This window comes from Glycine soja, chromosome 1 (genome assembly GCF_004193775.1).
Source record: "Glycine soja cultivar W05 chromosome 1, ASM419377v2, whole genome shotgun sequence".
Classification (NCBI taxonomy): domain Eukaryota; kingdom Viridiplantae; phylum Streptophyta; class Magnoliopsida; order Fabales; family Fabaceae; genus Glycine; species Glycine soja.
The window spans coordinates 55,996,792-56,067,730 of record NC_041002.1 but is presented as its reverse complement, the minus strand read 5'-3'; the positions used below and the strand labels follow the sequence as shown (position 1 = coordinate 56,067,730).

At 32.7% G+C, this 70,939-nt stretch overlaps 6 protein-coding genes across 9 annotated transcripts; 4 read left to right on the top strand and 2 right to left on the bottom strand.

The window, feature by feature from the left end:
* The first annotated feature begins 1,147 nt into the window (after window positions 1-1,147).
* Window positions 1,148-6,583, top strand: LOC114425632 (zinc finger CCCH domain-containing protein 55-like). Its single transcript, XM_028392575.1, has 9 exons — window positions 1,148-2,299; window positions 2,409-2,588; window positions 3,744-3,923; window positions 4,005-4,105; window positions 4,912-5,166; window positions 5,249-5,405; window positions 5,564-5,759; window positions 5,868-5,924; window positions 6,053-6,583. The coding sequence occupies exons 1-7, from the start codon at window positions 1,410-1,412 to the stop codon at window positions 5,739-5,741; spliced, it is 1,941 nt and encodes a 646-aa protein (XP_028248376.1). The 5' UTR covers window positions 1,148-1,409; the 3' UTR covers window positions 5,742-5,759; window positions 5,868-5,924; window positions 6,053-6,583.
* Window positions 6,584-10,361: 3,778 nt separating this feature from the next.
* LOC114425621 (dnaJ homolog subfamily C member 7-like) lies at window positions 10,362-16,058 on the top strand. Of its 2 annotated transcripts, none has more exons than XR_003669256.1 (11): window positions 10,362-11,195; window positions 11,466-11,705; window positions 12,733-12,862; window positions 12,966-13,118; window positions 13,245-13,489; window positions 13,630-13,699; window positions 13,954-14,160; window positions 14,564-14,784; window positions 15,126-15,233; window positions 15,299-15,436; window positions 15,517-16,058. XR_003669256.1 is itself a non-coding variant. In XM_028392560.1 (11 exons), exons 1-11 carry the CDS (start codon window positions 10,483-10,485, stop codon window positions 15,637-15,639), a joined length of 2,319 nt encoding a protein of 772 aa, XP_028248361.1. In that variant the 5' UTR covers window positions 10,362-10,482; the 3' UTR covers window positions 15,640-16,058. The 2 variants fall into 2 exon arrangements, 1 of the variants encoding a protein (XP_028248361.1); XM_028392560.1 differs by having other exon boundaries at window positions 15,155-15,233.
* Window positions 16,059-21,692: 5,634 nt separating this feature from the next.
* Window positions 21,693-29,041, bottom strand: LOC114425610 (beta-adaptin-like protein C). Its single transcript, XM_028392552.1, has 15 exons — window positions 28,798-29,041; window positions 27,496-27,693; window positions 27,042-27,155; window positions 26,647-26,897; window positions 26,329-26,464; window positions 26,049-26,228; window positions 25,833-25,925; window positions 25,260-25,471; window positions 25,082-25,145; window positions 24,816-24,995; window positions 23,888-23,980; window positions 23,242-23,615; window positions 22,769-22,958; window positions 22,478-22,681; window positions 21,693-22,274 (listed from the first exon to the last, which is right to left on the bottom strand). Exons 1-15 carry the CDS (start codon window positions 28,882-28,884, stop codon window positions 21,975-21,977), a joined length of 2,676 nt encoding a protein of 891 aa, XP_028248353.1. The 5' UTR covers window positions 28,885-29,041; the 3' UTR covers window positions 21,693-21,974.
* A 16,601-nt stretch (window positions 29,042-45,642) lies between these two features.
* LOC114425599 (hexokinase-3-like) lies at window positions 45,643-50,584 on the top strand. Its single transcript, XM_028392541.1, has 9 exons — window positions 45,643-46,187; window positions 47,069-47,219; window positions 47,310-47,489; window positions 47,937-48,011; window positions 48,626-48,781; window positions 48,859-48,957; window positions 49,029-49,156; window positions 49,834-49,915; window positions 50,012-50,584. The coding sequence occupies exons 1-9, from the start codon at window positions 45,916-45,918 to the stop codon at window positions 50,363-50,365; spliced, it is 1,497 nt and encodes a 498-aa protein (XP_028248342.1). The 5' UTR covers window positions 45,643-45,915; the 3' UTR covers window positions 50,366-50,584.
* Window positions 50,585-53,380: 2,796 nt separating this feature from the next.
* On the top strand, window positions 53,381-58,457 carry LOC114425590 (uncharacterized protein C25H2.10c-like). Its single transcript, XM_028392533.1, has 7 exons — window positions 53,381-53,541; window positions 53,635-53,754; window positions 54,187-54,663; window positions 55,658-55,797; window positions 55,867-55,987; window positions 57,370-57,510; window positions 58,110-58,457. The coding sequence occupies exons 1-7, from the start codon at window positions 53,473-53,475 to the stop codon at window positions 58,191-58,193; spliced, it is 1,152 nt and encodes a 383-aa protein (XP_028248334.1). The 5' UTR covers window positions 53,381-53,472; the 3' UTR covers window positions 58,194-58,457.
* A 272-nt stretch (window positions 58,458-58,729) lies between these two features.
* LOC114425566 (magnesium-chelatase subunit ChlD, chloroplastic) lies at window positions 58,730-68,425 on the bottom strand. 3 transcript variants are annotated; one of them, XM_028392513.1, is made up of 15 exons: window positions 68,106-68,422; window positions 67,763-67,941; window positions 67,162-67,246; window positions 66,719-67,035; window positions 66,109-66,232; window positions 64,397-64,489; window positions 63,254-63,349; window positions 62,759-62,893; window positions 61,943-62,143; window positions 61,511-61,666; window positions 60,910-61,017; window positions 60,337-60,471; window positions 59,874-60,035; window positions 59,128-59,248; window positions 58,730-59,039 (listed from the first exon to the last, which is right to left on the bottom strand). In XM_028392513.1, the coding sequence occupies exons 1-15, from the start codon at window positions 68,358-68,360 to the stop codon at window positions 58,954-58,956; spliced, it is 2,253 nt and encodes a 750-aa protein (XP_028248314.1). In that variant the 5' UTR covers window positions 68,361-68,422; the 3' UTR covers window positions 58,730-58,953. The 3 variants fall into 3 exon arrangements, with proteins under 3 accessions (XP_028248314.1, XP_028248320.1, XP_028248326.1); XM_028392519.1 differs by lacking the exons at window positions 67,763-67,941; window positions 68,106-68,422 and adding an exon at window positions 67,658-67,752; XM_028392525.1 differs by lacking the exons at window positions 58,730-59,039; window positions 59,128-59,248; window positions 59,874-60,035; window positions 60,337-60,471 and adding an exon at window positions 60,496-60,796 and having other exon boundaries at window positions 68,106-68,425.
* Window positions 68,426-70,939: the final 2,514 nt, after the last annotated feature.

The following is a 70,939-nucleotide window of genomic DNA, read 5'->3' as shown; positions in this document are numbered from 1 at the left end:
GTTTTTATTAAAACATTATCCGAATCAAATATTTTACGGTTTGTTTTAGATCGATTTTTATGATGTTTATTATGTTATTTTATTAAAAATTTATATATATATTTTTTATTTTGTAAACCAAATTATATTAAAAAAATTACTAATAAAAATCTACAAAATTTATTAATTTGTTAAACCTTATACCATAAAATTTGCCAAAATTTCATTAATTTTAAATCAAATATATTATAAAAAAATTCATTTAAAAAAAGAAAAAAATCGACAGATTTGACAAAAAAATATCCAAAAAAATAAAAAAAATGGTTGCATTTTTATTTTATTTTTACTTTAGATAGGTAAACACCAAAAAAAAAATAAGAAAAAACAAAAGTATAATAACTTAAAAAATATTTGATGAGAAAAAAAAATTACAGTATAACTCTACTATTAATAAATCAACACCTATTTATTGGAAAAGGAAAATGGTTGCAAAGTTATTTGGGGACTAGTGACGCATAATCATAAGTTTTATATTTGAGAATTTTAATCTTCCCTATAAATATGACGTTATACAAGTTATAAATAATGAATCTGATAAAATTTAAATACTAATTTTTGTCAGGTTAAATTTAGAATCTTTATATTGCAGAGACTGTTAATTTATTTTATATATCAATTAGTTATGTTCTTAGATTAGATGATTGAGTGTTTTCAAAATAAGATTTAGTTATTATTTTAAAGTTCTAACTCCTGTCAAGTTTAAAAGAAATCATGAAATATCTTTTTTAGTTTGTGTTTGGTAATAATTTTTACGAAAATAATTATTTTAAAAAATATATTTTTCTTAAAAACGGCTAAAGTTATAATTTACTCTCTAAATTGAACTAAATCAAATCCACATTTAGGTTAACTAAATTACTGTTAAATGATAAATTTCTTTATTTTCTCGTTTTCTTTTTATTTACAAAAAGGTATACATATTTAAATTATTTATTTTGACAGAAATATTTAAATACTTGAAACAGTGTAAAGTTTTTATAGACATTTCCATATTTTGCAGAACATTCCATAAATACATTTATTAGAAGTAATTTTTTTAATAAATAAATGAAAAAGTTGTTTTGTTTTGTTTTTTGCTTTTTCTAGGAAAACCTGGAGGCACACTGTAACTTATGTTGTTGACGATTATCCATCCATTCTTGTTGTGGATCTGAGAAATCTACCGCTCTCACCCTCCCAAGATAGGAGAGAGAAAGAGACTGAGAGTGTGTGCGTGAGAGAGAGTGAGTCTGTTGTTTGTTCAACATAAGCTTAGACTCCAAAACCTAGTGCTACTGCCACTGCCACTGCTACAGACAAACATCTTCTTCACTGTCACTCACCACCAACCCTCTAACCATTTCTCTCTCTCTCTCTCTTCAAGTTTTCTGATGGGTTCATGCGAAGCCACAAATGTGGTTCTCTCCAAGATTAAAAACTTTGATCCTGAAAATGCTTCAAAAATCATGGGTTACCTTCTCATGAACCTGGAAGAATCTGAACTTATTCGTGTTGCTTGTAGTCCCGACACCGTGCTACAAACTCTCGTACTGAGGGTTAAGAGCCACTTGGGTCTCACTCTCTCGACCCCTTCGTCTCCTTCGCAATTTCCTCCTTCTCCACTTAACCCCATAGCAAGACTCACTGGTACTTCCTCGAACCCATTTTCAAGAGGAGGACCCACCAATGGTTTTGACTTCACTAGAAACCCGGCTTCACCTTCCTCTCACTCTCATGCCTGGAACTTCCCAAACAACAACCCCATTAGTCCAAAGTCCACTCCTTTACTCTCTTACGACAACATCCGAGCCCTCTCACCCCGTGTCAACGGTGATTGTGATTTTGTTGACGAGCAGCAAGTGAATGAGTACTTTCCCTTCCTCAATGACTCCTCTAAGAACGAAGATTTGGTCGATCCGCGACTCGAATTGGGCGTTGGGGCTCAAAATTGGCACTCTGGGGACTCACATTTGCACAGAAGGAGCTACTCCGCCAGTGACGTTGGTTTTGGGTGTGATGAAGCAGCCCCTGGACATGGATACAAGCCATGCCTTTACTTTGCCAGAGGGTTTTGTAAAAATGGCACCAATTGTAAGTTTCTTCATGGTGCTTTTACTGATTCACTGGATGCCATTGTTGGCTCTCCCAGTAAGCTTGAGGGGATGGAACAGCGTGAGGAGTTTGTTAGGTTCAAGGCCCCCCAGCTTCAAAGAATAGCCTCTGGACCTTCTGCGGCCGCCCGCGAGAAGTACTATGAGTTTTTGATGCAGGAGTCCCAAAGGTTTAGTACAGCATGGAAGGAAACCTCTCTCTGGTCTTGATTATTTTGTTTTACATTTCTAGCTGTAAGGTGATGTTTTACTGTTGTACATTCTTGTGTTGCTTTTCAGGGCTGCAGCAGCCTTCATGATGGGGGAAGAATTCTATAACTTTGGCTGGGATAGGCCAGAAAGGAATGACTTCCTAGCCGCAATTTCCGGCGAAAAACCCAACTCTGCTTCGCGACAGATTTATCTGACCTTTCCTGCCGAAAGTACATTCAAAGATGAAGATGTTTCCGAGTACTTCAGGTATAATACGCTATAAACAAATGTGTGAATTCGGTGTCAGGTCTCAATTGTTGCACATACTTTAAATATTTTTGCTTGTGCTCCTTTGTATGATTTTTGTTGGAATCCCCCAAAGGAGGTAAATTTGTATTACCGTTGATATTGTTTTTAACTCCTAACTCGGGTAAAATTTGTGATACTTGGTTGATTTGAGTGTGCTAGGGGATTAACAGTCTTTTGCTGGCCTGGCCCTTCAGCAATCTAGAGTGCCCAATTTAAACTCAGTAATCATTGGTCATGATGTTACTGAATTTAGAATTTCACTTCTAAGTCATGTTTTATGTGTAACATTTAGAGTTTGTCTTTTATAGGCGATAAACTTTGCAGAGCATGATGTATGTCTCCCATGAGGAGACTGGGTTAATCCCATATTTTCAGGTATCACTTCAATATGTGTTTTCCCTTAAAAATAAAACGACTTGGTTTCTCTAGTTAAGAAGCATGGCAAATAATTAAGTTCATAGCTTATAGTGATCACTTCTCATGAGTCATGATCAGTACCACTATGATGGTGTGCATGTCTCAATCAACATAGTTGTGCAGTTTTTCAGCTTACCAATGACTATTGGTTTGTCAAAGGAAAAATCTATATCAATGGTCAATCCCTAAATAATTTCAAACATGCTGATTATTAATTAGTATGTATTCTTGAAATTATAAATCTACATCTTTGGTTGGTGTACTCCATGTGTTACGATGCTATACATAAAGTAATTCCTGTTTTAATGATTAAATTAAAATTTTAGTTTCAATATGTGAGATATATCTCTCATAATTGGTAAGATTGTAATATATCATTCTGGGTTTGAAAGAAAGCTTGAGAAGTGCTTTTCATAAACATGACATTGATATAAATGTTTGTCGTCATGATCTACTGTTATGTAGTTGTTTTATATGATTTTGTGAATACTGAATAATATACACCTGATGGTGCACACCATCCCAAGGTCTAAACGAGTAAACGATGACTTTTTTTGAAGCAAACTTAAGATTTAGTCTAGATTCTATTTTGGGAATGATATAGTTGTTCTTATAGCGTGTTTACATATTGATGTACACATACATTGGAATTCAAATTAAGGGATTTTACTGAATAATACTTTTGTTCCTTTGAAGCAAATTTGGACCTGTACAAGATGTGAGAATTCCATATCAGCAAAAGCGAATGTTTGGGTTTGTTACCTTTGTCTACCCAGAGACAGTGAGACTCATATTATCCAAAGGGAATCCTCATTTTATCTGTGATTCACGTGTACTTGTCAAGCCCTACAAGGAGAAGGGAAAAGTCCCTGACAAGTAAGTATGCATCATGTTTTAATTGGTTTCTGTATCTTACTATTCCTAAACTAATACTATTGTGACTAATTTATTATGCAGGAGACAACAACAGCAACAACAGCAATTAGAGAGGGGAGATCTTTCACCATGTTTAAGCCCCTCTGGCTTTGGCTCTAAAGAACCTTATGATTTCCATCTTGGTAATCAAATTTCTCATATTGACATTGTTGAGATCCTACATCAACTCAGATAGGGGCCATATGGCCAGTGCAGTTCTTATAAGGCTTGGGCAATCTTCACCTTTTCAGTTGGTTTTGTGGGGTGGAGTTAGGCTCTATAGCCCAAATTCTAAGATGGTATTAGAGTCTATCATAAATCTATTATTGGGTCACTCTATTTGTCTATGCTCTAGATGTCTTGTCTTTAGATGTGAGGATGTGAGTTGAAATCCCACATTGACTAGAGATATGGCCAATTTAGTCTTTATAAGGCTTAGGTAGTCCTCACCTTACAAACTAATTTGTGGGGTTGAGTTGTTCCCCAAGCCAAAATTCTAAGGTTGTATTAGAGCTTCTTCTAGATCAGTTAATGGGGTTTCTTGTATTTGTGTATTCTCTAGATATCTATTCCTAGGAGTGAAAGGGGGGGGGGGGGGGGGGGGTTATTGGGCCACTCAAATTTGTCCACACTTCAGATGTTCAGTCCTAGGTGTGAGAGGGATTGTTGAAATCCTACATCAACTAGAGATATGACCAATGCAGTTCTTATAAGGCTTGGGCAACCCTCACCTTACAAGCTGATTCTGTAAGTTAGGTCCTTAGTCCAAATTCTAAGATTTTTATTTTACTTGGTTTCTAGAGAGGGATGTACTTAAAAAGAGTTGCTATGTATGTGCCCTTTCCTGAATCCACCAAACTTTCTAGAACAGTGTATGTATACGCTGATACTTGCAAAGGAGTCTCTTATGTTCATTTCATTTTATTCTCACCAACTTTATTTTATGCAGGGGCAAGGATGTTGTATAATCCACATGATATCTTATTGAGAAGAAAAATTGAGGAGCAGGCTGAATTGCAGCAAGTCCTTGAACTTCAAGAAAGAAGGCTGAAGAATCTACAGCTTCCAGACTTCAAGAATAATCCCATTCACCATCACCAACGCAGTCTTTCAGTGGGTACTCCTTTGGTTTTGCCCCATCAACTTCATAGTCATATTAACGATGCAGGTCTTTCTCCTGATAGCATTAAAGGAGATATTACAGGTTAGTGAATTGATGGTAGCCTATGATATAATTCTAATGAACAGGGTTAGACAGTTTACATTATTGTCGCTTTTCATGGCAGGCTACAGTGGCAGCTTCACTTCTACCAATTCTTTAGGTATTGCATCTGAGCAGCAGCAGCAGCTACAGAAAGAAGTTGATCCAGCTCACATTGATGATTCTGAGAGCAGGAATTTAATGGAGAGTGGAAATGCCAAAGGCGTAGATCTTAGTAATAGGTATGGGCATTGATTTTGTTTCAGATCTTATTTCTATTGTACTGCAGCATTTTGGGGGCGGTCCTCATGTTAATCTGCCCTCGTTGAGGATATGTGCAATTCATTTCAAATTTTCTGATATTGTGTTCTTTCATGATGCTTTCTTGGCCCTGGAGAAGTGTGGGGCAGGCCCTTCCTGATAGTCTCTTTGCTTCACCAACAAAAGCAGCTGGAGGTTATCATGCTGACTTCTCTACATTGGCAGAGGTCAATGAGAGTGCTGTATTTTCAGCTAGCTCATCTTCTCAGGACAAGCTAGAACCGACAACCTCTTCTAGTGATGTGGCCTCCCATTAGTTTTGTTTACAATTCAAGGTACTGCTAATTGCTCTCTGAATGTCACTCTTCCTTGCATAATAAATGTGGATAGACTTCTTCTAACAAGTTGATACACTTTTCTTTGGCTCTATTTTGTGCCTCAAGATTTGAATTGTAGGTAATAAGAATAGAAGTGGCCAGCTGGGGATAATTTTTATTAGGGTAAGTTTTTGTTTTCCCTCTCTAACTTGGAAAAATGGTTTGTTCTTTACTAGTAAAAATCTCCTCAGGATTTGCTTATGGTCTGGTAAATGATTTTTCTTTTGTTGCTCTGGTTTGTTTCTTTGCAGATTTATAGAAGCTTATAGAAGAATCTTCTAGATGTATAGCCAAATACACCTAGATCAGAAGATTAGATCCTCTAGAGAAGAATCAAACGAGATCATCACCATCATCAATACATACTACTAACAGCAGGCGATACATGTTGCATACTTGGACAGACATTAGTTTATAAGACTAGTTTTTCTTTTCTTCCTTTCCTTTTCTGTTGTACTCCCATTCCCCTCAACATAAATATCTATAGATATATATGTTTCACCAGACTGAGGCAGAACAAGTTACTGTTGTTTTACTCTAGCTTAATGTATAAAACTTGGTCTACCATTTAGTTGCTATTTTCTACTGCTGCTATGTTTTTTTTTTCCCCGGTTTGGGAGGAGTGATACCTGTGCCCCTGACCGCAATTTTCATTATTGGTTATTGCATACCAGTAATGGTAGCTAGCTAATCTGCCTAACTATGTACAAGATTTAACAACTGCTGTTAGTCGCTTTCATTTCTTTAAATCATATTGACCAGAAGGGGCCATTGTCTGGTTTGATTCAATTGTACTACTATGCAATATTTAAACCAAGTTTCTTTGTTGATAATATTACACATTTATACCATAGAAATTACAATTTATTTGAAGTCAATTCATTTCAAATTAGAACAATAACAGAAGACATATTCCACTAAAACCAACCATATTCAGCAATGAAGATAGTGTGAGTTAGTTAACCTTTTGATAGAGTTAGTAGAAAGTCCCGGTTCATTGTAGATGAGTTATGAAATTAAGTAAAGAAAGAGAGAAGTTGCAAATGGAAACAAAAATGAGGTTTGTCTGGTATTGTGGATTGGAAGGCCCACATGTGAGGTGGGGATGTGTTGTCACATGGTGATGACTGACATTGAACAAAAAATTGTGCATAGTGAGAGGGCATTACATTACGTTTACACTCCTTTCGCCATCAAACTCATTGAAACGTTTGCTTCTGTTTCTGAGTCATTCATTCAGTTTTATGGATGGCAGAGCCTGTTTGTCCTCTCCTCGCTCGCATACCCTTAAATTATGCTACTTTCTACGCACTGCTCATTTTGCATTGCAGCTTTTCTAAAAGCCTCTGCAACCCTTTTATTTTACTGCTTAGCTTATTGGGCTAATCATCATCATTTTGATTATTTTTTTTCTGGTGCAGTAGAGAAAATAAAAGGGAAATAACCCACATGAAAACTAACTGCTACAAAAGTGATGATTTTGTTCTTGATTCCTTTGGAAGTCACATCGTACAATTGATAAAATATTAATAGCTAGACCCAAATCACATTTGAAATGTATTGTTTTTTCCCCCTTAAATTTTCAGTTTTCAAAAGTTATATTAGACTTTGACTAATCCGAATCAAGTCAAATACCGAATAAAACTACATACAAATGCGAATGTTCTCACTCGTTTGAAATGTTGGGTTGCCATTTAAATTTTGTCATTTTCAACTATACCCTATCATGTCTCTTTTACTGTACCATTTTTTCTTTTGTCAAGATATATCGTCTTACCTATTCACAACTTAAAATTTTTAGGTCTTTCTTTTGTTAAGGAGTTGAAATCCTCTCCATACTTTTTTTTTTCTATTTACTCTACTTGAACTAAAAAATATTTGTTTGTGTACAGTGCTATTTAGGTATTTTCTAATAAAACGTTATAAACATATATGACCATTAAATTATTACTTATAACAAATAATACGTGTAATAAAGTTCAGCATTTAGCTTATCGAGAAATAAAAAGTTCATCATTTCACCAATAATGTTATTTTTTCACAATTATTTATGTAGTGCTTTGAAAAAAATCTTATGTTACTTTTTAAGATTTCAAATATTTTTGTTGTGGTTATGTATAATTATATAGTATTGAACTTTGAGCCTCTCTATGTTTGAGCGAGGCTTTTATCATACGTAGGGCCCAAATAAATGTGAAAGTGTTTGATATCATGGCCCAAAAATCTTTCCACCATTTGTGGACATGTATTACTTTTCTTATATGGTCGCATAAAATTTTCCAAATAAAATAACATGAAATTAATGAAATACACAACAAAATTTATTTGCAAGCATGATCAAATGACAAATTTTATTAAATTGGATTATTTGTAGTTCTTGCAAAATAAAAAAAAGTTATAAATCATTTTACGTAGAGATTCACATATAAATAAGAGAAAAATAATTATATACTAAAAATATAAAAAAATGTATACAATCATTTAATCACAATCAATTATATATAATAAGTTTATTTATTTTTAAAATAATTTAAACAATAATTTATAATTAAATAATAATATAAAATCACCTTAGTTCTATAAATAAATAGTTGGAGAAATTTCATAAGAGATATGCCTGGTTACCTAACTTAATTATTTTTAAATATTTTTTTGTCAAGCTTAAAAGTTAAAACAGTCATTTAAGGGGTCACATCATCAATGTTGAAGATAAAGCTGCAGAGCCTGCCGTGATTTATAAAGGCTATTAAAAGAATTCTAATTTAATATGTTTGTTTTAAAATATTTTAAGATAGGGTGAAACATCACAAAAAAAAAAAAAAAAACGATGAAACGTTGCTCTTCATCGATTGACCGCATCAAAATGGAAGCATGGGGAATTAATGAAATAATTGCAAAGGTAAGTATATAGTGCCATTTCACAATGAACATGTATCTAAATTAATCAAAATCTAAAGAAAAGTTATATCCAAATTAATGATGCTGATGCAAAATGTTTTGAAAAAAGTTTAGCAAAATTGAGGCTCTCCTAAAAACAATTTGTATGAAAAAAAAAAGGAATGCTAAATATGCAGCAAAGTAGGTTGTGAAACTGTCATGCCAAAATCCAAGTTTTAATGCAAATAATCATGCAAACGTAATATGTGAAAAATAGCTGAATTTTGTGTTTCAAATTCGAAGTTTAAACTTTCTTCTCTTACAAACATTTCAATTACTTATAAGATTTTTTTTACTGAAATTTCAGTTAGTATAAAAATATTGGATCAAGTTTATTTTAGTAATTATTTTGAGCCACATTTTGAGTTTATGTTTGATATTTTCCAATTCCAACTGGCATATCACCTAATTTGATCCGTTTTATTACTATATGATAATGGGTCCATATCAATGAATTTTCTAAGTCTGCTATTGGGCTTTATGTCTCGAGGTTTGAATATTTAATGTGTTCAGTAACCTGAAAAATTAAAACACATTTATTAGAAAAGCAAATAAAAAGCAAAAAAGAAAAAGTATATATAAACCTAAAAACTAAAAAGCAACCTAAAAAGGCGACAAACACGTGATAATATAATGAAAGTGGCAAAAAGAAGATAGAAGTACCCTTTTGTTCAGGAACCTTTATTTGCTTTGGGAGAGTTGTTTAAAGTGAATTATACATTATAAAAGGTATTGTTGATTTTTTTTTTTAATTCGAAATAATAATTTGTCTCAAATAACACAAATACATGAACAACAACACTTCTTTTAAGCAAAATTATTCTTTTATTATTATAAGTCTGCCATAAACTGTAAATATATTTTATGTTATGAAAAGCACGGATATATTTCGAAAGAGCCTTTAGTTTTACTTCCAAACTAGACGTTTATTTGACTTATTTATTCAATTATCATTAAAAAAAGTGTTAGTAATGTATCTTTAATATATTTTTTGTAATACATTTAATTATAATCTAAAATTTATTAAAATTTGCAAAGCTATGAGTGAAGTTGAAGAAATAAGAAATTAGACTTACAATTTTTTGTGATTTTTAATTAATTATAAAAATTTTAAAAGAGTGTATTAAAAAGTGTGACTAACATTTATCTTATCATTAAATTTTGTTTAAAATTTAGTGCATATTTTTTATTTTTATATTCTATTTTAAAAATAATTTCTTTGAAATTTTCATAGAATGTATGTAACTATTATTCAAAATTTTAAAATAATACGCTTATTGATATTTTTATAATTATAATTAATTATTAAAAATAATTTTTTTTATTATTCTTTTTACTGAATACATTCTTTTATTTTTAGATTTTTAAAAAAATATTAAAACATTTCTTATATTATCTTAACAATTATTAATAAATCAATCAATAAAAAAACTCATTAAAAATAACATTTATATTTTTTGATTTAATCCATTTACTATTCATATATTATAATTATTATCTAATTAGAAAATAATGTTAAGTTTTAAAGGTAATTAATAATTATCGTAATTGTGTTTATAATCGTAGTACAAGCATAGCATACAATATTTATTCAAACTTTTTGGTCGTTACGGTGGTTAGCAAAATCCTAATAAAATGTAAATGGATCACCTTTCCGATTGAGAATGAGATCAGTTTTCAATCGTTTCAAATTTGGAAATAAAACTGTATTATTTGTGATCCCCAAAGAAGACGGTTTTTTGAAATGGCATCAGAAGATATGGCCAACTTGAAAATTGAAGATAGCAAAGACCAAAGAGATGGTGGATTTGTGTTCACATCCAAACAAGACAATAATAATTCTTCAGGCTCATCATTCCTTCAGCTTGGTGATGCTCATGCTCATGCCATTGATAAATTCAAATTCGGTGCAAGGAAGGAACAAAGTGGCAACAATAAAAGTAGACCAAAACTCAAGTTATCTACCCCTCCCCAGGGATATCATGATTTTATTTGGAAGCCAAAGAATGAGTCATTTGGTTTTTTTAGTGTGGATGCCACATCAATTGATCAGTGTTCGAATAAGAATGAATGTGAAGTTGTAGGCATAGAGAATAAGGAGGAAGCTTCAGATTGTGGTGGAAGCTTCAAGTCTGCCAATGATGAAGTGGACATAACAAATGATGGTTCAAGACATATGAGTGGCTTTACATTTTCTGCTTCTCAAGTGCAATCATCTAGCTCTAGCCTCAAACGCCACCCCAATAAGATAAATTGGGTAAAAGTTGGTCATGCTCATCAAAATGATACTTACAACTCCACTCCTAATCCATTATCATTTTCTGGAACTTCCTCTCTTTTCACTTCAGGGCAAGCCAATACAAGGGGATCTGAGGTGCAAGGGATAAAGGATGAATTTGCTTCCATTTCTGCTACAACCCTTGCGGCTGAGGAAGCCTGTGAAAAGTGGAGACTCAAGTTAGTATATATTTATGTTCTAGTTTTCTTTGTTACATTTGCAATCACTTGGTTTTGATGTACTTAGTTTCGTACTACTTGTACAGTCTTTGAAGTCCTGGCTTATTGCAACGACTTGCAATCTTTTGCCAAATAGAAAGAAACTACATAATGCATTTATTGTGAACGTGAACACTCCCGAAAATGGGACTTTCATTATGCTAAATAAAGTTTACGTAGTTAGTTTTATTTTGGTGGAACACTCACGGGACTGAACATGCTTTATAACAGAGGAAACCAAGCCTACAAAAATGGAAATTTATCTGTGGCTGAGGATTGCTACACACAAGGAGTTAGTTGTGCTTCTAAAGTTGAAGCGTCTCAGAGATGCCGAAGGGCCTTGATGCTGTGTTATAGCAACCGTGCTGCCACACGCATGTCTCTTGGTAGGATGAGAGAAGCAGTAGAAGATTGTAGGCTGGCTGCTGAAATTGATCCAAATTTCCTCAGGGTGCGACTTAGAGCTGCAAAGTAAGGTCCTATTTTGCTTGTAATCTTCATGAATTGTGAATTTGTGATTCAAGTTATATGAATTTAATTTTGGTCGAATACTTAGGATAAGGAGATAGTAGCATATTAAAATCAGTGTTTTCTCGTGTGAATCTAGGGTCGAAAACAGGTAGATTGAATTTGAAGGTTTAATGGGAATAGTTGATGGTAAGGGTGATTTACCGGCAATATGTTATTGGTGGCTGTTTGCATGATGTGAAAATTGAAGAAAGTATCAATTTATGTTATATACATTATAGGGTAAATTGAAGAAAGTATCAATATTTAATGATGTCTGCCAAGAGAAATGAATTAGATTTGTGAAAGCATGGTGAAGATCAAGAAAACAGAAAAACAACCTGAGAAGAAGAGAACAAACCTAAGCTTTGAATGTAGGATTTTATTGCATCACGAATCTGTTTAAATAGGCCTCCTATCCTATGTCAAAGAGGGTTGGCTCTAATGGGTAAATTGAAAGGCATTAACAAGAAGATTATCAATTATATTCTTCCTACAGGTTGTCTTTCATTGGTAAGTTATCAGTAAGTTACCTATAAGCTGTAATCGAGGCTTGTGTAACGCCCTTACCTGGTAATAGGCAAATTACGTAGTTGATGATATATTCTTGGAAATAGAAAAACCAGAAACTTAAAACTGCTCATATTTCTCACCAAGTAACATGCATAATGCTGTTGATACTTAGTCCTTGCATCCCAACCATTTCATTGTACGTCATATATGCTTTAATTTTTATAGCCTTACGTTGGGGAGGATCTGGCTCTGGTGGAAAGTTTCACAAAATTTGGTGAAGACTTGGGTTAAATAAATGTTCTATTTAGTCTATAATGGATCGCTGATATTGTAAGTGTTCCGTCTTATGCTGATTTGTTCGAGGCTAAAGCATGTTGGTGTGTTTAAACACATTGTATTTGTCAACTAAAATGCTCAATATTTTAGTAATCAAAATAGTTAATGTATCCCTAAGTTATTTTCTTTTCATTATTTTAAGTTGTTTCCTTGCTATGGGGGAAGCTGAGGATGCGTCAAAGTATTCCAAGAGGTGCTTGCAATCAGGAACCGATTTTTGTGTAGATAAAAAAATTGTTGTGGAAGCCTCCGATCTCTTGCAAAAGACACAGGTTTGACTGTTTATAGTTATTTTAACTCAGGAAACTTTGATCATTGGCTTTTCTTTTTCATCTCTCTCTTCCTGAACTGATAAGTGTCTTTAATGGATGACAGAAAGTATCAGAATTAATCAATCATTCTGATGAACTTTTGCAAAGAAGAACGGCTGCTGATGCAGAGAGAGCATTGGAACTTATAAATGAGGCATTGGTGATAAGTTCATACTCTGAAAAATTGCTTGAAATGAAAGCGGAGGCTCTTTTTATGGTCTGCATTTCTGTCTTATAATATCTGGCACTTTACTAAAACTTTGTCAAAGTCAGCATTTGGCTGTTCGAGCAGTCTTTTATTCTAGTTGAGCTTGTGTTGGATAACTTTTTCTTTAAATATCAGCTATGTAGATATGAGGAAGTGATCCAGCTGTGTGATCAAACCGTTGGCTCTGCCGAGAAGAATTCCTATCCATTGGATGCTGATTGCGAAGTGAGAGATCTGGATAGTTCACAGCTTTCAAAAGGCTTATATTTCAGGCTTTGGCGGTGCTCAATGATGCTTAAATCCTACTTTCACCTAGGAAAGCTTGAAGAGGGTCTTTCTTTACTGGAGGAACAAGAGGAAAAGGTATCAGCCATAAACATGTAAGTATTATTAACATCTGATCCATTCACCCTCCTATGGCCTCTCCTTAAAAGAACATTGAAAAAGAATGAAAAGATGGACATGTTTGATGGTGATCCATTCTTTTAATATGGACATCAGCTTTGAAATGTCCCTGCAGGAGTGGAAGCAAGGTTTTGGAATCACTAATGCCACTAGCTGTCACTGTACGTGAGCTCTTGCATCATAAGGTTAGCTTATACTGTGTTTCACGGCATCTTTCTGATTATTTATGCATACCATTAATCTTGCTTGGTAAATATGAAACTGTCATAAGTGTCAGGGTAGTAACAAGAGAACTTTTTGCTTCTCTACTCTAGTACAAATTTTTCTTTTGAACTGTTATCTTTTAAGCACTTTTCCTCAGCAGTTGATCTGTTTTGTTCTTGTACTGTAACTTGAAAATTTCTTGTATTAGGACTAATGAAAATGTATTCAACTGTAGACAGCAGGGAATGAAGCGTTTCAGGCAGGAAAACATGAGGAAGCTGTTGAACATTATACAGCTGCTTTATCATGTAATGTGGAATCTCTCTTATTTGCATCTGTCTGTTTTGGTAATCGGGCAGCTGCATATAAAGCATTAGGTCAAATTACTGATGCCATAGCAGATTGCAATCTGGCTATAGCTCTTGATGGAAGATACTTAAAGGTTTCTTTCTTCAACTGGAAACTATTTTTTTTAGATCTTAGAATTGACAAGAGAATCTGACATAGGATAAAAATCCCTAGGGTTACCTACCTTGTATCACAAATGAAAAAGCTCTCACAAACTTGTCATTTTTTATGATATTGCTTTCTCATCAGTTATATAAGAGGCATTTTGATTTTTAAAAACTAAAATTTCCTCAACCTTACTCGTATGTTTGTACTATTTCATTTTTAGCATTTTTCAAATATATATATATATATATATATATATATATATATATATATATATATATATATATATATATATATATTTTACAGGATACTAAATGACTTGTTTGGCTTAGTACTTCGTCTTCACACTTGTTAAAGGATCTTATGAGGATAATGTATTTATACTCTTCCAGGCACTTTCTAGGCGTGCAACTTCATATGAGATGATCAGAGATTATGACCATGCAGCAAGCGATATAAGGAGAGTTGTCTCTCTTCTCATTAATAGAAATCAGCATGGCATATCTGATAGATCAATCAACTATGCCAATGATTTGAAACATAACCAAATTTGGCTTTCCGAAATAGAAGAGGAAGCCAAAAAGGGGATACCTCTTGATATGTACCTCATTTTGTAAGCTCTTTTACCAATAATTAGTGCTTCTTTACCATTACTTGACATATCAGCCAGCATAACCCCATTCTCTAAAGATTTAAAATCATCCGTTTGTGAGAATAGAAGTGCCAGAACTTTAGTACATGTAGGGAATATGTTGAAATCTTTCTTCATTATTTCTAGAACTTTGGAGTTTTATAAACTTAATGTCTAGGTTAATAGACTAAACAAGATTCAGGTTTAGGGTTTGTCATCACTCTTTGCGCAAGTTGTGTTTCATGTTTGACAGAAATAGCATGCTGTTACATTAGAGAACCCTGGCTGTGTCTAATTAATGCCAATATTATCAATCATTTAAGGCATCAGCTGATTCAGATTATGATGGCAGAGGAGTTGAACATTCTGTTTCGTCATCTGAAATCAAGAAGGCCTATCACAAAGCTGCACTTAGACATCATCCAGACAAGGTTGTTTGATTGGTCTCTTCTCTTTGTTAAATCCTCATACATTAACTTTTTTTTATATTATGTAGGCTGGCCAATCTTTGGCAAGAAGTGACAATGGAGATGATCAGATATGGAAGGATATTGTTGAAGAAATAAGCAAAGATGCCGATAGGCTTTTCAAAATAATTGGAGAGGCATATGCAGTCCTGTCGGACACTGCCAAGGTATTTTGTGTGTTTTCATCCTACTGTAACAAACTTCATGAGAGTATTTATTTCTTCATTTTTTTTCTTCTTTCTTGCAGCGTTCACAGTATGATTCTGAAGAAGAAATGAGAAATTCCCAAAAGAAACGCCATGGAAACAGCATCAATAGAAATAATGTCATTGATCAAACTGACAATAGGAGACACTGGAAAGAGGTTTGAAGATCAAGTGGTAACTCATCTTTTAAAGATTCTGAAGCTGGCAGGTCAAGTAGGCAATAAGAAAATCTGTGTTGAATTTTAGTTAGTGATGTGTTTTATCTTATGCATTTGAGACCAATGGCAATGCAGTTGAACAAGCTCGGTTGGGATATTGGAAGAATTTTTCTTTTGACATGCGAAAGAGATCATTGGTTGCATTCGATTGTTGTTTTGTTTTTTGTTTTTTTTTCTACTGACCATTAATCAGCTTGGATGACAGCAAGCAAGTGAAAAGGAAGTTTGAAATTTTGCATTCTGTCTGGTTTGTCAGGTGTGTAAAGATTTTTTTTTTCTTTCTTGAATGTGTGTATAGATCTATACTATCAGAAAGTTGATACCGCATTTGCATTTGTGTAATACCACATGAAAAATTTTGATGACCTGAACATGTGCTGCCAAAGATAGAGTACATTTACATTTTAGCAGGAACAACATAATTTATATCTATATAAAAATTATCTAGCCGTCACCATATATCTCAACGGCTGGACAGTTCTGCACTTCTTTTCAAACATTTTACTCTCTTTTCTCTCTCTCTTTCCCTTTTTTGTCACTTAAAAATCCGTTTCACTTGCAATTGAATTGATGTTTCGAATGTCTAGATTAGAGACCAATATATAAGGGACTTTTTTTCCTTTTAAATATATTTGAATATACTCTATTTATTATTTATTTGATATTAGTCTTGTTTTTATTATTGAGCTATCATATATTTAATATGTTGTTTATGTAAAGAAAACGATTTATTTTATAGTGTAAGCAAAACAAACAGAAGAAAAATGAAACCCTTAGAGGACAGGGACACTTAGAACATCAGCCACAAGCAACCCAAGCAAGTCCCACGGGGGACTATCAACCCCCGAAATACACGTGCCAGAATTCGGCCCAAGCTTGGCAGGGTAATTAGCACACCTATTACCTTCTCTCAACGAATGCACAAATTGGACACTCCAATCCTCCTTGACAAAGTCACGGATGTTTTTCACAATAGTAGCATAACGATGGTACTCTTGCGATGGATGCTTGATAAGATTAATATCATGTAAAGAATCTGAGACACATAAAATATCAGTATGCTCTAAACTCCTAAGCAATCTTCAAACCATGCAACACTGCCAAAAGTTCATTATCAACAAGATTCGCATTGCAAAGCAACCCCCAAAACCCGCATGCAATGCTATCGTATTACCAATAACTTTAATACATGTGAGTTTTTAATGAATAAATGCAATGTTAAGAAACAAAGAGAATAATATGTAAATATCTTGGAGAGAAACAAATTGTAAGAGATATTTTATTCAGTTACCAACCCAATACATTTATACATTTATAATGCTTGCAACAAAAATAGAAAAACTAATTAAGATAAAACAGAAATATTTTCTCTTAAAGTTTAAGAACTATTTTCCTGGAGTTTAGTAACCACTACTTTAACTAGAAAGTCTTATTCAACAACTTAAATAATGAAAGATAAGAATGTCACGTGTCATCCATAAAGCAGTTCTCCTAATACTACTTGTTTTGGGATTTGCAAAGTCCAAACTTCTTTCTTAGAAACACGAAGTTGTTAATTGATAGTGGCTTGGTGAATAAGTCTGCAACCTGGTTTTCTATTTTGCAATAAGCAAGAACAACAACTTCATCTCTTTGCACTTCCCTTACAAAGAACAACTTGATATTAAAATGCTTAGTTTTTCCATGAAAAACAGGATTATGGGAAATAGCTATGGCAGTTTCATTATCAACAAAATTCTTTGTACTCTCCTTCTACTCCATGTTAAGATAATCAAGATTTTTTTAAGCCACAAAACTTGGTTAACAGCAACAACCCAAATTTGATTTTTCTTGGCTTCTTCATAGTTTGCAGGTTCACATACAACAATATTGCACCTGTCATAAATATCAGAAAGAAGTCTAGTACCTCTTACTGGAACATCATCAACTAGCTCATTTTTCCAAATTTCTAAACTTGGTGTAGGAAAGTTTAAGTTTATCATCATTGGATTATCCCAATTCCATTCTTCATCTTCCACAAAGTGAACATCCCTTCTAACAACTACTTTTTCAATTTGCGGTTGGAAAGTTTTATAGGCTTTGCTAACTTTGTTGTAGCCTATAAAATTCTTGCTAATGCTCTTTTATCTAGCTTGTCTCACTTGCTCAGCAGAACATAAGTGAAGCACAAACAACCAAATATCTTAAGAAATATTAGAGATGGTTTGTAACCATACCAAACCTCAAATGGTGATCCTTCAATGTTTTGGTGGGAAGTCTTTTTTGAAGAAAAATAGCAGTACTTGCTGCCTCAACCAAAAATTTCTTTAGCAAATTCTTCTCATATAGCATGCATCTCGTCATCTCCAAGATATGTCTATTTCTCCTCTCACTAACCCTATTTTGTTGTGGGATATAAGGACTAGTAAGTTGATGTTGGATGTCGAAATCCTCACAAAATTGATTAAATTTTGCAGATGTGTACTCGGTGCCATTGTCTGAACTCAAAATTTGAATTTTGAGGCCACTTTCATTCTCTACCTTGACTTTGAACTTCCAAAAAATTTCAGCCACCTCTGATTTGAACTTGAAGAAAAAAATCCAACACATTCTGGTGAAGTTATCGATAAATATAGTGTAATACAGGTTGCCTTTGAATGAAGGTGTTCTTTGAGGCTCTGCAACATCTGTATGAATCAATTGCAACTTTCTTGATGCTCTCCATGCTGTCTTTTGAAAAGGTTTTCTATTTTGCTTGCCAAATTGACAAGCTTTACAATTTAAAATTTTATCCTCAAGCACAGGGACATCAAGTGCTAATCCTTTTTCACTCAACTGCAGCAATGCTTGATGATGATAATGCTTGAGCCTCTTGTGCCGAATTTCAGTGTGATTTTCTATGAGAGAAAACAACTTGCTCCTCCTCCAATGGATTTAGAGCAAAACTTTTTCCTTTCATTTTCACCTTGAAGATTTCTTGACCAGCTGCATCTTTAATTAAGCAATATTTGTCTTCAAATACAACTTTAAATCCTTGTTCAATTAGTTGGCCAACACTTAACAAATTTTGGTTAATTTCAGGATCAAATAGAACATCAACAATACATCTAGTGCCTGCAGAACTTGTGATTGACACTGTCCCCTTTCCTTTGATTAAGATATATCACCATTACCAATTCTGACTTTGGTGACATTTGTTGGCCTCAAATGTTTGAAGAATGCCTTGTCAAAGGTCATGTGATTGGTACAATCACTACCGATCAACCAACTTTCACTTGATTCACTACTCAAGAAGCATGTGGCTACAAACAGTTGGTCCTCCTCCTCTTGATTAGCAATATGAGCTCCCTCATCATGGTGATTTTTGTTGGGGCAGATCACAGCTTCATGCCCCATCTGGTTGCACTTGCTGCATTCTGCATCTGGTCTCCTCCAACATATGAAAGGTGGATGACTTTTTCTGTCACAATGTTGACAAGGTGGAAAGTTTTTCTCTCTTCCCTTCCTTTAATTTTTTTGTTTGTTGTGTTTCCATTGCTTGACACTTGATTCTGCTTGAAAAAAATCTTTTTTTTTATCAACTGCATGATGTTTGGCGGGCAAAACACCTTCGACAACACGATCTTTCCTCATCAACCTTCACTGCTCTTGAGCTTGCAGGGCATGTAACACTTCTGCCAAAGTAATTTTAGATGGATCCTTTGTGTTCTCCAACAAAGCTATAGATGTTTCATACCTCTCCAGCACTGTTACCAAAATTTTCTCTACAATTCTCGAATCAGCAAAATCACTGCCTAACAACTTTATCTTGTTGTCAATACCCAACAATTTGTTTGAGTATTCCTTGATTGTCTCTGACTCTTTCATCCTTTGGAGCTCAAATTCCCTCCTTAAATTAAGCACTTGCATGCTTTGTATTATGTAATCTCTTGCGTATTCTTCCTTTAGATAATCCTAAATTGTTTTGCGTGTTTTGAGAGTCATAATTCTGGTGAATATCATTTGTGAAACACCAGCAAACAAACATGACCTCGCCTTTGCCTTCTTCATCTTTCTTTCCTTGTGATTTTTAATTTGGACCATGGTAGGATTTTCAAGCAACAAATATACTTCATAATCCTCTTCCACAACATCCCACAAACCTAAAGACTCCATGTAGGATTGCATTTTCACTTCCTAAAGATCATAATTCTCTCCATCAAAGACTGGAAGAGTAATGTGAGAAAAACTTGTTTCACCTTTCATGTTATAAGTCTCGTAAGAATAAGACTCAGATGCCAATTGTGAGTTTTTAGTGAATCAAGGTAATGTTAAGAAACAGAGAGAACAATATGTAAATATTTTGGAGAAAAACAAATCGAAAGAGATATTTTATTAAGCTATCAACACAATACATTTACAATGATTGCAACAAAAACAGAAAAACTAATTAAGATAAAACATAAATATTTTCTCGTAAAGTTTATGAACTACTTTCCTAGAGTTTAATAACTACTACTTTGATTAGGAAGTCTCATTCAACGACTGAAATAATAAAAGATAAGAATATCACGTGAAATCCATAAAACAATTTTCTTAACAATATACGAGACTCATCTTGGAGGCGCATGGATCGTATTATCCATGTTCTTACTCCCCTCATTCGAACGATACTAGTATGAATGGAAAGGACCTTATGAACAATCTGATGGGGTTGCACCACCTTATTCTCGAAGACCTGAACATTCCTCGCTTCCCATATCTCCCAAAGAATAATGGGAAAAATTCCACTACCACGCTCCATGTGCTTATTATTACTCGAAACAGGCCCCGCAACATGTACTTTCAAAGAATCCCAAACATTACCACAATGCCAAAATATGTGACCAAGATCCTCATCATCAACCCCAAAACGAGTACACTTTGCATTTAAGATGTTCTTCCAAATATGTATAAAAATAATATTATAAATTGTGAGTGTGAAGAGAACACAAGAAATAGGTTCTTTGTGTTTGTGCTTGTATGTGAAGGGAACACAAGAAGTAGGTGTTGTCCTATAGAGGTTTGGGAAAAGCTTATTATCCCACTTAGAGATTTGGAAGGAGCGTGCACGTGTGTAGTAAAGCTTACGTGTATGTAAAGGGGTGGTTTATTTGTGTGTGTACATTTTGAAATCAATTTTAACCAACAAAAATAAATGCATCACTATTTTTCAATTACACGAATTGAATGTTTTGAAGACAAAAAAAGTTACGAGTCTTTTAAAATTTACGAATTTTAAAATTACCTACCCTAGAGTTTATCGTAATGCATTGATTTGTTTTTAGGCAATAATTCATAGTCATATGCCTTGTAAGAATGTAGATTTCGTAATTTATCATAATCAAATATTGGCTAGAAATTTATTAATCAACCTGTCCCGGTATCAAATTTAAACATCTCATGCTATAATTTTCATTTTCTCCCAGCATCAAACTAACTAACTCTTATATTATAATTTAGGATTCTTATTCTTTATTAAGTATTTTTTATTATATCTTTTTTTTATACATAGTTTCATTAGTGTTTAGCACTTAATTTAAGTATTTTTAAAATTTAAAATTTATTGTTCTTAAATTATTATTTTATACTAGGTTTTTTTATATTAAAAACTCCGCTGAGATTTCTAAATTTCAGTTTTAATTACTCTTTTAAATTTTTCTTTCCATATTATAATTTACATTCTAATTCCAACTCTTAACTACTTACTGTATTCTCTGTAATTATTACTAATCATTTTCTTGAAATCTACTCTTTTCTACTTAAATTTAAGATATATATATATATAATTTTTACTTAAAAAAATACTGTACATCGAATGCACGGAATACTAATAGAACTGTTATGTAAAACCATAATCAATCTCTAGAATAAATGGCTCAATTGCCACGAATCCACTTTTTAGCATTAGGGTGTGATGGCATAGGTTTGATTTTCCACCATCCACCACTACACCCGTTTTCACAACTCGTATCTCCAATGAAAAATCTAAAGCAGAAATCCATAGAAAAAACTAAAAGCATCACAATTTAATCACTTTACAAAGAACGTAATACTACAAGCAGTCGAACCTCAACAAAATCTGTCTACAAGAGCACAACTGCATCCATGGTGCCAATAACGGCAAAAATGGCAGTAGTGAAATACAGCCAGGGACAACAAAAGTCAATGGATTTTTTTTTTCCAAATAAGATATAACACACCTGTCCAGGATATTTATCAAATATTCTAACAAAAACAATATATAAACAAAAACTAAAAGAAAAAACAAAATTTAAAACACATTAACCCATGAGAAGAGTCTCAATGGCTTCGAAGAAAAGTGCAGACATTTCAGGGCTTGGAGTCTTGATTGCACATTTGACGCCAGGGTTTCCAGTCAACGTGGTAAGTTCAATTAAGAATGGTATCCCTCTAGGGAGTTTAGCTGAGAAGTAAAACACGTCCTGGTTTGCATTCTTGCGCTTTGCAATAAAGAACATGTTTGACGCAGCCAGTCGTTCCACTGTTGCATCCGCACTGCCAATCACAATGGCTGGGAAGTCCTTGGAAACCTCGTTTGAATCTGGAAGGGACCTCCATGTCTGCAGCACAGTTAATAATCAGATTTTCCATTTCTACGTTCAAGTATTATTAAGAGAACTGAGAAACTTATTTGTGTAGGGTTTCATAATATGCACGGCCTTCTTTGTAGCATAAATAACTAAACTGACCAAGCCAATGAAACTATAAAAGAAAACCTATTGCAGTTATGTCAAAAGACCAAACAAATGGGAGAAAGATATACCTCTAGAAAACTGGAACGTTCCATTCTACCATCCTCGGTGAAGAATACAAGTAACGAGATTTTATCACTGAAATACCACACAGGTTGTTGATTGTTTTTCACAGCAACCTGTAAAACTGAGCTAGGAGGACCTTGCAACATATTCTGGAACATAACCATAGGGAGGAGTGTCCTAGCTGACATTCCGGGTTGCAACTGTGGAACCTGAACAAAAGGAAAAACCTATTAGAACATAGATCGACAGAAATGTTGAAATAAAAGACACACACACACATATATGCAATAACAAACCTGAAGGGGTCCAGCAGCTGCAAGACCAAATGTGTTCTTGTTAAATTGAATCATGAAGCCATCAAGTGAAACCTGAGAGTTGTTCTCAAACAACAAACTATAAAATATTTGACCATCTTGTCTAGTCAGTTGTGCACTAATTTGTAAACCCTGACCAGTTGAAGCAGGTAGTAAAATGGGTAATGGAGGCCTGTAACCAAGGTATAAGATATGATTAGGTATGATTTATCAAGCAGAGTAATTTCTATACAACAGTAACATTATGCACTAATTTGTTGATGTCTTGTTGAACTTGTGTTACACTATTTTATTATTTAATATACCAGAAAAACACGGTTTATCACTAATCACAATTTCTATACAACAGTAACATTCTGTTAATCATACAAGAAACCATATGCAATGCTTGTAAAATACACAACAGATCCCACTAGATTGCACAGAAATATGCTAATGATCCCAGATGCACTCACCCAGTAGGAGTAACTGGCTGATCAACAGGAACAATAGAATTATCCATGCCCATCAAATCACCAAGTAAATCTGGCACAGGTGCAACAGATGGAGGTGTGGCTGGTGCACCTGTTGCAGATGTAGGCGGTGATGCAGGACCATTAGCAGGATTTGCAGGTGACTCAGAAAACCCTGTTTCGCTTCCCTCAGCATAGTCTTCGTCTTCTGTTCTCTGAGCTGAATGTACACGAGTTACAAAAGCATCTGGAGGCTTGTGATAAACAGAAGATAGTGTAGCAATGTTGGCAAGAAGCTCATCAAGTAGAGAAGGTTCAAGTTGGTTTGAATCATCAGTTATCACAGGCTTCTCAGCTAACACAACATCCTTAGCAGCCTTTGGAAAAAAGATTAGTTAGATACAGGGGAGGGTAAAAAACCTATTATTTCCATGTGATTAGATACAAACCACCAATTCATAGCCAAAGACACCTTAGCTGTATACTAGTATTTTGCACAGAATGATAGCACAAATTAAGCAGTCCTCTGTAAATAGTTAATAATTTTGGTCATTATCCAACCTTCAGTTGAACATGCAGCTAAACTATCGACCTTAATTATACATCTTTGCAAACAAAATAGATTGGATTCAAGTTCAAGAAATAAAACCTCTGGATCAGTTGAAAGGAGACGCCAATATATGTATGCACGGTCTCGCAAATCAGGATTATCTGTCTCCACCGTGGCATTGTTCAAAACAACCTGCAAACATGTGTAATTAAGTGAAACTTAGCATACAAGTCTGAATATCACACCTGACTAAAAACTGCATGCTGGAAAAAATGAAACAATACAAAAGGGAGACTTTTGAGTCTTAAACAAGACAACTAAAGATAGATTGATAGATTTGTCTTCTAAATTCAATAATTTTAGGAAATTTTCTAAACATAATCTCCAATTAACACAAGGATTTCTCTTTTCAGGGATATTCGAATTGAGAATAGATTAGGTCTAAACCCAAAAAGCTAGCTCAAGGGGAGGATTGCTCCAAGTTCATTATAAGGGATACTTTGCCTGTATACTCCGTCAATAGGATCTTAGCATACCCCTCATCCCTAAGCTCTAATAACATATTAGAATTAAGAATGAATTGGGCCTATCTCAAGCCCAAAAGCTAACTCAAGTAGGAAGACTAGCACAAGTCATTATAAAGGGGTTAATTTGCCAATTTACTAAGCTAATGTGGGATCTGAACAAGAGATTAAAAAGTAATGTAGAAATTGAAGACAAGTTATCCATCTCTAAACATTCACAAAATCAAACTACAACGCAAAGTCATACCACAGATATGTGTTGTGAACACTATAGTAGAAAAATAATAAAGTTGCCAAAGGCAAGGAATACACACAATTAATTATTATATCTGACAATTGATATAAAAATTATAAATTGCTTATATACGCCACTCAATATAAGAGGGAAGAAGAATATATTTGCATACTTAATGCAAAAATAGTCCAACTTGAAATATCAAAAATTTCACAAGTGGCATTTTAACCACATCTATATGAATAAAACAAGCATTTTAAGTAATGACCTGAATCATCTGTTGTGGGCCCTCAGTTGGCTTCTTAAGGAAAAGTTTGACTGTAGCAGTCAGCAACTGTAGTTGGACTTGTGCTGGTTCTTCTGGGAAACTTTCCAAGAAACTTTCAAGAAGTTCATCAGCATTGTCGATTCTTTCCGCATATTCACCAATTATCCAGATCATTGATGCCTATCCACACAGGAGAAGGGATAAATATATAAGCTTACATATTAGTGCGTAATGACAATTATAAAGGAACTCAGAGAAACATGTACCTTGGCTTCTGGCTCATCCAAGGTATCTAAGCTCTCGCAAAGTGTTGCAATTATGGACTCGTATCTGCAAAGTAGAACCAAGATTCAATCAAAGTTTTAAAGTGTGATATTAATCTCTAATTGTGTTATCTTCTCCCCAAAAAATAAATGCAGATAATAAAATATATCATAATATTACGTGTTGGGGTATCTTCTAAATATATCTTTGATAACAATGATTGCCTCTTGAACCACGTAATTAACTTTTATCTTGATCAACTCAAGCAAAACACTAATGCATCGTTCAGCTGCTCTCTCCAATTTGATGGCACAACGGCCAATTGCTCGAACAGCCTTTCTTACGAAATCCACATCAACTTCAGTAGCATACTCCTTAAATTCCAATAGAACCTGCAGATATTACAATAAAAAAAAAAACTGTTTTTTACAAGATATTTGGCTGAATTAGCTCAACTAAATGGTAATGCAGAAATGCACCAAATGCATGAAAGATATGTGAATCTCATGCATGACACAGTTCACAGGACAATTTGCTTTTCGATAAAAGATATTTTGTTGGTGAGAATAGAGAAACTGCAATGATAAGGTATCATCCCAAACATGAAGTATAAGATTGTTTGTTGGCTCATATTGTTTGGTAAGAAACATGTGATGTGCTCACCACAACAACAGAAATCAATTCTGACCATGTAAAAAAAATTGGGGACATGGAGGAAAATATGAACTGATTATAGTGTTATGCAAACAATACCTGGTCTATATTTCGGTCTGAAGCCAGTTTTATCATAATTTCTAACTTTTCCATTTTTACATAGATGGGATCATTGTACTTGCAGAAGAACACCTGCAGATAGAATATACACTCCATAAGCATCCCATCCTCCCAAATGTAATAGAAAAGTTCTTCACTAATGCCCAAGGGTGTTGTGACACTAACAAGTTCACAAAATAATAATCAAATCACTACCTTAATTTCATGAGCAAGTATTGTTGGTCTTCTTTGTACTATAAGATTGATATTCCGCAGTGCTACATATTGTATCTCAGGTTCTGCAGAGAGTAATGTCACAAGAGGAGGGGCCATCTTTTTGCAAAGATTCCGAACCACATCAGTACTGGTGATAAGCTCCATTTGCAGAAGGATCATCTAAAAGTCATAATAAATAGTAGTTAGTGAACCATGAAAATGTTATCACCAAAGTATCAACAGAGACATAAGGTAACACAGGATAAAAAGAAAAAATCACCTTAACAGCTGATAGAACAACTGCACAATTGGCATGCTGTAAGCGAGGAGTAACTCTTTCTACTATGTTTTCAGCCTCACGAGCATCAGCTGCCTTGTATCTAGAAAGAGCGTCCAATATAAAAACTTGACCCCATCTAACATGTGAAGGAAAAGTAAGCACTATTAGGTTAAAGAACCAATATGTGATAATAGATGAATGAAGGAAAGCCAAGATGTCAAATAAAATTATAACCAATAAGAGAGAGGAGCTGCGTTAAAACTGAATTCAAAATTGTTTCCAATTTTAATTATGTTAGCAAATATAAAACAAACTTACTCTGTACATTCATTTAAAGCAGTAAGGAGCTTCGACAGTGTGTGACTGGTGATCTCAAAGATGGGTCTACTACTGTTTTCCTGAACTTCCGCAAGTGCTGCCACAGCATTAGCGACAACCATTGGGTTATTATCAGATATCAAATCCTTCAGGGATTCCAAAAAGCCCCTGTCCTCAACTAATTCTGCATTTATGTCATAAAGTTTGGCAACACAAATAGCTGCTGTCTTACGAACATATGGGTCATCATCCTATCAAAATATACCATATACGAATAAGAGTTACAAACAGGGCAAGAAAAGAAGAACAAACTTTGGCATTGTTGTCAACCAGAGGAATTTCAAATTTAATTTAATAATAGATATATGTAAGTTGTAACAGTGCCATGTAAGTACCTTTAGGCATCTTTGAAGGGGATCACACAGATATTCAGTAATTTTATCTACACGAATGCAGCCCATTGTCCGTACAGCTAAGGCACGGATTAAAGGATTTGGATCTTGTGAGTCCTGTCAGCATTTTATAAATGAAAGAAGAAAATAATGCATCATTACAACTTCAGATTAACTTCCACCAGGGAAAGAAAAGGAAGAATATTCAATTCAAAAGAACAAATATAATAAGCTATATTTTCAGATAAACATCTCCCTTGGTAAATTGACACCCTCAACCAGTGTTTATGGATTTGGGATGAATTTCATAAGGTGAGATAATAATAAATTGGTATTACAAGATGACAAGGAGAGAAGGGACAAATAGTCAAGAAACCCAAAAATGATAGCAATGGATAAGAAAAGATTTAATGAACAACACTGCATCAGGAAAGAGCACAGTTATTCCAGTTGTTACCTTCACAAATGTATTCACTGCAAGTATTGCTAGGTCAGGTTGGCTCTTTGCATAATTTATCAGATACAAGTAAACTAGCTTTTTTAGCTCCAAATTTTCTGTTTGCATGCAATTCACCACGTCAGTGAACAGTGATGAGACATCCTTCCCAACAGTCATTGCAGCAATAACCTTTTTGACAGCATCTTTTCTTTTGTCCTGCAAGACATGAAAGAAAAAGACAAGGTTCACACTTCAGATACTTTGTTGCACAAAATTTTAAAGTACATCAACAGAAGAGGGGCTAGCGAAAAGGCAAGACAAAGAGGTCCATGAAAACATGCCTGCCAATTTAATATGGTGAAACGATGATCACCATATGGTCAGTGCTTAAATAGAAGAAAATAAAGGATTACAAATATACAGATGTAACATTATATCCAATTTGCCTCATGGCCAAAGGTGGTGATCGTTGGTAAAATGTTGAACTAGATAAACGTGAGGGAAAATAAAATATGAAAAGAGAATGCAGCAAATATAAGAACGTTGCATTAAACAAGTGGATATAATAAGTGTGTGCATGGTAACTCATTAGAGACGTGATTTTTTTAGTCAACGGTGAAGCTATTCTATCTATCTTCCACATCTTCTGATTTAATGCGAAAAACGTGCATATATGCACATTCCTAACACACACTAAACAAGATAGGATTAGGAATTAATGCTTTAGAGAAAAAGTTGGGGCAGCACCAATAGCAAACAATTGGCACAACTTCACCTTAGGTGGTTTGGGCATGTGCGGAGAAGACCTATAGAAGTCCTAGTAAGAAGAGTAGATCAAATGAAGACTAGTCCTATTGCTAGAGGTCAAATAAAAAGTTATAGGCAAAACCATGAAGAAGGATTAAAAGGTCAATAATTTTACTATAAACATGATTCATGATAGAACATTACGACATCCTTTAATCCATATAGCCAACCTCCTAATCCCACCTAGTAAAAATAAGGATTGGTTATTGTTGTCGTCATCACATATGCTAACCAGCAAATTCCAAAAAAGAAAAAAAAAAATACTCATCTTTTCTTTTTTCAGATTTCTCTATATTCAAAATCCCTATATTAGATATTCATCTGGCAACGGTAGATGCTTACTAGCCATAGATCAGCGAGTGAATATTCAAAACATAAATCAAGTGAGCGATTATTTGGGCCATACAAAATCAAGCAAAATTGCATCGCGAAGGATGGAATAATATGAATCAGATCCAGAAACGACAGAAATTAAGAATAAATTAGAAGTAATGGAAAAGGGAGGGAAGGAACCTTGTACTGAGAATTGAGCTCTTCTTTGAGCTCAGGGATTTCACCCTTCTTGGTGGTGGAAAAGTACTTGGAATCGTTCCTACTCATCGATTTTCCCTTCTCTTCTGCCTCTGAAGTGAAGACTATTCTTCCGATTTCCGATTTCAGATTCCGAACAAAACAACACCGCTGACCGGGGAAGGGGAGGGAAGGGAGGAAACACAGAACACCCTCTTTTCCTTTTAACTTTTAAGGGGGACGACGAGAATACTGCTTTTAATTTTCACTTAATTATTAATTTCTTCAAATTATTTTATAAGATTTAATTTATAAAAAAATTTAATTTAATCCTTAATTTTTTTTAAATGCATCTGCACGTCCACTCAAATTCACAACCTCTAGAGCACTATATTCATCATCAACAAACAAATAATTAAAATTTGTAACTTTTATCCACCAAACCACACCAACAATCATCCCTCTGATGAACACTTTGTTACCCAGTATCAACATAGTTATCCAGTATCAACATAGATAAATAAAATATTATGTCTCGGCACTCTGATGAAAAAATTTAGATCTAATATCATAATGATTTTGAATCTTGTTTCGATTTTTAGTTGTTATTATTTTAAATTAATTACTTTTAAGTTTAAAAATTAACATAATACTAATATTTATTAATTAATAAAAATGATTAAAGTATTTAAAAATATAAAGAATTAAAATAAAATGTTTAAAACTTAATACAACAAATAAAACTTTTAAAACATAAAAGATTAAAATTAAATTTTAAAAACATAAAATATTAAAATAAAAATTTTAAAATTTAATGTATTAAAATTAAATAACATTAAATCATAATGGATCAAAAGTAACATTTAATTTAATTTTAATAATAAGAAACTAACATAAATCTGTTTTTCATACATTATGACTATTTTTCACCAAAAACTTTAAGACAGAAAAATCATTTATTTTATTTTGTTTAGTCATTTTAATTAAAAAATTAAAAATTTAAAAATATTTATCTCTTCTTGCATGTACTTTGGTTTGGTATTGGGGAAGAGAATAAAAAAAATAAAAACATATTTAAATTAAATTAAAGAAGAAAAAATTTAAAATTCCCAAAAAAAAGTTTAAAAATTTTCTTTTTCATTTTCTTTCTTTTCTTCTCTAACCAAAGAAAAGATTAAGTTTTTTTATCTTTCTCCCACCCCACTAATCATGCCATTGACTATGAAAGCAACAACAATACCAATCCTTGAGAAAATGAGAGAAAATATTCTCTCAAAGTGTTTGGATGAGGTAATTTAAAATTCTAAAAAAATTTAAATTCTTAGAATTTAAAATGCTTCAATTTAAATTTCTTTATTTTTAAAATTCTGTGTTTAGATTCTTTTATTAAAAGTCGGAGCTATCCGTTTCCAACGCGTCGTTCGCATGTGAGAACAAAAACAGCATCGTACTCGATAAGTCGTAGCACGGAATCAGAACCAGTTTTAGAGTGTTCTTGAGTCAAACTCCCACCACCATTCTCCGCCGTGAACGCTTCATTCACCGCTTTCTCCAAACCTGCCATCGCCGACGACACCGAGCCAAAACCTCCACCGGAAAGTAACCTCTTCAGGAACTCGAGTTGCTTGCGCCGCCTCCCACGTGGTAGAATTTGTTTCCTTTCTCTGCTAGAAACTGTCACATGTTGTCGGCGGAGAAAATTGGGCGACGATGGTCTTTGGTGGAGAAGAGTATCGCTGTGAAGTCTAATTGAATTAAACGTAAAATATTATTATAAAGAATTTTAAATTGATAATATATTTTATCAATTTAGTTACGCTGTATTAATATAAATTTATAAAATGATATATTATTAGATAAAAGAGTAAATAATTAAATATATAAATACTATTTTAAAATATCATTTCATTTTTTATTATGTTAACTTTTCTGTATTTTTAAAATTAAAGTGAAGTAAAAAAAAAAGACTCCAACATCACACAGGATATTATCAGTTTCATGCAACGGAATTAAAATGTATATATTATATAGAAACTCATAAGCGTATGGCTTATTCTTATCAATTGATTATTGAATTGTGTGACATTAGGTGATAAAAAATGTTATATAATTTTAATAATTTTTTTCTACTATTTGGATCAATTGTCAAATTTATATTAAAAAATATTTATATATGTATCAAAATCCATATGGAATTGAAGGTTAATTGCAGAAACCTACCAAAGCACAAAAATAATGTCTAAAATCAATTCTTAAGCAAATCTCTATTCTTATATTTTTTTTATTATCTTCTCACTAATATAAACTATTAAAAAATTTCTTATATCTGAATATATTTAAATTTTCTATTATATGTTGATATTATGTATGCAAATTTATCAATTAATTTTATATATATATATATAAAATCAAACTCTTGAGTTGGTTTTACGCACAACTCTTATTAAATTTGGGAGACGTTAATTTTTTCATATTGTATTCTTCGCTATAACTATTTATACAATCCAAGATCAAATCAAATTTTAAAAATCTTATTATTTCTAGCTTTCCATATGATCCGTGGGGTAATACCAAACACCGCATGCCATCTTTTGTATCTATGGAAGCACACTTTCTGCGGCTTTGAAGTCAATCATGGAAATCAACTAATAAAAAGAGTATAAATCCTCTTCCAGGTCCAATGAAGTGAGACTTTTCCATACCTTTCAGGCAAAAGAACAATCCATATGATAATTTTTCTCAGATTATTATTTCCCCCCCCCCCCCCCCCCCCCCCGGATAAGTTTGAATTTAAATTAAAAAAGATAATTCCCTATGATAAATTTCAATTTGCTTTAGGATTAGACCAAAATTTAAAAGTAAAAGTAAAAGATATGTATATTTTTTTGGTACAAGGGAAAAAAAATAACAAAACTAAAGCATCTGACAGGAGGAGCAAAGAAATGGCAGGCATAAATTGTGTCCCAGGAAAGCCAATCCAAACTTTGTTCAGCCCCTAACTTGGCCAACAGATCAACACAAGAATTTCCTTCTTCTCTCAAGGTAAAGTAAAAGATAATTTGATTTGGTGGCAAATAAATATATATATATATATATATATATATATATATATATATATAAAAGATTTCTATTGTTTTGAATATGATTTGTCAAGATTAGATTATAAATAGGGATCAAATGGGCCTGTCTTGTGGAGTTGAAATTCGAGGGCTTACATGTCAAAACTGCGTTTGGAACGTGTTTATTTCTCTTTGCGGAGCTTCTTTCTGGCTGTCGAAATCTTGAAGATTTTACACTCATGTATGCAAGTTTATCTTAGCTATACAATTGAACCAGAGTTTAAACAATTGCCCAAGTTTGTCAGAGCTGTTGTAGATAAACAACAACTTCCATTGGAATGTTCAGTTCCTGCGCATAAATTGTGTACTGAATAATTCACTTCATTTGTTTCTTTCTTTTCATTTTTAAGAAAAATAGCTATTTAGTATGATACTTTGTTGTTGTTGCAGATGGTTCTTAGAGGAGATTACCTTCTTCAAGACACTGAACAATTCAATAAATACATTGAATACTGGTTTCCTGAATTTGACTGTGTGGAATTTACTGATAACGACAGGCTGGTGGTGCTGAAAGTGCTCGAGCATTGTCCCAAAATTCAAAATCTTGTCATCGATCAGGTTTGCTTACTTTAAAAAGCGTTCGAGGATGTTTCCTTTTTAATGTCCTTTTACGATGGAAGGACAAGAGAATGACAAAACCCACTATGTGTTCCTAAATGCATCTCATCGCACCTTCGAACATGTCGTATTAATAAGTATGGTGGCACTGAAAAAGAGTTGGAATTTTTACAAAATATATCATGCAAAACTGCAAGGCTGTTACACAAGATTTGGAAAAGCTTCATATGATAAAACAATTGTCATTGTGCACGAGGTCCTCTTCAACCTGTCAACTTTCCTCCAATTGGTATGTTGTCATGCTTCTTCTATCTGCTTGAAGCCTAGAAAAACATTCTCTTAAAACTATTTTGTTCACTGGCTAATCTATTTTTTTTCAGTGACTATCTATTCAGTTATTAAGATCCCCAATGTTTGTGAACGGATATTTTGGTTTTTTTCATGTAAACATTGGATAAGAGAACTAAACAAAAATAAATGCAACTTCTTTGTTCATAGTAACGAGTTTTTTAATTTTTATTATCAGAAGCTATGGGATTGTGGTGTGGCAATAGTTAGTATCAATTTTATTAGTATCAGTCTAATTCATTCTCAGCCGTATCAAATGTTGAAGTGATCCCAAGTTTTACTACGTATTCAAAGAATTTTTTTTATTTGTTATTTTTGGAGAAAAGGCATAATCATTCATGTTTTTGTCAAAACTTTTTTTTCTCTGGTGGGCAAAGTTTGGAAGGTGTTGTAAAAAGGAATATGTTTGTCCATAACGATGCACATGTACACGCACTTCAGTTTAAACTATAAATCAATATTGCTTTAAAAAAAGTGTACAAACGAGTAGGCTTTTATTTGGCCCATCTGAAAGGCCCAATCCTGCGTGGTTTAATTTAACTACAGGTAGTATTTTTTTTCACCAATATTGTTTTCTTTAGTTAAACTTCTGTTTAGTGTTCAAACTAGTATGGCACCCTTGCCACCGTACGGGTGATATCAATATTTATGCACATTCAAAAAGTAAGTAAACAGTAAAATGCATATTTAATTTAGATCATTGTTGTTGGAGATATTATTTATATTGTTACTATATTTTTTATAAAAGACTAAAATACGAAATAAAAAAATAAAACTGTCGACACATTAAAATGCATGCTCGATCGATTTATCAAATAGATATTATTTCAAAAATATTATCATTATAAATTTTAGTAAAGTAAATAATAATAATTAGACATTTCATATTTCTAAATGAATGTCTAATTCTACATTAAAAGAATGGATTTATATTAAAGAGCAATTGCATATCTGTGATTTGGAACATCAACAATAACATGTGATAAATTGATCTAAGTGGATGGATCGAAGTGATTTTTATAATTAGAAAATAAAATTAAAACCAAAAAATAAAACAAAACACTAAAAGCATATTTTAATCTTATAATATATATAATTATTTAAGACAAATAAAAAATATATAAATAATGGTTATGAATTGACATAACAAAGAAACAAGACGAAATAAATATGTCATTCCCCCTTCTTGTCTCTGACATTTTTCTATCTTTCTCTCATTTTCATTTCAAACCTACAACCTCAATAAACAAAGCATGATTTTAATAGATTTTATTTATTAAGACTTTGAAAGAAATAGATTTTTAATTAATTATTTAATTTATTAATTGTATGTTATATTAAAAAATTGTTGATATTTTCTATTGTTAAAAATTATTGAAATGTTTGTTTATAAATTATTTCATTTATTAATTGATATGCAAATATTACATGCTTCTAACAATCATCACATTTACAGACTACACGTATAGCTAAAGAATATACATAGACTAAAATGCATTGTCAAAACTCGAGAAATATAGGAACATATGAATGTTTGTGAATATAGGACTTTTAAAACCAACTCTTTTTTATACATGAGCTATCTCACACGATCATGGTAACTTTTCCGTTAAACGACATTTAGCAAGTCCTTCTTTCTTTCTTTTGTCATATGCTTTTTTAAATAGTATTAAAATTATGAAAATTGTCGAACATCGTAACTTTTCTTGGTTTTCCTTCACGGGAAATACATAATTTATTGATAAGTATTATAAATATTATATTAATATTATTAATTAATAATATAAGTTTGTTAACACGTGAACATTATAAGCATTGTATATATGTATTATATTTATATTTAATTTAATATATATATATATATATATATATATATATATATACACACACACATGCATGTATTTCTTTATACAAAGGAAGACAAAGGTGAAAAAAAATAAAAGGTAAAGAAATCACTTAAAAAGCTTAAAAACCCACCTCATACTAATGAGAGGACACAATTTAATTCTTATGTTGGATGTTTTATGCATAATTTTTATACTAATAAATTTGTATATAAACTTTAATGTGTAAAAATAAGATCTCGTGCAGTTTAAAAATAATTATACCATGTGTAGTTCTTAATCACACATTCACGCCCCTTTATGCAAACTTTTCTCTTTTATATATTAAAATTATAAAGTTTTCTCTCCTACAGAACATAAAATACAAATATGTTATCTAGATAATATAAAATGATTTGTATCATAACACAAGAAATATTCTTAAAACTTGCTAATGAAGAATCCAAACAAGAGCACTATTCTATTTGTTGGCTCCATCTGCAACTACCACCTTCCTTCCCTCCTATGCATAAAAACAAGTAATATTTACTATTTACTATTAACATCAAATAAAAAAGAAACCAAAACCAAAAATAGTAACAAGTGTATCAACTTGTACCACCATGATGCAACATGAATGAAATTAAAGAGACCAGTCTAAGGACATGATAATAGTACACTTCTCATCCCTCTATGTTTGGACCCAAGGTCCTGCAATTGGTCACTCCAATCATCAGGGTCTGCTGCCAAATCCTTTACTGACACATCAACTTGTGAACAATCACCAATTATAACTTCATCCTCTAGATTTCCAGTTACTATGTCATTGCTGAGCAAGTCCTCCAGTATTGAGAATAAACTGCATGTCCATCTTAGGCTCCATAGTTGCCAAATCATCATCATGATGATCTGGATAGTCCACCACTGCTAAATGCAGGCTCAAAGTCAAATAGGTCTTATCTTCAATTTAAACTGCAAACATTATTTCGAGCAACCTTACCTAACCAAACAACTACCAGAAAGTCATATCTCCTCAAATCTTGAGCTGAAGGTAGTTTAGAAACAGAGAAGAGTATATCTTTATTGCTCTTTATCTTTTCACTTTCAGTGCCTCTTGTGTCTCTTCTTGTCAATGATCATCAAATATCAAATAAAAGTATGAAGCTTTGAAGAAGACAACAACATAACGATGTATGCATTGCACCAAACACAATGCTAGTGGCAAAAAAACTTTCTAGTTTCCAGCAATCTAACTAATCACCAGTAATCATATTAACCGTCCACTCCCGGATTGAGAGCACGTCTTAATTAAGGTCTTGTATGCAAATTGCAAAAATACTTAAAATTACTTGAAAGCTTGCATACCCAAATAGTTCAAGTCTACATTTGATAATGTCTAAAACGATAGAGGCAAGTATTACAACTCTACTACTCTCTATAGGCACTTTGACATAATATGCTTGGTTGGGTCCATGTTCTTGCTGTAGTTTTATTGGGGTAATTACTTAACGGCTATTATTTAACACCTTTATGGCTTCCGGCATGATCAATTTGGAATCTAAAATTATATTACGAAATGCACCCCTTTTTTGGCTTATGAAATGATCAATCCATAAGGTAAAAAAAAATAATCCAAAAAAGGTGCAGGAAACAACTTAGAGGTGCAAAAAGTAACAATCTTATTTAACACACAAGAATTAATGCAAAAATTTACAAGTAAGAGATAAGAAATTTAAATTAAAAGATAATAAGAGGTAAAAGATAAGATAAAAATTTAAAGTAAAAGATGATAAAAACAAAGATGATGATAATAGTTAAAGTTAAATTTAGAATTTAAAATATGTTGGGTCTAGCATGACTAACTATCATTGATGCAATATTAATGTTTTTCCAATTTCCACTCACATCTACTAAGACACTCAATCCTTAGTCTAATTTATCTATTTTCTCTCCCAAATCTTTTTGTAAAGATAGAATAGTAAATTGTATGAAGTATGAATATGTATGCAGAGTCAAAACAAAGTCACTCTATCCCTAGTAATGAATTGTTTAGATGTCATTTTTCAGGTCTTTAGAAATTATCATCTCCCAATGTGTAATTCCTAAAACTAATGCATGGATCATCAGACCATACAATAAAAATGAAAAGTAGAAAAGAAATAATAGAAACATAAATTGCATTTAATAAATAGTAAGAAAAGATTACATTACAAGAGCATTGATTGTTAGACTCCCAACAAAAAGGTTTAGCCTCATGGCCATGAGAGGCTTTACACTTTAGGAGATGATGTGGAAAGAAGAAGAGGGATGGATAGAGGAAGAGAAGGGGATAATGGAAATAAAGGATTTTCCCTATTTGAGATATTTGGGCTTAAGATGCATTCATTAGAAAGCTTTGAGTCTCGGTGTCTCCGGTGTCTCAGTGTGTCTTTCTCCTTTGCATCCTACTCCGTCTAAGGTAGCTTAATTTTCACGCGATCTTGCGCTTAGCGTGGACTTTCGCGTTAAGCGCACCTTTGGGCTTCTTTGTGGGCCTTATTCGCGCTAAGTGTGAGCTGGCCGCTAAGCGAGGAGACATGCTGGGCCTGTCTTGTGTGCTAAGCGAGCTGTCTCAATCTTTAACTTTTCTTCAAGGTTTTTTCTTCCAATTTTTGCATCAATTTTCTTCTAAAATACTTGAAATCTTCTTCTTTTAACTTCTACTGATAAAAAATTGTAAATATATTAATTTTTCATTATTTCATAAAAAACAATAGCAAAATGAAGAAATTGCAATCATTTTTAACAAAAATTGACTATCAAATTAACTCAAATTTCGTAATTATCACGCACAAAGTCCGACAAAGAGTTGTTGTTCACACTTCTCAAAGCAATGTTCGCCAATAAACTCCCCTTGTCGGAATACTTCATCGTCGTTGGTGAGTCTCGACCATTTAGTCAAACAAACAAGAGTGTTACTTGCGAGAATGAATGACCCAAAAAGATAAGACTAACATTGAATGGTGTGTGATGAATGATGACTGTATTTGAATTTTAACTGAAGGACAATTTGAGAATTTCACTTTAATTGTGGGTCTTAGAAGAAATTGGACTTGTGCAATAAGAATAACTCCAATATTCAAACTTGTGGTTTTTGGACGAACAAACTAGTCCATTCATTCACTCTTTTTTCATCTTCGACCGAGCCACTCGTTTCTAGCCTACAAGCTTAAGAGAATTATTGATAATCAAAACTAAACACTAAAAACTTAAACAAATATAAAAATTCCCACACCCACTCGAGGGTGTAGATGTATCTTGTTAATGAAAAAATAAAAGTGGAAATTTTGAATGCTTATTATGTACTATTTGATTATTAGTATGAGTTAACCTTGTGGTTGTATTATGGGATATATAAATATATATATATATATATATATATATATATATGTTGTGAATGTGATGTGGAGGTGGTAGCATTATACTACTAGTAAGTGTGAAGTATGATTAGAAAACGAAAGGGTTGATGTTTGTTGTTGTCATAGTCACATGGGGCACAGGTTTTGAGCACGTGTTTTTATTTTTATTAAAAAGTTAGTATTAAGAAGGGAAAGGGATTCGTAGAGGAAGACGTGGGGAGGGAAGCCCTTCAATTGAATTAATTAAGGGGAGAGGGCACCACACACACAACACAAGTGAATCAAGTCAACTGGATTTCCCCAGTTCATAAATGTACGGTCACGATCATTCCTTTTACCTACCCTCCCTCTTCTATGGCTATACTATCTCATGACTCACACCACTAAATCAAAACCAACAGATATTCATTTCCCTACGCCATCAATTTTTGTTCCGCACACTCTCATGCTATTTTAAATAATTATTCAGTGAAAAATTAAAAATGATTTTTTTTGTGAAAATATTACTTGTGGTGGTGTTATAGGCAAATATAATCGAGTGTCTTTAGAACTTTAATTAAAAAATAAAATGAGAAAAAAATTATTAGAATCCGTAAAAATTGTGTTGTTCATGTTTTCTTTTTATGCTTTTATTCCGTTTGTTCTAAAATAATTACACACATTAAAAAACAATAAAAGAGAATAATAATTTTACAAAATTAATCATATATTATTATTAATTCATTTATAAATTTTGTTATTCACCATTAATATTATAAAAAATATAAGTGAAAAAAATAATTCATGTTACATTAAAAAATTAAAATAACAATTATTTTGAGATAAATTTTTTTTACACAATAATTATAATGAGATAAAGGGAATATATAATTTTCACATTAAATATTTTTTTCCTTTAAATTCATTAACTAATATCCTAAAAATATTAGTTAGCATGACGAATATTTTATCACCAATTAATAGTCCAATACTAATTCATTTCCAAGCATTGAAGTGAATTTTACATTTTTCGACAGAGCTTTCTTTTGAAATTCTCGTAATATCTTCAAGGAACTTAAATATAACCAGTGTTTTCCAACTATGTTGATTCTTGTTAGTTTTTTTCAAAAGTATTTTTCCCTTTTGTGAAAAAGAAAAGAAAGAAAACACGTGAAATGGTGAATTTCCTTAATTAATTATTTACCTACTTGTCATTGTGTTAAAAAGATATGAAAATTGTTTAATACTATAATGTTTTAACCAAATAAAAATAATAGATGTGGAGTATATTTATTTATTTATTTGATTTGATGAAAATAGTACAATTTGTGCGCCTGCGAGCACACACAGCTGGAGTTAGCGGATTCCAGCTGGTACTGTACGGATCGAATACGCAGCTACCGTCGCCGTTTCTGTCTCTTCTTTCTTCTTCTTTTTTTTTTCCCATAAAATTTCAAAAACAAAAAAAAGGACGCAGCAGCTGTATCTTTTTTAGACGAAGAGAACAAATAAATAATTTTAAGAAAATGTTAACTGGTCTCCTTAGAAAATAAATTAAAATAATTTTTTTTATTGAAATGTATAAAATTATATTATTTATAATTTTCTTATGTTTTCTTATAATTTTTACAATAAATATTTTTTATTTTAATTTTTTAAGAAATATCCTAAAAACACGGATCAGTAAGACTCTAATTTTATTACTCCATGTGTCCCAAAATAATAATTTATAAATAAAAATTAATAATAAATAGATAAAATAATAACAATTTTATAATATCATTAATTTATTTATAAATTTTATTATTCATTATTAATATTATAAAATATATAAATAAAAAACAATTAATTTTAGATTCTGAAAAAATAAAATAACAATTATTTTGATTTTTTTTTCTCACGACAATTATAATAATAAGAAGAAAGTGCTATTTTCTAAAATTAATAAATTGTGTTCGGTCGAGTGCTGAAACCGGAGAGAGGAGTAGAAGCGTGGAGCCAGCGTGCCAATGCAGCGAGCGAAGCCTACGCAGTTCACGGAAATTACAGTCTTACCCTTTCGAACGTTCAACGATGATCATTTTCTTGATATGCGTATTTGGATTTGCAACCAGTAACAATCTGCTCTACTCTGTCAGATTACCAACATACCCTTCCTCATTTTACAATGGTTGACAAGTGTATCTCTCACTCAGGATTTTAAATTAGATTTTAGATAACTTTATTTTCATAAACTAATTTTAGTTGCAGTTAAATTTACAGATAAAATAATTTATAACTGTATTTTTTTATCTTAAAAATGCTAATTATTATTATTAAATTTTTTAATTTACATAATAAGTCTAATACTAAAATCATCTAAGTTCAACTACTATATGAACAAATAAAAGTAACTGTTAAGATAATTTATTTTTATAATTAAATTCATTAAATTAGTCTATACTTATAAAAAATCATTTTGCTTTCGCTTAAAATTCAATCTGATACTATTTTTTTTTATCCACAACCTTGATAATAGTTTTTTTTCGATATAAATATTGTTCCATAACATTTATATCATTTGATATTAAAAAAAAATGAAGGTATCCATTTCGTTTTCAAAATCCACGACAATTACTTGCAAATATAACTATTAAATTGAAGATTCAGAGAGAGAGAAAAAAACTATTAAATTGAAGTCATTAATTTTTTTTTTCAGAACCACCGGTTTTCTGTACATAACATTTGATGGCACTTAATTCTACAACACACCCCTTTTTTCTTCTAACTTTAGTGTCTCTTTGAAACTGGTTAAATTAAAATTGTACAGAACATAAAATATTTATTAGACCAAATTGTACTGTCAATATATGTAAAGGTAAAATTTACAAGAATGAGGTTAAATTGTGATTCGAAAATTTAGCAAAATTTTTCACATAAAATACTAACATATTATGAGAATAGATTTAAAGAGAGTTTTAAAAAATGTGTATCAGACGAAAGGTTTGAATACAAAATATAATTTTTTGAAACAAAAATCACAACTCAAAGTGAATTAAACAAATATAAAAAAAGAGTAAAAACATAAAGACTCTAAAGTACGTTCAGTTTTTAATAATCCACCGATTTTTCATTATCTTTCAAAAAATACAAGTTTAGATTTACAATTTGTTTTTAGCTTCTCCTAAATTGGTTTGTACACTAATATCTTAAAGTTAAAATCTCAGTTTCCAAATATTGTTTCCAACCAAACAACTCATTTTTCCAATAAAAATCAACAAATTTGTTTAAAGTTGAGGATACACATACTTAAAGCTAACGTCTAATAGATGGAATACTAATCTAAAATACTATCTTTTTTTCTCATGATATGCCCAATGTATTTTGAAAGTTTTTTTACATCTTAAATAGAATATTTCAAAAAGTTTAAATGATTGTTCAAAATTCATAATTTGAGCACTTCAAATCTTTTGATATTAATAACCTTATTGATAAAATTATTGTTACCTCTAAATAGTCTGTCCTGAAATGTTTATTAAAATATTTAATATTTATCATCAACTAGTCACTTAAGACTAATGAAAGACTCTATTTAATTTTATTGACTAATGATATTCTAAATCTGTCATCAGAAATTATATAATCTTTTTGTTCATAAAAATACACTATTTTTTGCTTTTGGATGTATCTTTTTATATAATAGTTAGTTTTATTCTTTGATTTTTTTTTCTTTCTTTCAGGTTGGATCCACATTTGAATCTTTTAAAGATTGAGAAACCAAAACAAAATATTCGAGTTATATAATTATTAATATTTTCAAAATCAATCCAATCTCATTTGTAAATGTCCTTTTAAAAAAATAAGAAATAAAAATTATCGACAGTGTTAGTGATAGATTCGAAGATACACCTCTGTCTCCCTTCCTTCTCATTTGTTAATGTCCTAATGTGCAGTTTGTGCACTTTAACTTCCTCTGGCATTGTTAATTGTTTAATTCAATACCAAGCACAACCTTTTCCCAATTATACTTGAGCTACACCAATTACACACTACAGATTAACAAAACCCAGAGAAGCTCCATTTTATGTGTGATGCTGCTGTCAGTGCCATATATGCTAGCTGCAGTAACTACCCAAAAATGTAGTCTCATGGTTTAACTAGCACAAAATTAAGCCTGTATCGTCTTCACACAGTTTGAATTGATACTATATATTTTATTTATTAGTCCTTTAAATTCTAAAGTTGCGAAGATTATATTAACTAATTGCTTGTGTATGACGGAATTGAACGGACGCATACGTTAGCCAACCTTATTCTTCAAGCGCAAAGAGCACGAAGATCCTAAAAAAAAACTTGTTAATCAGGATTCTAAAAATATTAGCTGAGAGGAATTAGAAAGGTTACTGAAAACTGCACAATTCAACATGTTAGATAATTTTTATATCTTTATTTTTTTTCTCACTACTTTTATCACCTTATCTCTATTACTTTTCCAACTCTATCACCTCCAAGATTATAAATATATTATTCTAAAAAAAAGATTGTAAATATATACAGTTGGGGATGCAAAATGATCATTTCTCCCATCGGTAGTTTTCAAAAGAATTCTATTTTTTTGAAAAGTCACCAAGTACAACAATCTGTATAAAAAAATTATACAAGATTAATTTTTTTATTTATGTCTCTCCTCCACTCCATCATTTATTATATTTTAAATTTAAATTTATCTTCTTTTTCTTTTTTTCTTTCTCTCTTAATTGTATATTTTATTATACAATTTGTTCTAGGATAATTTCTCTATTATTTTTACTTAAAACTCTATAACATTTTTAAATATTTTTTCTATCTTTCACATTATCTATTTTTTTTATCTATAATTTATAAGAATGTATTGCTAACATAACATCATTCGTTTAAAAGCTATATTTTCTCCTTTCAAAGAAAAGAAGAAAAAAAACTATACTTTCTTAAAATTTTCTAATTTTGAACTCTTGAGAGCATTTGAACGTGGTACCAAAAATGGATGGATCTTGGGATTGCAGTAAAACCAATAGAAGGCGTACTAGTTCAGATGCCAACTACACCATGAATAGAAGCTGCCTTCGTACCCTACCCATTTATTCGACCTTCCTAATTTACAGTTTAATAATGACTTTAGATGATAAAAAAATGTAATAATAATAAGAACTAGGTGATGGAATGTGTAAATGAACATCTGCCAACATTAAAAACTTTTGACTTTTAAAGGTACGTAGTTAATCAGTGTAAAATTTAAAAAAAGAAGAAGAATGCAGTGCAATATATCCCTAACCTAATACTACAATATATTTAATGGAACCATAGCCGTCGTGAAACTAATGATAAAGGCAAGAACGGGGCATATTCCTGTTTTATAGTTGAATAAATTATACAGACTTCTTCTAAAATTTGCTCCTATTAAACCTGATATTCCTCCCCTTTTGGGAAGTATAATTTACTCATTAAATGCACCTAATAATAAAGGGTCTGTATAATTTACTCATTTATAGTTTGGGAAGTATTTTTTGAGAAGAAAAAATAATTAACTGCAAATCAAATTTAAGTATTAGGAAAAACTGAGCTAAATGTCTTTAATATTGAGTGCATCTCATTTTCAATTCTCAATAAAAATGAAATTTTGATGGTATTTATTCAGTATAAATTTTATATTAAAGGGTTTATGTTTGATAAATTTAAAGATGTAAATACCATAGACATTTTTTTATCACAATTTAAGACATGTATCAAGGACTTTAACAATTTACTGACTAAATACTTATGACCAGGGACAAAACTAGGAAACCATCAAAGGGAAAGCTTGATTTTTTTTTTTAATTTAATTATTTAAATATCTAATTTCTAACAAATAAATATTTAATAAATAATAAGTTTTATAAAATTATTTATTATTTTACACATAAAATTAAAAAAATTTAATTAAAATTATACAAGAAGAATATACACGTGCTTACAACTCATATATTTTTTTTTCCATGTTTTGAAATATATTTTGTTCTCACAATAATAATCTCATAATATAAAAAAACAAACACATATAATAATAACTAAAAGTCATCAAATTTCTCAACATCTATAATAATAAATGTTAATAATTATATATATACATATATAAATAAATGAGACTTATAATAATATATAAAATATAATTAACGTAGATGATAACAATAGAAAGTCATATAAAAATGCTATTTTTATTATATCTATTAATTATTATATCTTCGTGTTAGATTATAATTAGTCACAATATATATTATTTGAAAGAATAGAATTTTTTTTTCAGTATTAAAAAGATTAACATATAATCAGTGATAATATATATTAATTATCAGAATTATTAATTAATATATTGTTTTTATTTTATTTTTACTAGAAGTAGTATATATATTATTAATTAGTATATTAGTATATATCATATATTATTTAATTTTTTTATACTGAAAATAGGATATTTATCATTAATTAGTATGTATTAATTAATTATTATTATATATTATTAATAATATATAACTTTTCACAAAAAAATAATACTACATATAAATATTGATTATTCAAAGAAGTTTGGGGGAGGGGGGACTAAAGCCCTGGCTGCCCGTATATCCGTCTCTGCCTAGGACATGATTGACCGTGTTTTTATTTTTTAAAAAACCATACTATAAAATAATCTTGAACAACTATTTTTTTTAGAACAAAATAATATTTTTTTAGTAAATATTAATTTGAAGAAAATAGAGACTTGATAAATTTATTTTGAAAACATGTTTTTAAATGATTTCATTGATAAAAAAACATAATTAAAAGACAACCAGTCAGATTTTTTTTAGCAAAGATTAATTATTGATAAGATAATAAATATTTTACATCAATTTTATGATGAAAATAATCAAACATATTACAAAGTTATTGCAAATAAATTGATAAAAATATAAACACAAGATAATATTTAAGATAACCATATTATAATTTAATTAATAAAATATGACTTTTTGTAATGTTGCTTTGTTTCCAGAATTAAATTAATAATATTGGATATGTCACTAATGAGAAAATACCTTTTTCTCAATAATTCGTTTTTTTTAAAAAGTAAACCGAATAAAATATGGATTGTTTAAGTATTTAATTTGATTAAAATTTGAAACTAAATATTCATACTGAATAAGAATTCGATCATTCAATATATGCAATTTGAATACAGTGTTTGATTGAGATGCAGAGGGGGTGATGTGTAAATTAAAAAAGAGAAAGAAGGAAGAGGAAGAGGTCCCACATATACGATCACGGAAAATTCATCTATGACAATTACATGTCTTAAAACTCGTTGGCTTGAAATTATGACTATTTTTCATTTTCTCTGTCAATACAGTATACTAGTATTTGCTCTTTAACTAAGAGAGTCTAATATGCAGGACATAATAATGCAAAAAAAGGGAGAAAGAGAAACAACCAAGAGAGAGAAGAGGGCACGAGTCAAAGTTGTCATTAACCTCAAAATCTGTCATAAACGGTAAAAAGATCGCCAAGAGATACAGTGACAAATCCGAAATATCGGAAGGTATCCGAGGGCAAATCTGTCTTTACCCCACCTTATAAATCTTTCCATATAGGTCCTCCTCTCATTCCAGCACATCCTAATTCCAAAACCACTGCGTACCCAGCCGCCGTCCCTCTCTCTCTTCTTTCTCTTTCTTCGCACTTTTCCGGCACGTCTCAATCGCCGGCAACTCACTTGGCTTCGCCGGAGTGCAATCGTACCGGCGAACGGCGGTTCGCAAGAGTTTTTTTATTTTTTATTTTGTGCATGTTGAAACGGCGGCGTTTGGTTTTGGTGGTGAGGAATCGGGGGAGAGTGGGGTAGGGATGTAGATTGGTTGATCGGGGGAGATGGGGAGAGTGGTTTTGGGGGTGGCGGTGACGGTGGCGGTGGCGACGTGCGCGTTGGCGGCGGTGGTGGTGGGGCGGAGAGTGAGGAGCCGGAGGAAGTGGAAGAAAGTGGCGAATGTGGTGAGGGAACTGGAGGAAGGGTGTGCCACTAGGGTTGGGAGGTTGAGGCAAGTGGTGGATGCCATGGCCGTGGAGATGCACGCTGGTTTGGCTTCTGAAGGTGGCTCCAAGCTCAAAATGCTTCTCACATTCGTCGATAATCTCCCTAATGGGTAATCATCTCTTTCTTCTTCCAATTGCTTTGCCCATTAACTGTGCCATTGCATAAAGTTCGGGTCTTTTACGTTGCTGCTGAATGCTGATGAGCATTCCTTCTCTTGGACGTGAAATGTTCCATTCTCATCGTTTGATTCTCTGGTTCAAGTGTCATTTCGCTTGCCTTTTCACGGTTTTCCCTATTTTTGTTTTTTTATGTCTTGCTGTGCTGCGTGTAGCTGTAGTCCAATTACTTGAAGTTACTGTTTATTTGCTGTTTTCACTCGAGTGGTTTACGCACATTTCATACCTATCTGCATTGTATATTGTTTTCAAGCATGTGAAGTCACATTCCTTTTGAAGAGTTTAGAGTAATTATCACAATATATCTAGGAATGATTTTTACAATAATTTATAATGAAAGTCAATGATACGAAAATCCATGACTGATTGACAATACTGTTGTTGTATTCTAATTAAATTATTTCTTGAATTGGGAGTTCTGTTGAATATTAACTTTTTTTTGCAACATCCAATAAATTGCTCCTGTACTATACTGTTTTGAAAATTCCATGCTGTGACGCATGATTTGTGTCAATACTTAAGGTAGTCTGAAATCTGCAAGACTGAGTTACAGAATCCAAGGTTTTTGGAGTTTGATTGCATTTATTTTATACCTGTTTTGAGCGTTACCACGTGTTTATGATTCACCGTGTGCGCTACTATGAGCATGCATTGATGGCAAGGCTTATGTGTCATTAACATGCTTGAGCAGAAGTCTTGTTCAGAATGCAAAGTTGTATTTGTTAAATAGATTTGTTTCTATAATTTTGTTTCTGGATTGTTGGGTTTAATTGAATATAGAACTGATATATTTATATTTTTTCTCTTTTATCAGGACCGAGAGAGGAACATATTATGCACTTCATCTTGGGGGTACCAATTTTAGGGTTTTGCGGGTTCAATTAAATGGTCAACCATCTTCAGACTTTGAACATGAAGTAGAACGACAACCCATTCCCCAACATGTAATGACTAGCACAAGCGAGGTGACTTGATCAAGACTCTAAAATTTGAGTTCTCTGGTATTTGTTTGATCTCTTAGCATCATAGAGGTTAATTGATTTTGCTGCTTGCAGGATCTCTTTGATTTTATTGCATCTTCATTGAAGGAATTCATTGCTAAAGAAGGAGATGGTTCCAATATTTCACAGGATAGAAGGGAGCTTGGATTTACATTCTCCTTTCCTGTGAAACAAATGTCTGTTTCTTCTGGCATTTTAATCAAATGGACAAAAGGGTTTTCCATCGGAAATATGGTTAGTCGGACGACTTTCAAGCAGTTTCTACGTGAAAGCATGTATTGTGATAGATATCAATTCTCATTTAACATTCATCATAAAACTTGATCACTAATTTTAGTGATAATTTGTGTGTTTAAAAAAAATGCATGACGTTGAACATGGTTATTATTTGGTTAGTTTTATATTTTACAAAATAAAAAAACTATTTATAATTCCAAGGCATTCAATCAGTAGTGTAGTTGAATTTAATTCTCGATTTTTGGTTACATTTGACATAGGTCTCGGAGCAGCCTTTTAACTGTCCAGGCCATATTAGTTTTCAAAGTGGCTATTTATGTTTTTCCCTTTAAATAGTTACAAAAATAGAAATGAAGAACCTATTCAAGTTGCACTTGGTCCTTCAGTAGCAGTGTGCAAATATAATAGCCATGTTTTATTAAGAACAGAACTGCTTGTTGTCAGGTAGGAAGAGATGTTGCAACATGTTTGCAAGAAGCATTGGCACGGAAAGGCCTAGATGTGCGGGTAGCTGCATTGGTAAGGAAGTACTTTCATTTACCTACTGTTATGTTATGATTGTATCCCCTCACCTCTCAATTTTTACACAAAACTGTGATTAAGCTGTCTTGTGCATTCCGAGGTCATGTCTGCCTTGATGAATTATGTTTTTCCAGTATATATTTAATGTACTTACATGATATCTCAGTTTTCTTTTATGAAGTCTCAAGACATTTCCATGCAATAATTTGATCAATCTAGATGTAGAGTTGGGTATGCATGTTGAACAATTGCTACTTTTTCACACAGTCAATTTTTACTGTTATTCTATAATTTTTGACTGAAGAATAAATGGTAATACTTGTAGAAATGGCAACCGTATACATTCTTGCTATATGAAATTGTGCTATGTTTTCTGTAGTTGTGTAATTATTAATTTTCAATACTCCTTAATTATGTGGGTGGAAAACTTGTTCAGAAATTGTGTGATTCTTTCTATAGTTGTGTAATTATTATTTTTCAATACACCTTAATTATGTTTTTTTTTTTTTTTTGGGGGGGGGGGGGGGGGGAGTGTGCTGGCATAATTTTTTTTTGTTTCATTGTATTACTGACTATTATGTGAAACATGATATCATGTTCATTTTCAACAGGTTAATGACACTGTTGGAACATTAGCAGTTGGACATTATCATGATCCAGATACTGTTGCAGCAATTATAATTGGTACTGGTACAAATGCCTGCTATTTGGAACGAGTTGATGCTATTATCAAGTGTCAAGGCCTTCTTATGACATCCGGACGAATGGTCTTTGCCCTTTCTTCTTTTCACTTTTGTTTTTTGTTTTGCTTTTGGACTTGCCGTGTAACCCTTTTATAATTTAGGTTGTCAATATGGAATGGGGAAACTTTTGGTCATCTCACTTACCAAGAACATCATATGACATTGATTTGGATGCTGAGAGCCCTAATCCAAATGATCAGGTGAGGTTCGGCATTTGATGACTCCTGTTGCTTGATTTGTCATGACTAAAATTTTGGAGATTTGGGTGCAGGGTTTTGAGAAAATGATATCAGGAATGTATCTTGGTGACATTGTGAGAAGAGTCATTCTTAAGATGTCATTAGAGTCGGATATGTTTGGACCAATTTCTCCCAAGCTTTCAATGCCTTTCATACTGTGGTGAGTACTGAATCTCAGTTATGTACGGTGCATACCAAGGAAGACATACCAACAACTGAAATTGAATGTGTATATCTTGAAATATTTTTGTAAATCATATTGTATTGTGCTATTATCTGATATTTGATATTGATGTGGATTTTCATATCTGCTCAATCTTTTCTAAGCTGAAGATCCATGACCTTTTATGACTTCTATTTGAGGTTGAATATTTGTTTCTGTTTGTCTAATGTATTCTCCATTAATTTGTTTTTAAAGTCTGGCTTCTCTATTAATAGTTCAATTCTATTTTGATTTTGATTACTAGTGAGTAGTGACCAATTTTAATGCCTTAAACAAGGTGGATTGATTTTTTTTTCCTTTTCTTGTTCCTCCTGTTGGTTGTAATAAAATTTTGTAGCTACATGATTTTGATTACCCAGCGGGCAAGGGTTTATTGCTTCAGGAAAGTGAATTTGCTATATATTTATGGTGTGAAGGTGGAAGGATTTATTGGACCCTGACTCCATTGTTATAGACTTTGATCCCCTTAATGAAAACCTTAGGCTTAGTATTAGAAGATATATTTTCTTGGTGGTTGGAATTTGCAAGTTTTTGCTCCATTTCTGAAATAGTGTGCATATTGTTCCATTATCCTCGAAATCTTAAATTGAAGCTATTACCTGATGGAATTTCAGGACTCCTTTGATGGCTGCCATGCATGAGGATAATTCTCCTGACTTGAGAGAAGTAGCAAGAATCCTTAATGACATATTTGAGGTAAACAAAATGAGACACCATAAGTTTTGTCCCTAAACCAGTGCCCTTACCTGCTAATAGTCTAATAATAATTTATCATGTACGTGAGTGTTTCAGATTCCTGATGTTCCCTTGAAGGCAAGAAAAATTGTGGTGAAGGTGTGTGATGTGGTGACTCGTAGAGCTGCTCGATTGGCAGCTGCTGGTATTGTTGGTATCTTGAAGAAGATTGGTAGGGACGGGAGTGGTGGTATCACAGGTGGACGGAGTAGAAGTGATATGAAAATGAGAAGAACAGTTGTGGCAATTGAAGGGGGATTGTATTCTAAATATACATTGTTTAGGGAGTACTTGCGTGAAGCTCTAAATGAAATATTGGGAGAAGATATTGCCAAGCACGTAATTCTAAAGGTCACCGAAGATGGATCCGGCATTGGGGCTGCACTGCTTGCTGCCTCTTATTCATCCTAAACTGTGGATAGAGGGTACACCTGCTATAAAATATATATAAATTGTTTGATATTTATATATATATGTGTGTATATATATAATATATATATAGGCACACACACACGTATAGCCATGTAAATCAGAATTAATTCTCCATATTTAATATCTCTGTATAAAGGAAGGTTTCGTCTATTCTTTGACCAAGTTATCTTCATTTATATGATTATTATTATTTTTTTATCGTTGTGTGTTTTATGGCTTTTATCTGTTGTCAGTTGAGAACATTTGGATGTAATACTATAGTATAGTATTAGGACTAGGAGTACTATCTTGAGATTGAAATTGCTTATACGTCTTGTTTTCTTATCAATAAATTATTTAGTCCGCATGTTTTTCTGTTGTCATCTCCACTTTGTACAAATTGCACTAGTAGTTGCCAAAAGTTTTGGTTTGCTAGGCCTTGCCCCTAACCACTGCAGGCTTGATGACCCTGCCCTGCCCTGCCCTGCCCTCAGTGACACGCCTAACAATTTTCCTTCTCTGTTGGATTTGGAAGATACTAATTGTCACCTTGGTATAAAAAAAATCAGAATAGTGATAATTAATATTTGTTTATTAGATTATGTTTAATTCAGTAGATCAGTTAGACTTATTTATTAGACTACAGAGCATACCTTAGTTCCTTAAAGAACTACTCATCATAAGGTTCTGTGATATAAGCAACTTTATAAGTTACGTTCGTCTTTCTATTATTTGGACCAAGTTAATCTTAAAGGACGTGGCACTTGTGGCACGATCAGTTGCATACAGGAATGATAATGGGTAGGGTTTGAGTAGGATTCATTTTCATATTCATGTTTAAAAAAAAAAAAAAATCCCCACTTAGTTTTATATCTGTGTGGATAATAATTTTAATTTCCATCCTAGTACTCATTGGGTTCTTATATATCCACATCCTCGACCCGTACTTTATTTATGTATAAAGTTAATAAATCAATAAAAATATATTAATTAAAAAATTATTATAAATAAATTAAAAATTCACTCTTAAATAATTTAAGTATCCGTAAAATAATATTTAAAATAAACAAACATAATATCAAATTGTCCAAACTTAATTCGGATAAACAATATTATAAAGATAATCATCCAACATAAAGATACTTAAAGTTAATATTTTAATCACTTAATAAAATCCCTAATTAAACTTGGACATCATGTGATGACATATATATAAATCTATTATTCTTAAATAGAGTGAAACAAATATAAGGTATGTTAAATCTAATACCATCTTGCTACATGCACAACATTATTCAGGATTTACAAGTTAATCCAAAACTAAAATGCTATTTGAAAGTATATGGATAATATCGATCTCAACATAAAAGTGCTAGCATGAGATTTACAAATCAAAATCATGATTGTATTTCACTGTCCTAACAAAAATTATTTACATGAAATGAAATCAATAACAAATCCTTAATTAGTCTAATAACCTCAATTACGACATCAATACTTGAATTGGAAAATATGAACTATGGTCTTAAAATGCCAATTGAATTAGAAAAATATAATTATTTTTTTACAACAAAGTATGCGCATAATATAATATTATTTACTTAAGTAACATAATTTAATTATATTAATCTATAATATTGATGACATGTGCAGGCAAGACGAGATGTGTATCATAGTACCTGTACCTACACACATTCCCACAAAATTATGGATAAATATGCATTCTGATCTCTGGTTCTTATAAGTAGGTAATTACCTTCTCCAATACTTTTATGGGTACTAACAGAGTCCAATCCATTTTGTTATCCCAATTTGCCTAGATGGTAATAACTTGATAATGATGTGTCTAATGTGACCTCATCAAAACAATGTCATTTCTCTTCATTTGATTTTTATCATCCTTTTCCTTTTTCCATTGCCTCCTTTTCCTCATCGTCTCCTATATTCCAACCCCAAAATTTTATAACGAGCCTTGTAAGGCCTTCTATGAAAGTGTTGGTTGTGTCACTTCAAGAGGGTCTTGACTTTGTTTCTAGAACCAGCAAAGGGGCTGCTGCTTCCCTGCACCTCCAAGTTATTTCCTGCATTCTTTTTGGAAAGTAATTTTTACATTTCGGATTGGTCATTCCAAAAGCCAAAATCCATAATCATTCCAAAATGTAATTTTACATTTCAGAATGGTCATTTTGAAAGCCAAAAAAGAGATGCAGGAAGTAGCTTGTAGGTGCAGGAAATAACCTATGTGAAATCCAAAACCAACGAGGCCCATAACATAGCTAGTTATGAGTTGAAATAAGAGGAAAAAAAAATATCCTAAACCCAAATCTTCTCTGTATTCTTCTTGTATTTTCGCAATTTTCTTTATTTCTACCATGTTCTAAATCCAAACTCCTTTTATCCCTCACATTGAGGAAGCTTTCACCAAGATCCTCATAACTCAAACTAGTCTTGCTAATATTGTCATGCTCCCAAAACATCCAAGCTTGAATCAAAAACCAACTCAAAATTTTACCACTAGCCTTCCTCCTTCCCCTAAATTCCTTAAATATGTTTGTTGTTGTTCAAGAGTGACAGGGTGAAGTTTGTTGGATTTCAAAGGAAGTAAATATTATGTTAGGCATTTAAAATGAAAACAGGGTGTAAACGTATCATATTAGAGAAGTTTGTTAGATTTCAAACGAAGAAAATAGTGATAATACCTATAAAAAGTTGTAAGCCTATCGACCTAAGTAGGCTTATCAACCTATTTTTTATGAAATAGTTAGCTGACTTATCTCTGAGGTATAGTTGTTAGTTTTTCTAATTATTTTTTTATGCTAAAAAATATCAAAACACTTTTGCTATTATTTATTTATTAAGAAGTTTAAGTCAACACTATCCACTATATTTTAAGTATAATTTAATTCTTAATTCTTAAAAAAGTAAAAAAAACATAAAAGTTAATAAATTATACAGTAGTAAATATATTTTTAATCTATCTATTATCCCCTGGAGCGGAGAAATAGGGAGAGAAAAAAACCCAGAACGTGTATTGTAAATTGTAAATATATAATAGAAATTAGCGGTAACTGCTGTTGAGTAGCTTTGCCCCTTGTTTTCGTTCTGCTATGGCACCCGATGCCGCCGCCGCCGTCGCCGCCAACGGCAAAAAGAGAAGACGCTATCTTCCTCACAATGTCTCTCTCCTCTTCTGTTATGTGCATTTCGGAGTTTCTTTTCATTTTGTTGCTGAGGACTGAGGTTGTTGTTTTCATGAATTTTTTTTTCAGAAGGCAGTGAAGAAGAAGGGTTCGTACCCTCTGCGGCCTGGCGTGCAAGGCTTTTTCATCACTTGCGATGGCGGCAGAGAACACCAAGCCTCTCGTGAAGCTCTCAATATTCTCGATTCCGTATGATATCTTCCTAGAATTTATGTGCGCTGCGGAAGTCTATTACTTCAATTTTAACAAGATACAGATACCAAGTTACTATTAGCAATGCCAATTTATTCAATTGCAAATTTCAATTAGTGCAATCTTTTTTATTTCTTTTTCCTTTCGCCGATTCTATTATTAGTTTAGTATATCATAGAAGGTAGACACTGTTTTGGCCATTTACTAATCTGAGTTCTATCGAGTTCTATGCGAATACTTACTTAAGGGGATAGATAGTTTAGGCTTGGTTCAGGTAGAGTAGAGTAGTTCAGGCTTGAATTATATTTTTTTTCTCATTTTTTCAACTTCTTTAAATTTGTATTTTGTATTTGGTTGGAACACTATTTTTTTCTTTTCCTTCCTTTGTAAAATAATATCACCCGTGCTTCTGTTTTGTTTGTCTTGCAGTTTTATGAAGAGCTAGTTGATGGGGAAAAGGAGTTACCCAGCAAACCTTTAAATAAAAAAATCACGTTTGCTGATTCTGACTCTTCTAGTAGTGATGGTGAGGAAGAGGAGGAGGAGGAGGAGGAGGAGGAGGAGGAGGAGGAGGCCGTGCATGATGGGGATGAGGAAAAGGGGGATAAAAAGCCAAAATTGGATACTTCTAGTGACGACAATGCCAGTCATGACGATGGAGCAGGTGAAAAATCAGATCCTCATAACGTTGATGAACCGCACACTCAGGAAGAAAATAAAACTTGTGATAATAAAGGGGATAATGGCAATCTTAAGACTACAAAAGGGACAGCAGATGATCTACCATCTGTGAAACAGTGCTGCAAAACAAACGTGCCTGCATGTAATTTTAGTGACAAAGTGGAACACAAGTCTATTGATAAGTTAATTGAAGAAGAATTCAAAGAATTGGGAGACAAGAATAAGGTGACTTGATAAGACTAATGTGCTGCATATTATTTTATTCTGTTACTGCAAAAAGCTTGGCTCACGGATCTTACATTTCTAATATTTTCTGGGTTCACCCAATCATTTTTGTGGCCTATCCGCTGATAATAGTTTTTCTCAGAATTCCCTACATATGTAGCATTCAGAAACACGCGAACATATTTGTGCAACTAATGCTGAGGTCTGTAATCATACAGGAAGACATTAGGGCCTGTTTGCTTTGAGAAAATGTTCTTTATTTTCTTATTTTACTTTTAATTACAAAAACACCACCTTATTTATATTGTTTTTCCCCCCCAAAGATTTAGATAGGAAAGAGTAAAAATAACTTTTACTATTTTTATTGTTTTATGTACATACTTTTGAAAATAAAAGGACAAAGTAAAAACAAGGTGACATTTATGTAGTTAAAAGTAAAAACAAAAAATGAAACAGAGAATATTTTCTCAAATCAAATGGCCTCTTGGTTCCTCTGTCCTTGTTTTCTTTTCTTTTCATGGTTATGGCATTCATATTAATTTTATTTTTGGTTGTGTCCCTAATTCCTGAGTCTTCTGCTGCCTCTTTTTAATGATGAGATGGAAAATATAGTGTGATATTGGAAATATTATCCTTTGAGTACAAAATTGCTCTGGAATATCTTTATTTGTTGACATCTTCACAAAAGATGCTTTGGGGGCTAAAATTGTCTGAGAGTAGAATCATCCGGATGTCTAAAATAGTCGCTGCTTTCAACTTTTAATTAATTAGTAGCGGGATAGCTTTAATATTTATCATTTTTCCTCAGTAGAGTTTATTTTTGGGTGAATATTAGGATGTAGAAAGACACAGCATGTAATTCTTCAGTTCATTTTGTGTTAGAGTATGATTTGAGGGCACTTGGGCCGACATTGAAGCCCTAGGATTTGTTTCAACATTACTTGTCCATTTTTTATTTGTGTGTTTTGCTAAGGGTCTTTTTTTCTTCCCACAGAGGCGCTTTGCCAAGCTTGATTCTGGTTGTAATGGTGTAGTATTTGTTCAAATGCGGAAGAAAGATGGAGACCGAAGCCCCAAGGATATAGTTCACCGGATAGTGACATCAGCAGCATCAACAGGGAAACATATGTCAAGGTATATTTGTAGTATCTCTTTCTCTATCTATAACCACAGAAACACTAACGCAGTGTTGACTACTTCTAGGTTTATTTTGAGAATTTTGCCAATTGAAGTCTCATGTTATGCTTCAAAGGAGGAAATTTCAAGAACAATCAAGCCTCTTGTGGAACAGTACTTTCCTGTGGAAACTCAAAATCCACTCAAGGTAATACTATCTATTAGTGTTTCAGTTTGTATTACATTTTATTTTTAGCATGCATTCCAAACTACACAAATGTTTCCAATGTTAATATTATGAAATTAATATAGCTGGGTAGGTATATTTATAGTAAATTAGCCATATTTAACAATGATATTTTTACCTAATGCTCCAACTTCTACACTCAGTGAGACTTACTGCCAAGGTTGCGAAGATTGAGAATACTCCTGGAAAGCTATCTTTACTGCCTTAAAAATTCTTGAAACTCTCTATAGTTAAATGCTTAAATGCGTCTTTAACGAAGTGCACCATTCAATAACTGGTTGTCACTGCATTCAAGAACTTAAATTTCCTAAAACATAACAAAGACGCAAACAAGCCGTTCCAAGAATTTTTTTTATTTACTTGTTTTTTTTTCCTGTTGAAGGGAGCAGGGGGACAAGTTCTTTCATTTTGATGTTCTTGTGAATGAAATAATTAAGGCTCCATTTGGGTGCTTAGGGATCTTAATTTGAAATTAGAACTTGGGCCACAAATTGTAAATTTTCATGTTATTATTTTTTAGAATTGAAAAACAATTCCTTTTTATTTGAAAACAACAAAATAAAATCCTTCACAATTCTGAACCCAGACCCAAAAACCATTTTTTTTTAAAAAAAAAAATTCTGTATTAGACTGTTTAAGTTTAATGCTGTTACCACCGTTTTCATCATTACCATTGGTATTAACATTTAACACCATGTATCACCTGTGCTCCCTGTGGCCACGATCAGCACCACCTATATTGTCTCTTGTACTGTTGGCACTGTTACCAAAGCTACCATTGCACATTGCTACCATTGCACATTGCTGCCATTGTCATTGTCTCCAATATTAACTATGCTGCTTACTACTACCATTCCTTGTTGCCATCAGTACAATAAAGCCATTTTATTTATATCTATTAAAATTTCAATTATGTTAATAGTGATACACATTTTCTTTACAGAAGTGTAGTTCATAGACCTAAACCATGGAAATATATTATTATTAAAAATTACAGTGGTGACTGTATATAGAATCCAATCCAATTTTATGATTCTGAATGACTTATCAGAAGAATTAGAATTGAAATTGTTATTCTAAAACTTAAACTCCAATTCTTATATCCAGAGTCTAGTATTTGACCAAGATGAAATTTGGCATGTGCATTGTGCTTTATGTTTACAACAGTAGGTTGGGTCCTTTCAAGCTCTCTGGAAAACTAATTTCATTATTGTAGATTTGCTCATTTAGATACTATCTTATGTCTAATTTGTACTACAAGTTAACTAAGTTTATGCTCAGTTCTTTTCTTTCTATGGCCGGGTCCTTTTTGTCTGTAGCTTGACTTGCTTTTTTGTTTGTAGTTTGCAGTACTGTATGAGGCACGGGCAAATACTGGTGTTGACAGGATGGAAATCATCGATGCTGTGGCAAAGTCAGTTCCTGGACCCCATAAAGTTGATCTCAAAAATCCTGATAAAACTATAGTAGTTGAAATTGCCAGGGTAAGAAAGCCATGGTGTGTCTGGAATTTAAGTTAAACTGTATGTCATGTCTGCTTAATGCTTATCTTGTGTACTCATCACGTGATTTTTCTCTTCCTTGGCAGCAGCTATGTTGTGAAGTGCTTGTCATGACGTGTCACATTATTATCCTTCATTTATCTTTTCAAATTGACTGCTATTATATTTACTTGCTTAACTGACCCACCAAATTGTCCGCTTAGTGTTACTGTGAAATCTATGCAATTTTTAATGGCTTTCTTGAAAATTGTTAAATAAATTCGCTATTAGAAAAAAAAAAACTAATTTGTCAATCAAAAAGTGTATTTTATTCTTCTATTTTCACTAAATACCAATTCTTCGCTATTAGAAAAAAAAACTAATTTGTCACCTAAAAGCACTTGCATAGTTTGGGCATATACACCTTAAAAAGTTATAACTGCATTTCTTTTTGAATGCTGAATTTTGTTTTGATGTACCATTTTTCGAATTGACACTTAACCACAGTGCTGTAGTTTTCGCTTCATAGTATGTAATTTTTTATGTTGTCTCAGTTTGACATAGAACTAACTAATGCATCATCATCCTGTTTTGCGTGGCAGACTGTGTGCTTGATCGGGGTCATTGAGAAATATAAGGAGCTTTCCAAGTACAATCTGAGGCAGTTAACATCACGTAAAGACTAAGCCTTCTTGCAGCATTATAGTACCTTTCCCTTTTGCTTCATGTTGATAATCTGGTCTGTGACTGTTGTTGTCATTTGGTTAAGTGTTAGATTAGATGACTCTTGCAGCTAGTCTCCTTTGACTGAGTGTAGTTAGTAAGTTCTCACAAATCAAACGAGAAACCCTTACATGGAAGTAGAGTTATATACGCTCAATCCATTTAAATATCATAGTTGGATTTACAATATTTTTAAATTGAATTTCAGCCGTTGAGATTCACAAAAATATTTTAGAATTCCTCCATTCCATGGCAATTTATGCTGTAAAAATTGGAGTCCCGATGTGCGCAACCTAAATCCTTTAGAATTTGCAATCATTCTCTTTATGACTTGGATCGTCATGTCTACAAGATTGGCTGGCACAGGCATAAATCAAGATTATTGTTACATTGGCTAAGGTTTCTAGATAATTATGCTTTAAAATTAGAAATGCCAAAGTGCTACTGCCACATAATATTATTTAATAATTTTGAAGGTAAATTTCATTAGTAATTATGCTTTAAATACTGAAATGCCATTGAGCTCACTTAAATCTTTTGGAATTAGCCAACACAACACTGATCATTATCATGTCTATGGTTTGTTAGCATTGGTATGATTCAAAATTGCTCCTGGTTATTACAACATGCGTTCTTCCCATCATAACATAGTTTGCATGATTTACATTAACATTTACGACCAAAGGGGGAAGTGATGTTTGACTGCTTTATTTTTACAAGGTTTCATGAACTTTTCAAAGCTGATAAAGCTTCCTTTGTTGCCGATGAGATAACAGCGTCTGAAGCATTTGGCAGATAATAATACTTGCCTGCAGTATTAAATTATTTTTATGAATAATGTTTTCTTCTATTGAAGATACTAAACACATCGATTCAGTAGAATTGTAGTACACAAACCTTGGGCAACTCTAGCAATCTCCTTGGCGAAACCCGTTGAGACAAACTTATTTTCAGTGTCGATGACAAGGAGAGACATTCCTGCTTTATATATCTTCCCAGCCACCTCAAGAATTTCATCCTTTATATTAAAACAAAGTTAACAGTTAGTTCAGACTCAGACAAGTTAGAACTAAACAAGTAATATATATGTAAATCCTCCCAATTCGTACAAATTTGAAAAGATCATAAGTAAATGCTTGCTAAAAAAATTAAAGAATAAAAATAATGCCTAATGTTTTGCCTTAAAATAAAGGAGACAAGAAAACATTAATAAAACGTATTGTTTCTATCTCACGTGTTACTAATCCACCCCACGTTCATTACAAAATGGTAAATAGATAATGGAACCTCAAAGGAATGGTGTAAATGTACACTAATTATATTATTAGAAAGAGCATTACCGCTCTTGAATTTAATATCATTGGCTTCCACACTAACTAGATAACATGTTCTAAAAAGTTTTGGTGTCAGAAAATGGCTTCCACATGCCATTGGTAATTTGTCATGATGGTACCCACATGCCTGATCCTTGATGAGGATGCAGGTTCATACTACCCCTTTACTTAAGCCCCGATCGCTAACCCACTTCCTCCCCAACCCCCCCACCAACCACCACCACACACAAATGACAAAACAGAAAATGACAGTTAAGAATCGTGTCATTTGAAAGTAACTATGAGTCCAATTACAAAGCTTAACACTACCTTCAATTCTTGTGCTGAAGGTTTTGGGGCATCAGTAGCTGCGGCAACTTCAGGGTCAGTCGACCTTTTCAATGATATATTGGCTCTGCCATCAGTGATTGCAACAATCATCACACGTCCAACGTCACCACTTTTCTCCGCATTTAATCCAACTCTAACAGCCTAAATATTTTCATAAATAAGAATTAATAAGCTTAAAAAGACTTAGCTAAACCAATTAAAATGTGATCCAGAAGTCACATTTTCATATAACCGGTAATCCCTTTTTCCTTAAAAATGTCAATATTAGGAAATCATTTAAAATATATTTTTTGGTCAGTAAATCATTTAAAACATTAAAAACAGGTTCACAGCAATATAAATCGAAGTCCACGGTTCAATAAATTTAACAGTGGTAAAACTTTTTGTTCAAAACTTTGAATATATTAACGTAATAAACATGACATGTAAAAAATCTGCATACCGTTGTAAGACCATGAGCAAGTGGGGACCCTCCACCACATGGAAGCCTCTCAAGACGTTTCCTTGCCATTGCAATTGATCTAGAAGGTGGCAGAAGAACTTCAGCTGCATCTCCACGGAATGGAATTATAGAGACCTATTTAACAAGAGCAATAATTATTTGAAATAAGATTATTTAAACAGCATCATAAAAATGAGTCGCGCTTTCTGTTTACTCCAGCATATCATCAATTGAACATTATATGTTCCACAATAGTTCCATTATAACAGTGATTCTGGTTCAAGGATTTGCAATGGAATCAATATGCATATCATGGCGGTATCTGTAACCAGAGCGATGCACAGGTTAACACTGAAAACAAGTACCAATCCATGCACTAATTCCCCATTAAGAGGGTATAACAAGTCTCTTCTGTCAAACTACAAGTTTTGTCTTCTGTATGAGAATTCATACGTGAAACCTACAGGGTGGATTGGTATAAGTAATTTCTGAGAATAATTTTACAGTTCATTTTCATTCATAAATCAATTATAAATAAATTCCTAATTTTAAAACATTACATGGCCTACTCACCTGATCCCTGCTTGTATAACTTTCAGCCAGAAGCTTAAGTGCTGCACCTTTTGCATTCTGCATCCTGTTCAATGCCATGCTTCCACTTGCATCAACCACAAATATCACCTGCAATTATTAAGATTCTTTAAAAACAAAATGCATAAAATCTTACCACAAACAAGTTAAATATTTCTTTCATAATTGCTTTCTTAGCAAACTTCACAATAGACTACCTTTGAGATTGAAATTATATTCCATAGTCAAACAAATTTTTTTGATATGAAATTAATTCCTCTGGCTAAATACAGCTGCAATAATATTGATATTTAAATCCTATAAGAACATCAGAACAGTTTAATTACTATCATATCGACAGTAAGACACCTTTAAGGCTTTGTATAGCAACAAAACAATTGCTAACTAGACACAAGCACACAGTAAGATGCATGCAAAATTGTAGAACTATTTTAAAAAATAAAAGTGAAGAGGATAGAGATAATAGGAGAAGAATAAGAAGATGATAAGGAAAGATGAGAACGCTTTAGAAGAATAATTCTTTATATTTTGATTTCAAATTAATTACTGTAAATGCAAGTTCTGAATGAGAGAACATACGTACCAATGCTCCTGCCTTACGTGCCATTCTCTTTGCCCTCATGTCCGTTTTCTCCACAAATACTTTTCTACTGTTTCCTGAGTCTTTTTCCCTTCGCAATTTTTGATAAGGTGCAGCAGCTCTAAGGGTTGCATCTACAGCTAATCTCTTTACAGGGCCCTGCAAACAGTAACAACATTTGTTGTGGAAAAAAAGCCTATACAATACAAGTGGCAATCAAAGATAACTAGTTAATGGGAATTACAATAGTGAAATTAGAATACACTGATATTAATGCAATTGGATACAAACACAGATCAAATCATTCAATTATACAACTGAACAGCATTCACTAAAATTCCTTTAAAAAAATTTCAACAGCAAACCAGCTATATTTGATACTTGCTCTTTCAAATATAGGACAAACAAATGGGGTTAGGACTTAGGAGTACTAACCTTTGGAAGCATTGGCTTGATGTATCGGCCTCTATCCTCTGAAAATATTACATTTTTTGCCCTTCCAGCCCTCCCGCGGCGTCTCTGTGCTTGCTGGGCAAAGAAGAGGAGTTTTTCATCTACCAGGCCACCTTCAGCATCAAAGATAAACTCTTCAGGTAATTGTTCTTGCTGTTGTTCATTCTCTTCATCCTTGTCATCCTGTTTAGAAAGACAATATTTAAAATTTTACGAGTAAACCAAGGTGGATGTTAAAACTTAAAAGCATAGCTAACTCATACGGAAAAGATTGTCAAGTCTTTTATAAGGTTTACTTCCACCATATCTAATAGTCGAGGTAAGATCTCAACACATTCTGCTCATGCTCAGGATTGGCCATTTGGAATGTAGAGATTGTTGGACTGAATTTTTTTTTATTGCACTAAAAGTCGTGGATCTAGGATTGCACTAGGAAAACCGCACCAGGTAGATTTTTTGGACAGTTGAGGGCAACCCAATATTAGATCTAGGATAGGTGGTGATACCATCTTCAATTTAGGTTGAGCCTAATTTAAGCCAAAAAGTTAACTTATGAAGCAAATCTGTATAAGCTCTACTTTGGCTATATCTATAAATATGGGATCTCAACGATTTCATTCATGAAATCTTATGCAAATAAGTCCATAGTCCATACACAAACATTCATTTTAAAAGAAAGGAAACTACAGGGTGACAATTTGACATAGATAATATTCACCAGTAAATGGACCAAAATCTAATACTTTTCAAAAAGGGATTGTCCTAAAAAAAATTATTTGAGAGATGGTTTAACTCAACCTCTTGTTCTTCCTCTTCATTCTGTTCTTCGCCTGATTCTTGATTTTGTGGAGGAGGTGGAGGGGGGGGAGGCTGATTTTGTTGATCTGGTGGGCTCTCAGTAATGATTGACCGGGGTAGAATGACCAATTCTACCTGTATCAGAAAATGTAAGATAAACAATTTATCAGATAGGTTCTTTATTATTTTCAAAAAAGTAAAATAGCAAAGTATGAAATGAATGCTATTGGGATGGGTTTCTACTAATTTTACTAAATGTACTTAATCAAAATTCATTAGTATAAATATAAAGAGAGCATAACTATGATCAAGATAGGATATATCATTTAGTTTTCACAAATCTTCTCTCTCTCACACACACACATACACAGAGCATTAGAGCTAAGTTCTAAAGCTAGGATAAAACCCTAACCTTCAGGATCTCTTTCCAAAATAATGAAAAACTATTGAAACTATGTACCAAAATTTTGTATTCAAACTTCAAAGGAAGCTTACAGCTTTTTTTAGGTCATCCACATAAACCTTTTCCCGTCCCTCCAGAGCAGCTAAGCACTTTGCAACACGGGCAGCAAATAGCTCAGCTCTATGTCCCTGTTGTTCATAACAAGTATTCAAAATTATCAATCAACATGATAATGATTTGCAAACTGGGTTGATCTCCAAACTACTGCAATGAGTGATAAGTAAAACAATTAATTGTTGATTTTTCTGTTGAATAGACTAATAGAGTATTTGTAGAATGACAAAGTGTCAGTCAGAATGTTTTAAATATTTGTTTTAACTCTCCCATGGTATCACCAATTCAAAATTTTGAAATTATATATTGAAGCAAGAGATCTATAACTTATCTCTTTTATATATCCTAGTTCTTCCTCTCTCTTGCTCTTCCCTTTGACAAGTATAATTTACATGCCCAAAACTACTTAGACTAGCACACACATATTCAAATATACTCATGAATTAATGCCAAAACAATAAAGCAGTTTAAGGGAAGGAAGAACCTTATTTTGGCATAAGAAAGACATGTTATTTAATAACTCCAACTCAGAAATCAGTATAATGCATACAAAAAATTTCTTAAATTTACAATGTACAGAATCACCTAAAAAGCCAGCAAAACCTTGAAAGTAGATGAGATAATTATGAACAAAATCATATGTTGCAAGCTATAATAGGGAGCATATCAAGTGAGAGAACTTTTATTATGGGAGGGAGAAGAGTTAATCATGACCATTGAATCAAATCATAAAAGGTTAGGATTAAAAGATGATGTCATGTGACTTTTTTAAGTTGTCATATGATCATTAAATAACTTTTTAAGTGGTCATGTTTACTCCTCTCACTCTCTCATATAGACACTCCTCTCACTTGATACACCTCTCTTTCTTGGATGGTTTGAAGCTTCACAAAATGATTAATAATTTAATATTAATATAGCAAAAATTTGGAAGGATGTCTTTATCTGCAATTAGCAGACAAATGAAGCAATCAGGAGCTGATTTAATCATAGCACAGTAGAATCAATTAATTTCCTTGAGAGACAGAAAATGGATGTAACTTCGGATATCTGTTGCATACATCAAATGTGCCATATAAAAAGTTTTTGCCTAAGTGTAGAAAGAATTGCAGTTAATTTACCTGGCAACCACCCCGTAAAGCTTCAATAACCAGGTATTTTAATTGATCTCTGTTCAGAGTAACATCTTTTAGATACTCTCTGGCCAAGATGATCTGCACTAGGTAAATATTAAGCAAAGTTAAACAGAAAAGAAATTATAATAGCAGAGGAAGTGGAGACTAGACTGACATACATTATAAAATCAGTAATTTAGTTGTCGGGTGTACAAAATCTCACATAGGGGACTCAATTTAAAAACAGAGAATTTTTATTCATTCCTGTAGGTCCTACCTATCTATCTTTAGCCCCATTGGTTTTGTGAAAATGATGTAAAGAATGTGAACCTAATTGTCAATGTTTACAACCTTACACGATAAGTTTATGTAACTTGAATAACAAACAGAACTCCTTAAGGAATTTTGTTTCCTAAGTTTAGATTAGCCTTAAGAAATACTATTTAAAATAAATCAGTCCTACTCAACCCCAAAGGGTAGCTCAATGGGGGGGGGGGGGGGGAGATTGCTCAAGCCTTAAAAGGAGTATTTTGGTCATACACCTAGTTGATTTGGGACATCTTAACACACACTTGCACATCTAGGATTGGACATCTAGAACATGAAGTTTGCAAGACCAAACATCCATGGGTAGCTTTTTTTTTATTTTTATCGGCAAATGTTAGTTGTTACTTTGTTAGTTTTTGTTAGTGGGAGAGATTTGAACCCATGACCACTCCCTCCCCCCTTCTCCCTTTAACCACCTAGCCAACTTTATAACTCCAACATCATGGGTAGTTGAACATAAGAACTTGATAGACTTTGATACCATATTAGAAATTGACCGAGTCTAGTTCAACTTCAACCTAGCTCAAGTGATACGACTACAAAAGTACATTGGCCATTTTCCTTGTTATGTGGGACATCTTTACAACCTCGTGCACATTGGCCCAACATCAAAATTGGATAGGCTCTAATATCACATTAAAAAAGATCAAGCCTAACTCAACCCCAAAAAATAACTTAAGGAAGGAGGATTCTACAAGCCTTATAAGAAGTATTTTTACCATATCCATACCCAATGTAGGATAACTAGATCGTTAATTTTGCAAGAGAGGACATTTGGAACATGAAGATTGCAAGACTAGACGTCCACAAGTGGTCCAACATCAAGACTTAATAAGGTAGCTCAAAGGAGGAGAATAGCCCAAGCCTTATAAGTATTATGGCCACATTGATAGCCTATGTGAGACATCTTAACAAATACTTTCTTTACTATTTATTTTCCGGTTAGCAGACCAAATTTAAAAAGGTGTATGACTGTATGTTAGGATGAATAAGGGTGATTACAGGGGAATAGAAATTGGGTCAGTTTTTGCTGTGAACAAATTAGGCTCAGTTCAAGTCGTTGACAACAGAAGTAACAGTTGGTTAGTTAGTTAGAGATTCTAACTGAATTAGGAGAGGGAGATGAGAGGGAACAAATAGTAGGAGGGAAATAATAGAGATTGGTTTGGATTTGGAGTAGAGGTTGGGAGGAGAGAAAAGACTCTCGGATTTCCTGGGGTTGTGAGAGATACCTATTTGTAACTCATTTTTTTAATTTTTTTTCATTTCCCTCTTGATTCTGAAATCATCCTAATTCACATTCAAGGAGATTGATATTCAATAAAATTTCTATTCATTTCTATTTGTTCTTCACCTTTCTAATTCAGTTTTTATTATTTCCCTAAACATACCTGAGTTTTTGCATTGTCTGTTTCCTCTTCGACCATCTCAAATACTTGGCTACTGTTCTCCTGAAACTCTGTGGCAATTCCAACAGCTGCAACACGGTTTTCAAAACTCATTGGAAGATCTGCACTGCAGAAGGGTGCATCTAGAAATAAGAGAGGTGATCAAAAGTTTGATAATTCATTCCATTACATATGTATTGAGTCAGGGTTTTTCTTTACCCATTTAGTCTTTTTTTATTTATGGTAATTTAAGAAGTTTTTCCAAGGGTCTTATTACGACGTCAGATGCTAGAGAGAGAGAGAGAGAGAGAAACAGAAATAACATAAAATAAAAGAACAAGGAGCATAGAGGGGGCTGGAAATGGAGGCAGAGAACTTGTAAAAGAATTTCATAAATTGAGGAGTGAGGACAGCTTCAGTGTGGACAGATGGTAATAGAATGATTGTTTCATGACATTTTTAATCAAACTCTAAAAGTTGCTTGTTTGGTATTTAACTTGTTGAGAAAGTTTTCTATTTCAGGAAATGCTTTATCCTACTCTCCCCATCCCCACAGTGAACATCCTTTGTGAACCAATGGGAGGCTTAAAAAGTCAATTACAGACACCAATACCTTAAATTAATCGCAATGCGGTCCAGCAGATGTTCACGAACAGCACCCTCTTCTGGGTTATAGGTGGCAATGAGAAGGGGCCTGCAAGGGTGCTTGAAACTGATCCCCTCTCTTTCAACAGTATTTACTCCTTCACTCAATACATTAAGGAGCAAATTACTGATACCCTCATCCAAAAGATTAATTTCATCAACATATAAAACACCTCTATGAGCTTCTGCAAGCAAGCCTGGCTGGAAAACAGTTGTGCCTGTTTTCACAGACTCCTCAACATCAACCGATCCAATGAGTCTGTCCTCCGTGATTCCAAGAGGAATCTGAAGTATAAATAAGCATGTTTTTTTCAGTAGAAAAAGAATTTCTTCACTGATAGTAAAAAGAAAAATGATCTTGGGTGACTGAACATAATGAAATATTTGCAAAGCTTACTTGCTGAACAGTACCTGAACAAAGGGAGACTTGATAATACGAGTTTTAATATTTCCAGCAGAATCATATTCCAGGCATTCTGTAAGACCATCTTCCCACCTACACATATTAACCTCTTGATCTATAAATTTAAAATAAAGGAACAAAGGAAAGAAAAGATTACAAGACAGTTTCTAAGTCAAAGACTCAAGGATAAAAAGGAAAGAAGGGATCAACAAAAATTGCTTCATCCCAATTAAAAAGAGAGGAATGCAACAGCTTCCAAGGGATTCACTATTGCTAGTTCTAACTACTAGGCTGAGTTGGTATGTCTCCAAGATGACACATGCAAATTGAGCAAGCGAATACACAATACGAACAATTCACATCACCGCAGCATTATCAATTATGAATGACCAAATCATATTCCACTGAAACAGTATGAACAAAATCACACCCATAAGACTAGAACATTAATGTGTTCCTCCCTTAAGATCTTATCTATTTTTATGACATAAAAAGCAACGTCACCTTTTCGTATTGGCTTTGCCTCCACGCATTAGAATAGTCAAGTTTTTTTTACTTCTCAAAACTTGTAAACTTTTTCTTATAAATGGAAGAAACCAGTGACCTTACTCTTCTGGGCAGGTCGGATCCGCATTGGCTATGGAACCTACTACTACTTCAATAGGAGGCAGTATTGCATGCAGTCCACGTGCCATTACAGTTTTGGCAGTTCCTCGCTTTCCTGATATGGCAATTCCTCCAATCCCAGGGTCAATGGCCCCAAGTAAAAGAGCAGTTTTTATAGCATCCTGCAAAACAAAACAATTGGAACTTGTAAGATTCAAGAGTCAAGATTTTACATTTAGAAGGCAATGCCACATTGACGAAGATAACAATAAACACACTTAACGCAAGCTAAGAAAACAAAGATATACAGAATTTGAAGGAAAGAAGCAGAGAGATTGATGATTACTTGGCCTACAACAGCAGCGAGGGGGAAGTATTGTCTTCCGTAATTAGTGTCAGGCTTCTCGGAAGTAACGAGAGCTCCGTTTTCAGATTGAGCGCCAACAATTGGAGAACGCTTCCGAATGCGTTTGGGTCGATAAGTGTTGCAGAGAGAGAGACACGGTTTTGATCTCAATGCAGCAGCAGCGAATAACAGAGACTGAGATTGTAGATTTGAGCAGCAAGTAGAAGAAGCTGTGAATGCCAAAGCGAAACCCATTTCATGAGACCACTGTCTCTTCACTCAATTCCACCCAAACCTTATAATCTTATCCCTTCCTTCCCCTGCTTTATTTTAAATTAAATAAATTGCTTTAACCAAATGATTCAGCATCTATAGTAACTTGATCAAACTTATTTAATCCAATTTCGAATTAGTAAAGATGTTGGATAAGAAAAAAAAAATTACGTGAGCCACGTGTAATACTCTGTTAGTTATACCCAATTGTATGTATAAATTTTGTATATATAAATAATAAACTGGTTCTGGCAATCATTGTTAAATTTGGTTGATGGAGAGTGGTATGTTTCCATTGGTCACAGCCTCACAGGCCACGCCTTCTCACCACAACTTTTCTTCTAGTTTTCTTTAATTTTGATTTTAGTTTCTCTTAAAATTTATTCATGAATTTAGTCTTTAATTATATCAAATCTTATAAATGTAGTTATCAAGTTTAAATTTCAACGTTGACTGTCAGAAAGAAATATTGAGGATCACATGTTACGTTTGGATTAGACGATGAATAAAGAAATGTTAGAATTGTCTCTTAGGCCCACATTTTCATGTTCAATCAAAACGTAACACATAATAATTAATGTTTCTTTGTATCGTCAACGTTTAAATTTGAGATTCAAGATCACATTTATAGGATATGACATAAATGAAGAACTAAATTCGTAAATAAATTTAAAAGTGATTAAAATTGAAATTAAAAACAATTAAGGGGTTTTACCATTAGAAATACTGTAGTTTGGAAGTTGGAACATGAATGAAAAATGAAAGTGAATTTTCGTATATTAAGTTGATTATGGAATTTAAAACTTATGGAATTTCTTTTCTCGGTATCAAATTGATTAGAGAAATATAAACTATAAGATACACAAACTCGTATAATAATCAGCTTTTTACCAAACTACTAACTAGGAACCAGAAGAACTAATAATAATAATAATAATAATAATTGAAGCCCTAGATGTTGATAAATAAGCTTTAGAATTTAGCTTTTATAACGAATTTAGAAGTAACAATTGTTGATTAAAGGTTGAAGATTGAAATTATAATAAGTTACATCTATTTTTTTTAAAAAAATATAATTCCACTTTTTTCATTGACTAGAAGTAACACTTATTAATAGAGAAAAAAAAGCACCCATAGTATAAAAAAAAATTCATTGTCATTTAATTACAAACACATCATTTAATAAAAAGTTATAATTCCATTTTTTCATAGGGCACCTTTTTATTTTGTGATGTGTTTTGGTGAATGGAAAGGACTTATGCACCAAAATATAGATTAAGAACCCTAAGAGAAGTTAATAGAAATTATGTTTTCCAAAAAGGGAGTAACAAGAAAAGTGAGAGTACAATAGAAGAATTGAAAAAGGGTATATGAACCACCTAAGCATCCTAATATTGCAACCAACAATGTATATTGATAAGTAAATGACCAATCATTTAGATTAATCATTTTTTTTCCAAATCGTGGAAGACCGCAAAAGTCCACATCAACGAGATCACAATATTTTTTTTTTTTTGCAATAGTTGTAATTAGGTTCTTTGACTCCCTAATAAAATCTTGATGTATCCTCACAAGCTTCGGTCTTTTAGTCTGACTATGGAACTAATCTTTGGTTCAGAGTTTAATCACACTTAAAGTTTATTATTCCTCTCTAAGAATGTATTTTACAAGGATCAAATTATGTCTTCCCCCACAAACTTGACATGTGTTGCCAAGTAAGCTACACTCATTAGGTAATTGTTTATCAATTGACAAGCGCACCAATTTGTCCAAGTAGTAAATTAAAACGGATCGAGTATCGTGTCTACAGGAAATTTCTTGTACTCAAATGACACATATTCAGTTTATAAACAATTTATAGTTGGATGTAAATGAAAGTTAGCAAATAATTCATGTTGCACAATAAACTATAACATTTTCCAAGTTAAAACTGAATAGTAGAATTAAACACCGAGCTTAGCGAATGAAAATAAATACCAAGGTAATTATGTCGGGGAGTGCCCAACTGAAACCTCTATTGATGTAATTGGAAATTTTTTTCTCTATTCAATATTATCCTAATATCACTTGCACCCACAAATTTACTCTAACCGCAATTCCTCACATGAAAGAGTCTAACCCTCCTAGTCTCATTCTCGATTCCTCAAAGAAATCAAACTAAGCGAGCAATATTACGACTCAGATGCAAACCACACTAAATTACTTCACACTATTCCTAGAAATGAAGAATTTTAGTTGTTCTACCCTGTTCTAAGGATTAACCACACTTTTCCAACACTTAAATCCTAACAAAGCATATAAATGGATGATCAAACCACATACATGAAAATAATCACAGATAGAAGCAAAGACACTAGCAATAATATTAAATAGATAATTAGAGTTTTTACATCAAGAATGCTTAGTGGAAAACTCCCTAACAATGGAGTGTTTAGCCCTCCATTAACATGGAGAGCTCAACTACAAATGGAAAAGATAAGGAAAGGTGAAGTGCTGAAGCCAAAATGAGATGAAATCTGCTTGCTTTGCATTCCTTTCTGCCTATGCTCTCTCTCTGTTTC

Coding starts and splice junctions, on each gene's coding strand:
- LOC114425632 (XM_028392575.1), top strand. CDS start 1,410: ATGGGTTCATGCGAAGCCACAAATGTGGTTCTCTCCAAGATTAAAAAC. Junction 4,106..4,911: donor ACCTTATGATTTCCATCTTG/GTAATCAAATTT, acceptor TATTTTATGCAG/GGGCAAGGATGTTGTATAAT. Junction 5,167..5,248: donor CATTAAAGGAGATATTACAG/GTTAGTGAATTG, acceptor TTTTCATGGCAG/GCTACAGTGGCAGCTTCACT.
- LOC114425621 (XM_028392560.1), top strand. CDS start 10,483: ATGGCATCAGAAGATATGGCCAACTTGAAAATTGAAGATAGCAAAGAC. Junction 12,863..12,965: donor ATCTCTTGCAAAAGACACAG/GTTTGACTGTTT, acceptor AATGGATGACAG/AAAGTATCAGAATTAATCAA. Junction 14,161..14,563: donor TTGATGGAAGATACTTAAAG/GTTTCTTTCTTC, acceptor ATACTCTTCCAG/GCACTTTCTAGGCGTGCAAC.
- LOC114425610 (XM_028392552.1), bottom strand. CDS start 28,884: ATGAGTAGGAACGATTCCAAGTACTTTTCCACCACCAAGAAGGGTGAA. Junction 26,229..26,328: donor TTGTTCTATCAGCTGTTAAG/GTGATTTTTTCT, acceptor TATGACTTTTAG/ATGATCCTTCTGCAAATGGA. Junction 25,146..25,259: donor TTTAGAAGATACCCCAACAC/GTAATATTATGA, acceptor TCTACTTTGCAG/ATACGAGTCCATAATTGCAA.
- LOC114425599 (XM_028392541.1), top strand. CDS start 45,916: ATGGGGAGAGTGGTTTTGGGGGTGGCGGTGACGGTGGCGGTGGCGACG. Junction 46,188..47,068: donor GTCGATAATCTCCCTAATGG/GTAATCATCTCT, acceptor CTCTTTTATCAG/GACCGAGAGAGGAACATATT. Junction 47,220..47,309: donor TAATGACTAGCACAAGCGAG/GTGACTTGATCA, acceptor TGCTGCTTGCAG/GATCTCTTTGATTTTATTGC.
- LOC114425590 (XM_028392533.1), top strand. CDS start 53,473: ATGGCACCCGATGCCGCCGCCGCCGTCGCCGCCAACGGCAAAAAGAGA. Junction 53,542..53,634: donor GACGCTATCTTCCTCACAAT/GTCTCTCTCCTC, acceptor TTTTTTTTTCAG/AAGGCAGTGAAGAAGAAGGG. Junction 55,798..55,866: donor ACAGGGAAACATATGTCAAG/GTATATTTGTAG, acceptor GACTACTTCTAG/GTTTATTTTGAGAATTTTGC.
- LOC114425566 (XM_028392513.1), bottom strand. CDS start 68,360: ATGGGTTTCGCTTTGGCATTCACAGCTTCTTCTACTTGCTGCTCAAAT. Junction 63,350..64,396: donor CTTTACGGGGTGGTTGCCAG/GTAAATTAACTG, acceptor TATGAACAACAG/GGACATAGAGCTGAGCTATT. Junction 61,667..61,942: donor TCAAGCCAATGCTTCCAAAG/GTTAGTACTCCT, acceptor TACTGTTTGCAG/GGCCCTGTAAAGAGATTAGC.